This window comes from Amblyomma maculatum, chromosome 11 (genome assembly GCF_055883805.1).
Source record: "Amblyomma maculatum isolate TAMU_Amacu chromosome 11, ASM5588380v1, whole genome shotgun sequence".
Lineage (NCBI taxonomy): Eukaryota > Metazoa > Arthropoda > Arachnida > Ixodida > Ixodidae > Amblyomma > Amblyomma maculatum.
Genome location: NC_139354.1, coordinates 51,713,043 through 51,785,131, shown reverse-complemented (window position 1 = coordinate 51,785,131; position 72,089 = coordinate 51,713,043). Strand labels below are relative to the sequence as shown.

At 43.8% G+C, this 72,089-nt stretch overlaps 1 protein-coding gene and 1 long non-coding RNA gene across 2 annotated transcripts in view; one reads left to right on the top strand and one right to left on the bottom strand.

The window, feature by feature from the left end:
- LOC146173792 (uncharacterized) overlaps window positions 1–6,975 on the bottom strand; it is a 16,997-nt gene extending 10,022 nt beyond the window's left edge. Inside the window, exons 1-2 of the long non-coding RNA XR_014702365.1 lie at window positions 6,875–6,975; window positions 4,423–4,516 (exon numbers count right to left, since the gene is read on the bottom strand). This is a non-coding gene — a long non-coding RNA (uncharacterized LOC146173792). The remainder of the gene's footprint in view (window positions 1–4,422; window positions 4,517–6,874) is intronic.
- A 13,882-nt stretch (window positions 6,976–20,857) lies between these two features.
- On the top strand, window positions 20,858–55,922 carry LOC146173791 (uncharacterized). Its single transcript, XM_084583683.1, has 5 exons — window positions 20,858–21,113; window positions 38,928–39,085; window positions 39,501–39,583; window positions 44,336–44,425; window positions 55,688–55,922. The coding sequence occupies exons 1-5, from the start codon at window positions 21,009–21,011 to the stop codon at window positions 55,831–55,833; spliced, it is 582 nt and encodes a 193-aa protein (XP_084439809.1). The 5' UTR covers window positions 20,858–21,008; the 3' UTR covers window positions 55,834–55,922.
- Window positions 55,923–72,089: the final 16,167 nt, after the last annotated feature.

Here is a 72,089-nt window from a genome sequence, read left to right as displayed (position 1 = left end):
TTATTTTTATTTATTTATAGCTGTGCGAATGCTCGGTTTTTCATCACAAGCACTTCATTTTTCAGAACAGCTATTATATAATTCTATTCTAGTACATCCTATTTCAAGGATTGTTGAATGATGAGTCACACACTGTTTATTCTCAATTTTATGTACAAATGATTGACATCAAGCTTTCGAGCGAATAATTACCTTTTTTTTTCTACACTGTCTTGAAGTCAGCATCAGAAGATGTAATCATCATTTAGATAATGGGATGTGATATTGCACAAGTGCTTAAATTCTTAATGCGTCGTCGACTATGAAAGGTACTGTTACGGATGGCTTTGAATATTATCCATCACCTCGGGTTCCTTAAGATTGCATTGGCGCGTTACTTTCTTCCTTCAAGGTTAGGCGGTTATGACGGCTAGCGCCGAACCCGGTTCCACAGGCTGTTTCGAGAGCACTAATGACGGAGCTACTCCAGAAGCGCATAAACCTGAGCCATTCCCACAGTTCGATACTTCATCAACAGGAGTGTTAGAAATTCATGCCGTATCTGCAAGCCGGTTTCTGAGTTTTCTTAGTTTCATACTATTTTAAAAGAAAAGCCGAAATCATCAATATAGTTCCATTAAACTTCGTCTTTCTTAAGAGCGGCATTAAAAACAGCAATATATTTTGTACCCACCCATTTTGTTGCCATCATAACTCCCAACTAAGATCGTTTTCGAAGCTTGTAATTAACAACTTTGTAATTAACAATTACAGATTATGTCTGTCCTTATCCTGCCTGATGTCAGCCTGAAGAAACCAAACACCAATACCGTAGCATTTTAAGAGTAGAACATCTCACGGTACTTTTATCCTAGAATTATGATTAGTTCAATTTGAAAATCAAGTTTAAATGCTGAACTTTATGTTAACAAGGCCTGACAAGATCAAGAATAATTGATGGCTCAGGCATTGTTCAGTGCATGTGCATCTCTGGATAAACCGGAGTCTCTCGATGCTGAGTAATTCCTTTTAGTTACGCACTGGCTAAAAAAAAAGAACAAAAACAAATCGCTGCAGTTCAGTTTTTCGTGGCAGAACAAATTACTAAACATTCATGTCAGTACGAACGTCTGTGAAAGAATCTGCACAGCATGACAAGAGACACTACCAGCAAGCTTTTTAATAATATTTTAAAGAGAATCACAAGCAAACAATTTGCTCTAGGCCACACAAGCGCTAAACGTGTTGCTCAGAGAAAGGGCAGTCAAATAATCATTGGATTAACCTTTACTACGTACTAAAGGCAAGACCTGCGACCTCGCGAAAGTTTTCTTGTATGGAATTAATTTTTGAAGCATTGTATAAACCAGCGGAGAGCCCTGAACATATACTACGTTCCACGGACGCGTATCTAATCACTCATTTAAATAGTCAATGACAAATATTTCTTCACATATATAATAACAGGGTGTACGCACATGTGTGCCACCACTGAATTATTGATGAATATGGATAAAATTATTTCAAGTTACAATAGCGCCGCGCTGTTTTTTGCAGCAATGTTGGAATCCCTTTAGTTAGTTGGATATGCCTAGATTGGGGGGGGGGGGGGGGGCAGGCGCTGTAATAAACAGGTATTGTTTTACGAAGTAAGTGACCCAAATGCGAAATAAGGTGCACTTTATGATTCATCATTAAGTTTAAAATGCAAGGTTAAGAGGGCCTCCTTTAGACGCTTGTTCTTGCTTTATTAAGTCGCTGTTGCCGACGGCGTGTAAGTAAATAGTTGACAGCTTTATGTTAGCCTAAGGAATATCGAAACATAGATGACACTGTTCAACGTTGTGTGGGAAAAACGTTTTTCCTCCCCTTTACAGCCACAAAAGAAACTTGTCTGAAATTCTTGGGAATCACTTGCGTTTGGATTCGAAGGGGCCCGTGAACCATGTCCTAATGTTACAAATGGAGCTGAAGCATACTCGGGACAGGCCTACACAAACACTGGACAAAAGTTCCTGCTCGGGCTTGAACATATATTAAAACACATGGAACATTAACTTCTAGGAGAGTTCGCAGAACGGCAGCGTAGGGATCGCAGCAGGGCCGTTAAAACTATCACGTCCTGCTCTTAAAAGCGTTCCATCAGTGTGCCTCGAAACCGTGTTCCGCGTTCAGGAAAATGTGATATCGAATAACGCAAAAACAGATACAAATGCATGACCAGAACTAGTGGATTCAAGCAATAGCTATTCGCGTTCAGGCACAAGCCACTAATACACAGGTCTAGTGAGACATCAAAAAGAAGCGCGTTTATTCGCGATATCATTCGCCTTCATACAATTTATCTAATTTTATGCCAGGGGTTGTTCTAAAAAGGAAACTTTCGGGCTATGTTATAAGTCATCTTCAAGATATTTCCGCAATCGACCGTTATGGGACCCGGCTCAGGTGCAAGCACTTATGCGCAAGCGCATAAGAAAGTTAAGCATGGAGAAGCGCTGAGAAAGGGTTGAGGTATACAGGGAGGTGCTTAGAGCAGGTTTGGGCAGAGCTTTTCAGCGAGCTGGTACGCATTTTAAAAGAAGGGTGGAAGCAGAGATCGGCTGGCACCTGGAAGGCAGGGCTGTACCTTTTTAACGGGGTTCGCGAGGGCTCCATGGCCACGGGTAGTTGGAAGTGAAGCAGAAGAAAGCGTAATAATGGAGGGTGAACCCAACAAAATGGCTAAGATGAGGTCCGGAAAGAAAAGTACAAAAAAGAGATTTAACACTTCGATTAGCTACATACAAATGCAAGGGGGGTAGAAAAAGAGCAAAGTGGCCAGAGATAGAACAACAGTTGAAGGACGACGAGATAGGTGTGTGCGAGCTATGCGAGACTCATCTCAGGGATCTACAAGATACGCCGTTTGTAGAAGGCTACGTCTGAAAAGGGTGCAACAGAACGACAATGGAGAAACATGAGAGGGGGGTAGATATGTCGATACACCAGGAAACAAATTGGCAAAGAATAAAATCATCTTGCAAATAACATATCTGGGTATCAGGAACACTTGCCAACATAAGGGGGGTAGTTTATTTAGAAACAGGACACCAATGCAAGCAGGAAAACAAGGATCTTGTTGAATGTGACGATATAAGCTAGTTTGGAGACGGGGCTTATATTGTACTGGGAGACATGTACGGCCACATTGACGATCTGGATAGACATACGGATTCTAACGGAAAGCTAATGCTAGATTTCTGTGAGCGACACGATCTATTTATAGTAAATACAGAAACAAAATGCGAAGGCCAAATCACGTGATAATTCCGCAACAAGCAGACGACCATTGACTACTGTCTAAGGTCGCAGGGATTATAGCAAGGTCACAAAAATGGATATGGACAAAGAAGGGGAGTGGAGTCTGGGAAGTGATCATAAACGCATTATTCTGCAGATGGGTCTCTTGATGAAAAAAAAAAAATGAAACTTAGACAAAAAGTAAACGTAAAATTAAATGACGATCAAATAGCGCAGATATCAGCAGACATAGAGGAAGCAACAAAGAAAAGCTTCACTGAAGAAGGGGATTATGAACAGGTAGAACAACTCATAAGGAACCAAATTAGGGAGGTTAAAGTAGCAAACCGCTGTAATGAAAACAGTAAGCGACGAAGCTGGTGGAATAAGGAAACCAAGCAAGCCAGTGAACGACGACGGGTAGCTTCAAGGGAACAACAAGAGGCAAAAAAATCACAGGTATATCAGGAAGAAATAGAGACCAAAAATGGGAATCGCACCGACAAAAAAAAAACTTGATGTACAGGCCCTCGTCCAAAACAAAATAAAGCAGTCCATAGATCGCTACATGGCTGAAATACACGATGCCACTAGAACCTGAGAAAAAAATTCTAGAAGCACATAAGCTGGCTAAATAAAAAAAGCAGGACCGGATTCAAGGCAATGAGGGAAATTGTTTAACGGAAGACAATGCTGTGAACTACATTACACCAGTTATAGCCGAGTCATAAATCAGGAAGCAACACAAGATAGCCGAATACAAAGCAGCTAGAACTGACCAATGAAAACTGATAAAAGGCGTAAAAATATTCCTTAAGGCACATATACAGTAATAAATGAAATTCCGATGCAGCTGATTTATGAACTTGGTTCAATAAGCAAGGAAACGTTGTTAAAATCTTTTCAAACAGTTATAACTAATAAGCAAATTTCGGACAGTTGGCGGCAGAGTTAAATGAATTTTATTTATAAAAAGAAAGGAGATAGGATGCACATAAACTCCGACAGGCCGATTACCATAATATCTGTTATGTACAGGGTGGCCATGCAGGCGGTGAAATTAATGGTGCAAGCATGGGTAGAAAGTAACAGGATACTCGGAGAACATCAGAACGGCTTTAAAAATGGTAAGCGCTGATATAATAGCCTGTTCGTACTTACCCAATGCATCGAAATATCTAGAGTGGAAAATACCCCTTTTTATTTGGTCTTCCTGGACATGAATGGGGCGTATGACAACGTGAAGAGGGAACTCCTGTAGAACACATTAAAGGAAGAAGGTATCGATCATGAGATAACAGAATTTCTACAGGAAATATACGGGGATAACAAAGTAGAAATTACATTGCAAAGGATAGGAAGTATCGAAACTGTCAAAGTATGCAAAAGATTAAGGTAAGGGTGTCCGCTATCCCCGCTGCTGTTCATGCTTTATATGATAAATGTGGAAAGGAGGATACAAAAAGGTCATCATCATCAGCTTGACTATACCCACTGCAGGGTGAAGGCCTCTCCCATAATTCTTCAATTAACCAGCTTCTGTGCTAGCTGCATCCACTTGACCCCAGCGAACTTCTTAACCTCATCCGCCCCCCTAAATTTATGCCGCCCCCTGCTACGCTTTCCTTCCCTTTGAATCCAGTTTGTTACCCTAACAGACTATCGAACTGAGTAATATGCGATTTGCTGATGACACTGCCTTGCTAAGTAACTCAGGAGATGAACTGCAAGGAATGTTTGGTGACCCAGACAGGAAAAGTAGAAAGGTAGGCTTAAAAATCAATATGCAGAAGACTAAGGTAATGTTCAACAGCCTCGGGAAGGAACAGCAGTTTACATTAGGCAGCGAAATACTGGAAGTAGTAGGCGAATATGTCTACTTAGGACAGGTAGTAACCGCAGATCCGGACCACGAAAAGGAAATAACAAGAAGAATACGATTGGGATGGAGCGCATTTGGCAAGCACTTGCAGATTATGTCTAGCAGCTTACCGGTATCGCTAAAGAGGAAAGTATATAACAGTTGCATCTTACCTGTACTCACCTATGGCGCTGAAACGTGGAGGCTAACCAAGAGAGTTCTACTTAAGTTGAGGACACCCCAGAGGGCTATGGAACGAAAAATGGTAGGGGTAACATTAAGAGATAGGAAGCGTACAGAGTGGGTCAGAGAAATAACTCAAGTTACCGACATTCTAGTGGAAATTAGGAAGAAGAAATGGACATGGGCCGGACATGTAGTGCGAAGAGAGGATCACCGATGGTCGCTTAGGGTAACAAACTGGATTCCAAGAGAAGGAAAGCGTAGCAGTGGGCGGCAGAAAGTTAGGTGGGTGGATGAGATTAAGAAGTTCGCAGGGGTCAAGTGGACGCAGCTAGCACAGAACCGGGTTAAGTGGAGAAATATGGGAGAGGTCTTCGCCCTGCAGTGGGTATAGTCAGGCTGCTGCTGATGATGATGATGAAGGTAATGTTCAACAGCCTCGCGAAGGAACAGCAGTTTACGTTAGGTAGCAAAGCCCTGGAAGTAGTAGACGAATATGTCTACTTAGGACAAGTAGTAACCGCAGATCCGGACAAAAAGTACAGAAAGGTACCTAGGCTTTAACCTGTCATATAGATTACGCTGAAAGGCCGCAGAGCAGCGCCTCCCCGATTTAAGGTATGCAGACGATATTGTGCTATTAGGAGATCGCAAGGAAGACTTCCAAACTCTTGTAAAGTACTACGGCGACGAAGGGGACACTCTAAGCTTCAGTTTTATTAGAGGTAAGTCGGGTCTGATGATTTTCAACGGCTCAGCTAATCTGGGTCTTAAAGTACAAGGCCATGAAATACCCAGACTGGCAGAATATTAACATTTGGGGGTCTCGATAAACGAAGGATTAGCATACATTGAAAAGCATAAGCAATCATTTCGGGCAAAAGGGCAAAGAAATGCCGGAATAGTGAAACATAGGGCATTATGGGGATATAAGTATCAGGTGTCGAGGGGTATTTGTAAAGGAATTATGGTGCCCGGGCTTACATTCGAAAATGTAGTTTTGTGCGTTAATGGAGAGGTACAGTTGATATTATAAATAAATTACACAGCCGTCGGACGATCAGCATTAAGTTCTTACTGCAAAACTACAAATGAGGAGATACAGGGACATATGAACTGGACATCTTGTGAAGTACGAAAGCTAAGAGTAAAATATTATATGACAAACGCCTGAGAAAATTGGACAGCAACAGGTGGGCAGCTAAAGTATTTAAATACCTATGCCTAAAAAGCGTTGCCTCACTACGGAGGAAAAGCACCAGGAAACTAACCAGTATATATGCTGATCACAAGCTCAAAGAAATAAACAGCGTTATGCAGCAGGTTAAAAACACAGAAGGTAAAAATTGAATAAATTGTATGAAAAGAAACAGGGTGTGGCACTACACTTAAAGTGTGAAAGGCAGATCAAGAAGGAGGCTTTCTTTGATAACTCAAGAGGCAGTGGCCTACTTTTTGAAGCTAGATCAGGGTGCCTTAGAACAAGCAGCTACAAAAAGAAATTTAACCAAGAAGATGACACGTGTGCAATATGCTATATATCCATATAAACAATTGAAAATTTCATACTCGAATATGACGGTATCCATTCGGAAGTCAACGCAGGCGCAGTCACTCTTCCTAAGGCCCTGCGGTTTAGAGATACCAGTGGTCGGGGAATGAATCTGCCGTGAATGCATTCAAATGAACGATTGGAAGTATGGTGGCTTAAAAATAGAAAAGTAACATAATGTTAGTAATGTAGAAGCAAAAATTTAATGAACAGAATCATCGTATAGTTAACCGATCTAAAACAACAATTAAGATATAAGTAAAAACACGACCATGAAAGCAACTGTTACCTCCCCGATAAAAAGGGGATACTCCTATATTTCATCCATCCATCTATCCATCCATCCATCCATGCACTGTTAACAGAGAACATCACTATTGAATAAAGGGATGCATACTTGTCGGTAACGCGAGTTACGAAGAAGGCGTCACGTTTCCAGCGGCATAGCGAGCGGCACTCAATTCATTTATTTCACTCTTTTTGTAAATACCGCCATCCTGTGTTACAACACTTAGGAAGCAGTGGTGTAAGGACAAAAAGAACAAAACGAGTTGAAGATTGCAGCGATCAAAGTATCGAATATCGCAATCGTCGTTGTCATTATGAATAGGTAGCATTACTTGATGCCAAGCACGGAATGTTGGCATGATAAGTTTGTACAGAAAGTGGCCTCAGTGGCGGTGTAGCTTTATTTATCATACGTTTAGAAGATACCGTAGAACCTTAGCTGGACCCTAGAAGGAAGCGAACAACAGATACGTCATCACGTAATGAAGCAAAGTTTAACACAGAAAACATAAATTACAAGTCAAGGGAAGGATAAAATAACACATCGAACAATATTTAAATGAAATATTCCTTAAAGGGACACTAAAGAGAGAAAGCAAGTGGGTTTGCATCGATAGAATGCCAGTTCCTGATTACAAAAAGACCACTCTTACTGAAAACAGAGCTGTTATAAGGTAGTAAAGAAGAATAACAGAAATACAGGCATCGCCACCACAGCCAAACGGCCGAGGCTCGCAACTACAAATCACGTGACGCGCTAGGGATCCCGGAGGCTGACAAATGCGAATTACGTTGCATGTTTGAATGCGATAGTACGTTTTTTCTCAAACATGATAACACGCTTTTATCATACGTAAACGACGGCGAAAAGACAACGTAAACGTTGCAAGGCAAATACAAAAATATACTTGAAGGCGCCACAGGCGCCCACTTCAGTTTTGGTTATGTTTCGGCCTCAGGCATTTCGTGCGCACTCGGATAGTTTGTTTGAACCTGCAGCGCCTGAATTACGAGCTTGGAGCAGCAGATGCGCCTTGATGGTTCCCATTTGAGCATTCGGAGGCACGAGCGAGCGAAATCCACTACCGCCGACACACTCCTTCGTTCACACTTCTGCGCCAACATATCGCCGCCGTTGCAGCTTCGACTGCGACCTGACCGCTTGACTGCAGCTACTCGTACGCCACGAAAAGCATACATATGCTAAGTACCGAAGGAAAAACGCATTATCATTCAATTGTTCACTAAATCATGGCACATCTGACCAACATATACTGCGTCAAAACAAGACCTTCAACGTGCTATTTGCAGGCGTCGTAAACAAAAGGGGCATACTTACCTCTCATACCAAGGAGAGCGTCGATATATTGCGCTTGTCGCCCGGCGAAAAAAAGGGCCTCGGGTAAAAAGTAAAAACTAAAAATATCGAAGCACCAGAAATACATTACAAAAGGTTAAAAAAAATCGATTTGTAAAAAAAAAAGAATAAAAACCGCCAGAAGCGGTAAGACTCGAACTCGCTACTGCTTGCTCCGTAACGTTCGGCGCTAACCGCTCAACTACGCCGCGCCATAAGGGCCTTGGAAATATTTCTAGTTTTTATGTCATGGCCCCATTTACAATAAAGTGTTTCTGCTGCCGGTCTAAAAATTACAACTTCTTGATCATCGGCGCATGCTGCCTGCTCTCACGTCTTGCAACTAATGTTCTGGATGCCTATGCGCACTATATTGTGCACTGGATCCATTTTAACATGTGGAATTTCACAGCGCTGGCAAATGTAGTGGCGCCGGCACTTCGGTCATGTTCTGCTACCGTGGACGTAATTTTCGCTGAACACGGAGCTGTAGCACAAACCTTGAAGGAAAAAGGTGTGATGAAGCTTCAAAACTGACAAGCGCAGCAGCGAGGACACTATTTTGCTGGTAACTAAATCTTATTTGTATGTAAACATGTCAGGAAGCGTTGCGATGACCGAGGGCTCGGTTTGTTTATACACAGTGCAAGAAGGAGCGCAAAAGCTTGAGAAAGATGTAAAGTATTGTGCATTACAAGCGCTCTATGTTTTTTTTTTCTTCCTTTATGGGCCCATCGCTCGGTAAATTACTCTCCTCATCGTTTTATTTATTTCGGCTGAGGCCGTCATTGCGAGTGATATGGCGTTCGTTTCTTAATTAAGACTCTGCGAGGCAAACATCTTAGTGCCTGAGTATTTCAACATCAAACAACAACTAGTTGCGATTCCAAAATGGTGGGGCTGTAGATCTGAATTCCGCGACTGCTTAGTTTTTAGAATGCTGTAGCGGTAAAGGACTCATGTTACAGAAACTCACCAGGTTGGAGTTGCCGGCGTTGTGAACAAAAAAAAAGAGGCACGCCCTTCTAAGGTGTCAATGACAGGTAATATGGCCATACATTGATTGGTGGTCGGATTGCCACACTTCAAGATACAGCATGATATTGGCACTTACGTACTAGCTGCCAACTGGGTCTTCGTCTTTGACATGGGCGGATAATGTCGCAAACAAGCTATTGATGCCCCTAAATATCAAGGTAAACACGGCACGCTTTCGTGTGACTTTGTTAGATATACTCATGTCGGGTGATACCTCTAAGAACTGGCCAGCTAGCTTGCAATCCTGATCTAAGGATTATATGTGAAACAGTGCTGCTACAACACTAGACATGATTCACTAAGTAACAAAAATCGTGCACGCAAAGGCCTATCGGCCAACGATGTCTGAAAGCAGGAGCTAACAACTTTGCCACTTGAATACTTTGAATGCAGGGTTCAGGTATGCTACATAATTTTCATCTGATATTCTCTTGTGATGATGACAATCCTCAACACACGGTTCGATAAGACCATCGTACATAAAAGCTCTATTGGGCTGACTTAGTAACACATTTCAATTGCGCATTTCAGTGGCCGCTATAGCAGCTGGCGGGGTCGGCAGTCGTCAACCACAAATGATCACGGAAACCGGCAACGCTACTTTCATGTCGGCACATAAATATCTGCATCAACCAGCGCAATACTTTTAACAGTCTTGAACAATCCCAGGTAGCACAAAGTGGGCTATGAAGGGTGGGCCCCGGTGGGCCCGATGTAGGCAATGCAGGACAGCCCCGGTGGGCTGAATGTGGGTGCTGCAAGAGGGGCCGACGTAGGCCCGAAGCGGGCTGTCGACAAAGCCCCAATTGGCCCCACTAGGGGCCGATGCAGGCAGCCCTTGCGGGGCTGCCCACATTTTTCCGGCATTGTTAAAAGGGCACATCCCGCCAACTCCCCGCGATGGTCTTACTTTGAACCGATTTGGGCAGCCGCTTTGGGGGAACATTTTTTTTATTTCAGATAGCCCCTCAGAAAATGACATAGGACCAATGCGGGTTCTATAGCGCTAGCCACACTTGGGCTTGCCCACATTATTCTCATAGGGGTCCGACGTAGGAAATTGATGGAAAGCCCTAGTCCATGTTTTCCCAATCAATATATAGGCACATATTTAAGTAATTACTTTATACATGTCTGCACTTTCTAAACAGCCACAATATTAAATTTTACAATAATTCATAACATTCATCTAGCCGAAATGACTTCATGTACATCTTGTTCAGGCTATGGAGATGTGTGTTCTGAACAGTAATATTGTACTGCGAGTTGCAGGCTGTCCAAAGCAACCACATAAGAGGCAACAGTTAGCAATCAGTTTGTTTTAGTATATGTAGCGCAATTTGCACGAGCGCGAGAACTAAAGCCATGTAAATTTCTAATCGACTAAACATGGCCACAACTGTTATACAAATCATCTATAACAGTAATTTAGGGCAACATCTAATACAAATAAAAGTTGGAAACAATGATTACGCAATTGCACGCACGCCTTCTAGCCCCATTACGGCCGATGTGGGACCTACAGCGGTTTTATGTGGGCAGCCCCAATTGGGCTGGACGTTGTTTTTGAACCTAGAGCCCACCTGCTGTTGCACGGGCCTTCAAAGCCCCCACAAAGGACCGATTTTGGTACCATGCGGGCACGCCCGCCTTCCAACCCCATTACAGCCTATGTGGGACCTAAAGCGGTTTAGCTAAGGCTGCCTCATTTGGGCTTCACGAGGGCTTGCCCAAATTGAGCCCTTAATCATATTTCACCTGCCCTCAAGTAACCTACAAGGGGCCAATTTGGGCAGCATGTGGGTATGTCCGTTTTCTTGCCCCACTACGGCCGATGTTGGTCCCACAAAGATTTAATGGGGGCGGCCTCACTTCGGATCTATGAGGGCTTTCCCATAAAAAGCCCACATTTAGGTTGGATTGCCCTCAAATATCCGGCAAGGGACCCTTGTGGTCTGGATGCAGGAATGTGCTCTGCATTAGCCCAAGAAACGCCGTTATGGGACCCATGCAGGAGGAGCAGGGGCAAGCCCAAGTGGGGCTTGCCCACATTTGCCCCATCGGGGACCGATGCAGGTTTTATGATGGTTGCCCCAGCCCCACTTGCCTACATCGGACCTACTGGGGCCCCACATTCTGTGCTACCTGGGATATTAAAAAAAAGCGCTCGCAGCAACCATTTCGCATAAATCTCTGGACATCTGCTTCAAAATGCGAACGTCGTGCTTTGGCGATGTTCTGAGTCGACAAATATCTCAAACTTTTCTCTGCATTGCGTAGATGAAATGGCGTGTTAGAAGCAAAGACTGGCAGCATGCAGGAGGCTCTTTGGCAGCACAAAATGAACATCACCTACCTGTCGGCATTACAGCCTTATTAAAACTTATTGCTTTGATTCTCTGAGGACTAACTAAACTGAACATAAATATAAGAAATTTGAACTTAAAAAGGCCTTAGTGGTATTATTTGGGCTAAGGCGCTGAACACGAGTGTTTTTGTTGTGCGCGAATTGCCGGTAGGATGCTGTCGCGTCATCGTGAATGTCTTAGAGGTCCTGATTTATTACGCGGCGAAGTGCATCTAATGGGATGGAGAACCGGCGTCACAGCTTGTCTTTTATTCTGCGCCGTGCCGAAATATCACTGAGGCACACGGAATGTAGGTACCCAGGTAGCACAGAATGTGGGGCCCCAGTAGGTCCGATGTAGGCAAGTGGGGCTGGGGCAACCATCATAAAACCTGCATCGGTCCCCGATGGGGCAAATGTGGGCAAGCCCCATTTGGGCTTGCCCCTGCTCCTCCTGCATGGGTCCCATAGCGGCGTTTCTTGGGCTAATGCAGAGCACATTCCTGCATCCAGACCACAAGGGTCCCTTGCCGGATATTTGAGGGCAATCCAACCTAAATGTGGGCTTTTTATGGGAAAGCCCTCATAGATCCGAAGTGAGGCCGCCCCCATTAAATATTTGTGGGACCAACATCGGCCGTAGTGGGGCAAGAAAACGGACTTACCCACATGCTGCCCAAATCGGCCCCTTGTAGGTTACTTGAGGGCAGGTGAAATATGAATAAGGGCTCAATTTGGGCAAGCCCTCGTGAAGCCCAAATGAGGCAGCCTTAGCTAAACCGCTTTAGGTCCCACATAGGCTGTAATGGGGCTGGAACGCGGGCGTACCCGCATGATACCAAAATCGGTCCTTTGTGGGGGCTTTGAAGGCGCGTGCAACAGCAGGTGGGCTCTAGGTTCAAAAACAACGTCCAGCCCAATTGGGGCTGCCCACATAAAACTGCTTTATATCCCACATGGGCCGTAATGGGGCTGGAAGACGGGAGGGCCCGCATGATACCAAAATTGGTCCCTTGTGGGGAATTTGAAGGCACGTGCAATAGCAAGTGGGCTTTAGGTTCAAAACCAACACCCAGCCCAATTGGGGCTGCCCACACAAAACCGCTGTAGGTCCCACATCGGCCGTAATGGGGCTAGAAGGCGTGCGTGCAATTGCGTAATCATTGTTTCCAACTTTTATTTGCATTAGATGTTGCCCTAAATTACTGTTATAGATGATTTGTATAACAGTTGTGGCCATGTTTAGTCGATTAGAAATTTACATAGCTTTAGTTCTCGCGCTCGTGCAAATTGCGCTACATATACTAAAACAAACTGATTGCTAACTGTTGCCTCTTATGTGGTTGCTTTGGACAGCCTGCAACTCGCAGTACGATATTACTGTTCAGAACACACATCTCCATAGCGTGAACAAGATGTACATGAAGTCATTTCGGCTTGATGAATGCTATGAGTTATTGTAAAATTTAATATTGTAGCTGTTTAGAAAGTGCAGACATGTATAAAGTAATTACTTAATTATGTGCCTAAATATTGATTGGGAAAACTTGGACTAGGGCTTTCCATCAATTTCCTACGTCGGACCCCTATGAGAATAATGTGGGCAAGCCCAAGTGTGGCTAGCGCTATAGAACCCGCATTGGTCCTATGTCATTTTCTGAGGGGCTAACTGAAATAAAAAAAAATGTTCCTCCAAAGCGGCTGCCCAAATCGGTCCAAAGTAGGACCATCGCGGGGAGTTGGCGGGATGTGCCCTTTTAACAATGCCGGAATAATGTGGGCAGCCCCGCAAGGGCTGCCTGCATCGGCCCCTCGTGGGGCCAATTGGGGCTTTGTCGACAGCCCGCTTCGGGCCTACGTCGGCCCCTCTTGCAGCACCCACATTGAGCCCACCGGGGCTGTCCTGCATTGCCTACATCGGGCCCACCGGGGCCCACCCTTCATAGCCCACTTTGTGCTACCTGGGTACCATTACTAGTATACATATTTTGCATCTTCCTAATGGTGTAATTAGGATACCTCCTGTGGAAAAATTTATAAGGCTGTTCCAATATATGGTCCCTTTCTTCAGCTTGGAAGTATGGCGCACTGATGTCGAAATATTTAGTTCTTTACCTATCAGTGCAGCCAAACCTTCTGTCTTCATTATTTATCTGAAGGTTGAAGGATGCGTTTTCAAAGCAGATTCATTTGGGTATTGGATCAAACTTCGTGTATTCCTGTTATTGTGGATGTGGTTCGTAGCGGCCACTTAGCTAATAGGGTTAGACGTCACAATGGTGCATCGTGTGTTCGACATCGTCTGATGGGTTTAAGTGTGATCGTTAGTAGGCTTATTTGGGGGGGGGGGGGGGGGGCTTTATTTCGTTGCGAAGGAAACACACATGCCAACGTTGCTGCCATGAGTTTCCTGCGGGGCGCGATACCATCCCATATGAAGGGACGCGGATTGCCCAGACAGTTGGGAAGGTCACAAAGGGCTTCAGCACAGATTTTGATTTTTACGGGGGAAGTCGCAGATTTCTCGAGCCAGCTGACTGTATAGGGCGGGGAGCATCATAACAACACGAAGGGCCATTCTTCTTCATGACTAATAAAAACAGCGCAGACAAGAAGACATAGGACAAGATAAAAGGAAGCTACAGAACAAGCCCTTGTCCTGCAGCTTCCTTTTATCTCCTATGCCTTCCTCTTTGCGAGGTCGTTATTAAAAACGGATGTTTACCCCCTCTCCAAACAAAGTATCCTGTTAAGCCATATTTCTTTATGGATTAGACGACATAGTACTGCTGGCTTCAGCGCAACGGAACGTCTGAGCGGTTGTTCGGATTGGTCGAGCCATTGCAGTTCCTTGAAGCTGAGTGCAGGTCGTAAAGCAGCAATTGAATAAAGGGCGGCTTTCTGGAACTCCTGATTTCTTTCAAAGAGTGCTTGCGGCTTTCCGTCGTAGCGCAGAAAGGTGCACCACAGTGGTGTAAGCCTCCATAGACCTTCAGCAGCAGTTACCCTAAATTTGGAGCCAAGCATATGTCTCAAGGACGACATTCATACGTTTCGAAACCAGCAGACCATTGGACGCTAGTAGCAGATGGCGTAACTTATCATGACCGATTTCGGGGATGAGATTGGACATTTTCCCCCGTTTGTGTGCTTGCCGTCATAGTAAATTGTGGAGAATATCTAAAACGGAAGCACTTCACGAAGGTAGCTGTTTTTTTTTTTTTTTGCTGAGCACCCGAATACTTTCATTTTGAATAGCTGGCAAAGAAGAGAAACAAAGAGCCGCAGCTCTTTTACATTTCGCATCAGCAAGATCAATTTTTGTTCTCATCAGTCATATTGGTTTTAACGGCAGAGACGGTCCATCTAGTCAGCGGAACCACCGATGAGCTCCACCAGTAAATTGTTGAGCCGGAAGAAAGTTTAACTGAGGTCTTTCTTTTAATATTATACACCTAAATGCCTTCAAAAGCTGTTTCATGAATGTGTTCCCTTGCCTGCAAAGAAGCTTTATGTTTTCTAAACGTAAATTGGTAGACGCTTTAATTAAATGCGAAATAAACTAGCCTACATCGTTTTAGCAGTTCCAGCTTTTAAACTTGGAATGGTTCTGAAGGCGACAAGCCACTATTCCCCCCCTCCCCCTTGATTCTGAACTTCTTGAAAAAAAGGGTTCACGGGATTCACAGGAAAGCTAGGGTGATTTTAACATCGGGGATATGCCAACTATATAGGATTAAGCACTTTCATCATGCAGATGTCATGGGGTGTTGAGAATGCCAAGTCAACAGAGAACAGGCTCCAGATGCAGTTAAATGAACTAATATTTTTCGTGCTACGTTGCATCAGCCAAAACAATAAGCAGCTCTGTTGCCGTGACAGAAACAAGAGGGAGCTATGATCATCCAACCACAATTGCCAAAAACATTAGGAAACAGATAAAACTGCGCGAAAAAGACGGGACGTAAGAAACGCACGGGCACAAACAAAGCGCTGACTTCCAGCTAGTTTTATTCACGAAACAGCTGGCTTATACAACCTCTCAACACAATCGCGAAAAACACTCGAAAGTTACAACAGCACATTATGACGCAATCAAAGCGACTGTGGCGCCCGAACTTGCCCTGCCAGATACTACATCTCCTGTCTCGATAGCGATATTGACGGCGAATTGACGCAGTCATGATAAAGAAGAAACGAGTGAGAAGTTCTTGACCGCTGAGGAAACATCATTAATAAAAGCGGAGAAGAGCAGCGGGCCTAATACTGAACCTTGAGGAACTCCACTCGTTGCAGGCTACATGAAGGAGGTCTGTCCCTTGACACTGACAAAGCAGGAGTGATCAAGGAGATAGTTGCGTAGGTGGGCTACGAGTGAGACTTCAACCCAAGAGAATATAAAGCTTTTCAAGAAGTAGTGAGTGAGTAACAGCGTCGAAAACTTTGCTCATGTCACAGTACACAGTGTCAGCCTGACCTCGCTGAAGGACTGCTGCAGATGCATACGTCATAAACGTGACTAGGTTGGTAGAAGTAGAGCGACCCGATATGAAGCCATGTTGACTAGGTACTATGATATGTTTCAGATGGAAGGAAAGTACGTTGTGCAAAGCTAATTCGAAAAGCTTAGAGGCTGCACATAGAAGAGAAATCGGACGATAACTGGAGATTTGTTTCCGGACTTGAAGACAGGAAACACGCGTGTCATTTTCCACTCGCGAGGAAAGGCAGCATTTTTTAAATATTTATTAAATATGGCAGTCAATACTGGTACAAAAATACAACTGAAGGTTTTTATTATGGCGGCTGGAATGCCAACAGGGTTAGTAGACAGATGGTTTCTGACGCTTAAGAGTCACAATTATCAACTCCTCGTAAATAGAACGAAATTAGAGGGTGCACTGGATGGGAGGCAAACGAATCACAATGTGAATGTTTGTAAACAGTGGAAAAATGTTGGGGAAAACTGCCGGCAACATCCTGAATTGGAGACTCATGAGAATCAACTAAGCTGATACTCGAATCTGATTTAATGAACCGCTTGCGAACGTATCGCCAGAACTGACTAGGACTATTTGAGGCACTCCTCTCTAAAGACTCAAGATAAGAGTTGTGGTCCCGCTTGTATAAACCTTTGCAAAGAGAACGAAAGCAGTGAAGACCGACATAACCACGACATGCATATGCGAAACGGGGCGAATTTCTCACCCCGGCAGAGACAGCTGTAGTAACTAGAAGTCGAGGGTGAAATTTGTCACAGCGAGTCAGCGGTATGTCCGAACTCGAGACTCGAACACTTCCAAAATTCCGCGCAGACATATGTCAAGAATATTACAACAGCAGTTTTCAATGAAATCGCGTTGCTGCAAATATTTAAAGGCTATAAAATCAAATAGAGTGTTACACTTACTTAATATGTAATGATTGCTGTGAGAAGAAGCAAATGAGTTTCAGTTGATACCTGGAGTATTAAAATCGCCTAAAATAAGAAGTTAGTGCTTGCTATGACGAGTTATAACATGTTCCATTGAGAGCAGAACATCATCATAGGCTGGAGGAAAAAGATTCAGAGGAATGTAGAAAGCTCCAAGTGGAAGTTTTTCATGTCGATTTAAAGTGAGCTCAACCACACACATTCTTCAACAGCCTCCAAATCTGGACGTCGAACGCATTGCACAGAACTGTCAATTGCAATGAGCACTCCACCTCCTCTTTGTTTGGGTCTGGTTCTAGGGCGGCCGCTGCGAAAAACAGAGTAATTATTAGGAAAGACATCACTGAAAAGAATATCGCTTGAGAGCCAGGTTTCGGTAACTACAACACCGGTATAACAACAGGACAAAACGGTAGAAAAAATTCAGATCCCTTATAATAATAATAATAATAATAATAATAATAATAATAATAATAATAATAATAATAATAATAATAATAATAATAATAATAATAATAATAATAATAATAATAATAATAATAATAATAATAATAATAATAATAATAATCAATCAATCTTTATTTAATGTGCGCAGGAAAAACCATGTGGTCTTCGTGCTGCAGCACAAATAACAAAAAAGAAACAAAAATGAAAAAGCACAAACATGTTTACACACACAGAGAGAACACAAAAAAAAATAAATAAATAATACATGAAATGAAACTGAGACGAAAAGTATCACGGAAAGTAAGCAAACAATGAGTAGCATCACTTATATACACAGTGAGAGAATTTTTTAGCACACCAGGAAATAAAGAAAAAAAAAAAGAACGGTAGATAGAAGAGAAAAAAACAACAAATAACTGACATTGATTATAGTAGTATAGAAATATACATAAAATAAACAACCCTTCCAGGCGCAACAAGTGCATGGTACTTAAAACACAGGCTAGAAATACAGAATAATACAATAAAGAAGTAAAATTAAACAAGGGACAGTAAGATTCGAGTATAAAGTTTAAAGTTGAAATACAAGTAAGAAACTGATAAAAAGTAGTTCATGATACAGACAGCATTGAACAGGAGAAAAAGCAAAAAGTGAAGTAAATACAATTTAAGGCTAGAAAGTGGGAGTTATATGTGATGAAGTACTATTTAGAATACAACGCTACGAACATCCAATGTAAATGAACAGAGCGAGTTTTGGAAGATGTCAAGGTGAGGACAAAAAGAGTTAAATAACCACTGCATCCTGTCCAGAGGGGAGTGGGAATGAAGAGGAGAAACCTGAAATGGTCTGAATTCCCTCATGCTCTTTCGCGGAACGCGCAGTAGGATGTACTCTAAGAGCTGAGGGCACATAATGTGGCCATGAAGGAGTTTGTACAGAAATATGATATCAAGTCTGATACGACGGCAGTGAAGGGAAGGAAGATTCAGTTGGGCGCTCCTGGTGGAGCGAGAGGGGGAAGTTGCGCAAGGAAAGCGATAATGAAATATACGTAAAAATTTTTTTTGTACTCTGTCAACCTTGTCCAAGTTCGATTTGCAAGTGCCATTCCAAACAACCGACGCATACTCCAAGACCGGCAGGCATATGGACAGGTACAGTTTTAGGAACGGAAGTGGAGTATGGAACTCTCTCGAAAGTCTGCAAACGAATCCGAGTGTGCGCATAGCCCGCTGAGCAATGCGGTTAGTGTGAGAAGAGAAGCTGAGGGTGCGGTCAAAAAGTACACCAAGGTCATTAATTTCATCAACCCTATCCAACAGCACAGAATTCACAGAATAATGGTAGAGAAAGCTATGTGTTTTACGAGTAAAGGACACAACCCTAGTTTTGGGAGAATTGAGGGTAAGTCGATTCATCGCACACCAATCAGAAAAAGCAGATATGTCCGATTGCAACAACACGCAATCTTGAAAAGAATGTATTACCTTGAATATTTTTATATCATCAGCATAAAGAAGAAACGAGGAGTTCTTTATCGCCGAGGAAACATCATTAATAAAAACGGAGAAGAGAAGCGGGCCTAGTACTGAACCTTGAGGAACACCACTCGTTGCAGGGTAAACGAAAGAAGTCTGTCCATTGACACTGACAAAGCAGAAGCGATCAAGGAGATAGTTGCGTAGGAGGGTGACGAGTGAGACTTCAACGCCAGAGAGTAGAAGTTTTTCAAGAAGTAGTGAGTGAGTAACAACGTCGAAAGCTTTGCTCATATCACAGTACACAGTGTCAACCTGGCCCCTCTGAAGGACTGCTGTAGAGGCATACGTCATAAACGTGACTAGGTTGGTAGAAGTAGAGCGGCCCGACATGAAGCCATGTTGATTCGGTACTATGATATGTTTGAGATGGAAGGAAAGTACGCTGTGCAAAGCTAATTCGAAAAGCTTAGAGGTTGCACATAGAAGAGAAATCGGACGATAATTGGAAACATCAGATTTGTTTCCAGACTTGAAGACAGGAAACACGCGTGCCATTTTCCACACGCGAGGAAAGGCAGCATTTTTTAAACAGTTATTAAATATGGCAGTCAGTACTGGTACGAAGATATAACTGAAGGCCTTTATTATGGCAGCTGGAATGCCATCAGGTCCAGGAGACAAAGATGGTCTCAGACGCTTAAGACTCTCAGTTATCAACTCATAATAATAATAATAATAATAATAATAATAATAATAATAATAATAATAATAATAATAATAATAATAATAATAATAATAATAATAATAATAATAATAATAATAATAATAATAATAATAATAATAATAATAATAATTAGTAATAGTGCTACTACTAAAATAATAATAAGTATATTCAATCAATCTTTATTTAATGTGCGCAGGAACTATCATGTGGTCTTCGTGCTGCAGCACAGAAAATGACAATGCACACACAAGTTTTAATAATAATTATGATAATTATTATTATTAATAATAATTCCTAACTTATTCGGCATGAGCTTTACTTTAATCTTCTTGCCGCCAATCACAAACACGCCTCTACTTAAGGAGAAAATTAAGAGCTTTTTTACAACTTGCTCTTTCGGGAAAAGTGGAGAGAGATACAACGCGGACTAAATGCTAACATTGTGTTTAGTGCGGCGGACGTTTACTCACCGTTCCCACCGCTCCATATTGTGGCTTATAAAATGACTCGGTGCTTTTCGATAGCAAAATACGACGAGTTTTAATGTCATCAGCTCCACGGATAATTCATCACAACAATTTTAATTTTTGCAGCCTGGCGCCATGTGGCCTGTGGTCGCAGGCGCATACGCTAGAATCATTTTCACATTTGCTGGCGCTGCGTGGAGTCGCAGTTGTCAGGCCCCTGTAAAAAGAGTGCAAATCAATACAATGGGATATCAATTAGAGTGAATCAAAACAAAGAGCAAATGTCAGCACGTATCACTCACGCTGTAAATATGAAAAATCCAAAAACTGCGTGTAGAGACATCCTTGATGGATAAGAACACCCGCGGGAGATAGCAATGCATATTATTCGAGAGGTTCTATTACTAGCTAGCGGTAAACTAGTATTCTCGATTAGTTTCACCATGACATGGAGTGCTGCTTAGATGAAGCATGGGTATATTAGGTTCAAATAATTTGCCGCACTTAGAAGATCATCTGCTCCGTGCGGGTTTACTCTCATAACCGTCTTTCAAGACGGGAATTATGATATTTACTTTTGCGATCCTCTTCTGTATGCAGGCGGCCGCTGCTAATGTACTACGGCCGGGAAACTTTCTAAATGACACTCCCATCCTTGACATCCGTTCTGTAAGTAAAATTATCGTTATTGTCTAGTTTCTTCTTTACAAATACTGCACTGGATATTATAAGGTTAATGTAATGCTCAAGAAACTGATTTTACATCAAGCATGTTTGCACAAGCTAAATACACTGCAAAGGTCTTATGGAACTAACAGGAGCGCAAATAATGCTTCTTTGTTCGCCATAGGGGAGTTGATAAGGAAGCGTGCAAGATGTTCGCTAAAGGTTTGCGATGGAAATAAACCCTTCTACAACATCTTGTTATGTAATAATGCAGATAGGGTATGACAAACATAAACAGATGCTGGCTCCCCATTTAGCAGGCGCTAGTTCTCGCTACATCGAGAAACTTATAGTGTAAAATCGGCAAAATTATCAACAAATGCTTTGAAATAGGCGTGCAAATAAACCAACTTCACAAATTATTTGCAGGCTATTTTGAGGAAAACTATATCGTTCATATAATTTGTAACCTTCGAGAAAAGTGTATAGTGTAAAATAAAAATAGTGATCATATGTAGTTCCAAGTCCGGTACTATCTTTACCAAGAGGGCAGCCGGCTCTTCCTCTGCCGTTGTTTTGAACTGGCAGTCCTGAAATTATGCGTAAGGAATTCTTCCTGTAATGCTAATTTTTCATTTGTATTATAATCTTAGTATAACTTAGCAACCTATACATATGTTTTTAAAAACGATGCAACAGATGACCTTTTTAACATAAATATCTGGGATAAAAAAATGAATTGGTTTTGTTGCTTTCCCAAAGCTACAGAAGGCTATGAGAGACAACACAGTGGAAAGCTCCAGAAATTTCAACCACCTGAGCTGAAGCGTGTATCGATACCGCACAGCCCTCATTGACATCTTGCTTCACGCCTCCACAAATAAGGGCCGTGACGGCCTGGACTCGATCGCGAATCCTGGTGCACAGTAGTTGAAAGCCCTAACCACTGATGCTGTTCATGTTAAATATTCCCAGGGGCTCATAATGATTGATAGCCTTCCACTGCAGCACCTCATTCCACATCCGCTTCCGCCTTCCTGCGTTTTATGGTGGATCAAGTATCAACTAAGAAGTGTGATAGACAATCCACTTTTTACTTCCTCTAAATAGTATATGGTGGTCTGCACGAAAACAAAAGTGGCATATTTTTGTCACCGGTATCAGGTTTAATGGTTAAAGCAATTTAGGTAGTCGTCTACTGATTCTGTGTCCCTTCGCTACAAATTCCCTCGTTTGTTACACTTATAATGACGGTGGTCGACGCTCGCTTAGCTTTAAACCAGATCTGTGAAAAACTGCCAGAGACAAATGCTAGCAAATTCATATTGGAGCCGTATACTGCTAATGGACGTGAACGCCCAGTCCGAGGCCATCAGTTTCAGATGTGTTTAAAGAGAGAAGCTTGAAGTGATCGGTATCTCCTCCGCTTGTTTTCGTGCACAGCCGTCTAGGCGCGGTTAAATTCTGCGGGCAGTCAAGCGCGTCGACAGCGTTTTGAAAAGCGGCGCAGAGCCATCGCAATCGTTGGGAATGTGTGGTTTGTCGCATTGTGCTCAGTGCCGAAATAAAGACGCAGGGTTCGTGCTTTTCATAGCGTCCAGCCTTCCGCCTTCCGTCCAGCGCCGCGTCGACGGTAGCTTAACCACGTGTGGACTGTCTAGTATGACATTTTGATTTTCCTCTAACCTTGCATCTTACTGCTTGTAATGAAATGTGCTCTTTCGTTGCTCATTTCTCGAAGTAGCTAAGTTCATCTTTGCTTTCCGACTGTGTTGCGTAACTGGCTTTGTACGCCGTGGATAACCTATGTACCCTACTGCTCTTCCCGTTTTTTTTCCCAGTGCTCTCTACGTAATTAAAATGATTTTGTACTATTTACAGTCCTAAAGTTACTTATTGCTCGAATACGAACCAAAGGCGGGAACCTGATAAAGTCTATTCAGCCTAAACAAAATAAGTTCAGTTATGAGCGAGATCAGGTGCACAGACCGGTTCCTCCACAGCTTACGTTTGGCAGTTGGATGTGCAATTTGCGAGACTAATGTAGTGAATTCGTCGCCATTTAACATTTTTTCCGTGGCTACAATAATCGGTATTGGGGACAGAGTCTGGGAGCTAAAACAATAATAAAAGCTACCATAAAATCTTCACTTCTAATTAAATCGTCAAATCACTTAGTTGGTTCAAGCACCAAAAGCAATGAGAAATTGAAGATTGCAAACTCTAGAGAAGCGCAAATAGCATTCCTTCTGTACTTCATTAATTAAAACTCTAAGAAGGAAGTAGCGTTTGCGTGTAGTCATGATGAACAAGCAGTCGAAAGCTTCCACGAATATCTAGAATCGTGAACGGTGAAAATGAAACCATAGCATACAGTATTGATGGACAACTTCAATGCCTAGGTAGGCAAAAAGCGGGCTGCAGACCAGCCAGCAGGAAAAGCTGAGAGAAGCTATCAATTGAGTTAGCAGAGGACAATAATATAAGAATCATAAATACCATAGTCAGCAAACGGAAGAACTGGAAGGGGACTTAGAAAAGCTCTGAAGGGGAAACCAAAAATAAAACTCACTTCATACTTTTTTCCAATCTTGGAATCATGCAGGATGCAGATGCAACCAGAAACTTGCAATGCTGTGACCACATGATGATAATGTCCCGAAATGGGCATGACCTGAGGATGAGACACAATAGTTCAGTAGGAGAGATGTCCATCAACGGATTAGAGTCGAGTTGGAAGGTAGAACTCAGGATTTCGCTACAGAACAGGTATTCAGCTTTAACCATGGAAGACAGTCTCAGTATGAAAGCAATGAACGATACCTTCGGAGATATCCTTACGGAGTGCACGGCGGCAATAGGCGATATGATGGCTAGAGAGCGTACTAATAAATTATATAAGCGGACAAGAGGTTTTATTAAGAAACGTAATGCATGAAAGCCTCCAACCAAAGAGACCGAATCGAACTGGCATAGCTATCAAAGGTAATCAATAGGTCAAAGTGTCCGACATAAGTATACCCTCCAGAAAATCAAGCACGCTCTTAAGAACGATGGCAGCCTTAAAACGATGAAGAGGAAGTTAGGCATAGGAAAGTAAGATGTATACATTAATGGACAAGGCGGGTAATGTCATCACTAATATAAACAAGATAGTCAAAGTATGCGAGAAGTTCTCTACTAGCCTATACAGTAGCCACAATTGTCATGAGAATAACGAGATTGGCAATAGTGAAGAACAATACGACATTTCATTAGTAACAAAGGGCCAGTTCAGGAAAGCTTTCGGAGCTATGGAAAGCGGGGAAGAATCTGGGATGGATCAGACAACTACCGATTTCATGAAGGGCTGGCAATAATGTGCCGGATAAAATCGCCATCCTGTACGAGCAAGGCCTGGTGACATCGACGGCAATGATATCGTGCAAGAAAACACCGAACATCTTAATTCATTAAAATGAAGACACAAAGGGCTTTAAAAAAGTGACACCAATCAGCTCTCTATCCGTTACTTAAGAAGTATTCAGAAATGTAATCGTATTAGAATCAGGGCAAGCTTAGTCCTCAAATATCCAAAGGATCAAGACGGTGTCCGGAGATGATACTCTACTATTAATATAATTTACACTATTATTTCTGTTACAAAAAATTTTCGGAATAAATCCAACCCCCATAAATAGCATTCATTGATTGCGAAAAATATTTGACTCAGTCGAACCCTCTGCATTCACGGAGGTATTCTAAAAGAAGTTTAGATGAGCCATATGTGAAAGTACTGAGAAATATCTTTGGTGACAACACAGCAACCGTAGTTTTGGATAAAGTATATTATAAAATACTCACAAGAAAAGACACGGGGCATAATCTCCGTGAAGGAAAGTCAGTAGACAAAAAGACACGATCTGCCTAGTACTACTCACAGCTTGCTTAGAGAATGTATGCAGGGAAAACAATGAGAGCAGTTAGGGATTTGTGTTGATGGAGAATACCTCAGCAAACTGCGATTCCTTTGTGAGGTTCCTTTGCTATGTAACACATGGGATGAATGGTAAAGAATAACTGATGACTTAGCTAGGAAAATCAGAAAGGTGGGACTAAACTCACTATGCACCAGATTAAGTCAGTGTTCAACAGCCTAAGGACGAAACAGTTAGCGTGCATCGTGTAAGGAAACAGTGGAAGTGGCTGGCGCTTATTGATCATTAGGGCAGTAGTAACCACAGTTCCGGACCATGCAAGGGAAATAACCAGGATAATAAGATTAGGAATAAGCGCATTTTGCAAGCAGTCGCAGAGTATAACGACCAGAAAACCGCTATAGCTCAAGAGGAAAGTATATAGCCGTTGCATGTTTAATGTACACACATATGGGGCTTAAAAGTGGAGGTAACAAAAAAGGCCTTTACTTAAACTGAAGACAACGAGGAGAGCAATGTTGCGCAAAATAGTAGGTGCAACGTTAAGAGACAGAAGGCATGCAGAGTGACACAGAGAAACAACTCGAGTTGACGAATTGATGAGTCCAACATTATTGAAAAAATTAATAAACAAAAATCTTCCAGGGTGGTCCCCCACTAGTTCAGGAGTCCATGGGCTTGTGCTTCAAATAGCCCAGGCTGATGGGAGCATCCCAGTGTTCCAGTAGTTTTTAAAGAATTCCGTGAGTTGCTGGAGAGAGACTTTGCTCGGATTTAGTAGTGCCTTGTACGTTATGCCGTCCAGTTTTCGCGCCGTAGAGCGGCGAATACTCAAGAGTGCTCGGTGAACGTCAACTAAGGTTATGTTGGCATCAAGTTCAGAGTTAGGTGGAGGTGTACTTGGTGGAGCCCCTGACTCAAGGAATGCGGACATATAGGTCTCTCGTAGTTGACCAATTACGTCGGTGCCTTTTTCAAGTTCTAGTTGCTTCAGACGTTGTGTGTTTACTTGTTCTTGTTATTTAGTGGTTTTTGGATTTAAGAGAGCGCGTTGGAGGGCCCACGTGCGTTTAGTGCCTAATGTGCCCGTGAGGTTGTTGAAAAGGTCGCCCAGTTTGCGCGGGCTAAGGTGTTCGCGTATTCTTTTGCCTGACGAGTTAGAGCGGCTATGGGGAGTCTCAATTTACGATTGTGTCGCTGGTGACGTCAGTGCTTGAGAAGGCCCTGTCGGGCCTTCTATAGATGGACCAGATGCGGATCAGCCTGCGGTGCAGTAGAGATATTTTCATAGCGTTGGCTATTGTAGTGGAGATCAAGAAGAAGACATATGCATGGCCAGATCATGTAGTGCCAAAAAGAGATAACGTTGGTCGCGAAGGGCAACAAATGGGATTCCAAGGGAGGAAAGCCTAGCAGGAGAGGCAGAAAGTTAGGTGGGCGAATGAGGTTAAGTAGTGCAGAAAGAAGAGCACCGGGTTAGTCGGAGTAATATGGGAGAGGCTCTCGCCCTGCAGTGGGTATAATTCGGCTGGTGAAGACGACGATGACGATGTCATGGAAAGGAAACCCCAAGCTAGACGGCCTACCAAGGCTGCGAATACGCGGTATTTACCAGACATTTTCTCTCAGATTTTATAGAGTGGAAATATAATTCGACCTAGATGGATAACGATGTTGAGGTACTTTCTGGAACCGATGCATATACATGGAAGGGCCGATTTACGACTGATGTTTTAGGCAATATCGCGTATTAGGCTTGCATGCTGCACGTATATATGGGAATTCAGATTTTGAATGAAGTCTCATTAATGTCATCACCCGCGAATTCGAGGCCTGAAATAAACACTGACAAAGGAGAGGGGCGTGGTGTAACATGAGAGAACTATCGTGCCATTGCATGAAATATACACTTAATAAAATGCCCTATCATGTGCTGGAGGGAATCTCATTGACATAATATTTGTTTTAGAGAAAGTATGGTGCATCCTGCCTGTTGATATATGCCTGTATTACCTGAACTGGTGTATACTCTAAACAGGCTGTTGAAACAACTCACTAGACGTCATGCCCACAATGTCAAAGCGAGTTCTGGTTTCTTTAAAAAGTAACATCGTACGCAGCCGGCCGGTAAATCGCTAAATCCCGTTGATGGTGGAGTGACTTGAACGACCTTCCAAAGGAGACAGCACGACGGAATGTGTCAAGCTTTGAAACGTTTACCTTTCAGATGCAATACATCGATGAAAACTGCATTCGACGGTCTGCATTTCGGGAAATTTTTAAATACTTTGGATTAGTATTGGCATTCATTTCATGAAAGAAGTTCTACGGATGAGCGTTCACAACTGAACACATCGCACAGAAAGCATAATTTCAGACATCGCAGTATTGGCGACGTAGACTCTAGGGCAATCGGAATGACAGCCTAGTCGAGTTTTATGAACTTGAGACTTGCCTGCGGCACGGTAAAGAGATTTATAATTTAAGCTACTAATCTTTTTTTCAAAGCCGGTCCAGTACGTAGCAGACAACAGAAGTATATTACCAAGCTTTGCAGTCCTGTTGGAAGCTTAAAAAACATCAGAACGTCTCAGTAAATATTTTCCTACTTTGTGAATTCGGCGGCACCAATTTTTTTATGATGTTTTCGCTTGACTTCTGTGAGGCCTGAATGCGTGGCACGTACAAATATCAACCACTCTCAGAAAGCGGTTGATGATACAAAAATTCTATTCAGTGCAAATACAATTCTGTTCATTATTGACAGTTCGTCCGTCACCTCATAAGGGAGCCGCACTTCTTGGTTCAAAGTGCTTTGGCAAACCAACCCGAAAAGTTTAGCCAGGTTCCATTCAGTTGAACTTCAGCTGTAGCTAGCTGGAATGGTTTGTTTATAATGCATGACAGCACAATGAGAAACCCCATCCTTAATCCACTCCAGCCAAGCATAGTTGTGTCGCCTAGAGTATTGAAGTTCTTATTGATTTATGAGGATCCCCCTGTCGGGCTCACAATACAAAGCTTCAGTACAGAAGCCTAGCAAGCCAGCTTGCTATCCCTATATTCTAACAAAACCCAATTGCAATGACTGGCGCCCTCGTGCACCTTCCGCTGCGAAACGAGTATATTTTTCGCAATGATGTTTACTCGGGACGGTGACGGCCTTCGAAATTCTCTGGATCTCTCATGAGAAAACATTGCTTATACTGGTAGCAAGGCAGAAAACATTGAGATTTGCCTTTTACCCTGGGTACGCCGCTGGTCTCGCCCATTGCACTCGATGCATCCTTGTGTGTGATCTCAGGGCACAAGGGTCCCATTATTAATTTCGCAAGAGTCGGAATTTCAAAAAGGGGGAGCCGCAACATAGGGAGCAAATGCAAAATATGGTTCCAGTATACAATGTTTTCTTGGAACTAATGTGTGCCTGACTAGAAAAAAGAAATTGGATTTCTTTTTCGTTCCAGGGCAGTAGATGCTTGTCAATTTTAAGCAATCAAGCTCGATGCTGCTCTTATCATTACGTTACCCTCTCACTAACAACATAAAGCTAAAAAATGAATCTAAGCATGCATAAAAACCTTCACAATATAGCTTTAAGGTCATATGACACTAGATTCTGCAAAAATATTCACTCCTAGCTTCTGCACTGGCGAGATCATAGCGATAGATTACGTTGCGTTAGCGCTATAGCTTACATTCAGTACATATATTCACCTGCTACCCTTCCTTCAGCTGCCAGTCGGCTGCCACCATCACTGAGGTAACGCGATGTGCTCTGGTCGTGAGGTTAAAATCCCCTGTGTTTCTTTTCGTTTTTACTGGGTTATTTTTCATTTATGATTACCGGGACCCTAATATACGATATCTTCAAATATTCTGTATGCTAACATAATGACCGAAATACCCCCTTTTCTCTCGTGTTTAAGTAGAAATATATTTTATTTTGTACACATGTGTTCTTTCTATGACTAGTTTTTTTCGGAAAAGGTTAAGCTTCATTCAAAGTACACTGAAATCGTCAACAAAAATCTGGCCTTCAAACATTAAAGATAATTTCACCATTACTATACAATTTTTGGATTCCTCTACGGTAGCATTTCAGCTTATCAGAAATCAGTGCCCGCTTACCGAAATTGCATGAATATATTTATTTAATCTTTAGAACGCATATTCCCTCTATTTTCCACCTATCTTTACGTGCACTACAGTAGGGGACAAAAATATATACACTTTTGGTAATTTTCTTTTACAATCACTACTTTCTGGAAATAAACTGTTGTTCTGCTATTTATGACTTCTAATTGTTACGTGGGGACAAGGAAAGAGGACGGCACAACATGGCGGCAAGATGAACGATGATTTAATGTCTGGCCTAGTGCGAGGGCTCCTCTCGCGCCACTGCCGATCTTCTTCGCAAAACCTCCCGCGGCCACCGAGCGATCATCCCGATCATTTTCGATGGGGACGGTGACATGATGGTGTAGATGTTCAAGAAAAGATAGAAGAGAACGATGTGCTTGCCACCACGATGATGATGAACACGATGATGCTTGTGGGATCTGCCTCCCCTGGAGCTGTTCAAACATCCGTCGCCAGAACCATGGGGCCGATGGCTCGAGGTCGCGACGAGCGGCTGTGCGGGAGTAGCGTGTACATGTCCAGTTCCGTTGGGTCCGTCGGGTATTTCACGTCCTTCGTCTCGGGTCTGGTTGATCTGTCTGTTCTCCTTGTCTTCAGAGGGGAGGAAGAAGAAGAAGTGGAGGTTTCCGAACGTCTGAAGCTAGCGCTCTTCCACTTTTCTGGATTTTATATCGCTGTGAGCTATTTGTGATCTCGACATCCTTCGGGATGGCGGGCGCACGACCCCTGCGCCCACCCGCCACCATCGAACAGGCTACAACGTACTCGACGGATCACCTTGACGTCGCGGACGTGGAGCTTCCAGACTCGGCAGATGACTCCACAGTGACTGAGATGGATTCCGACAACAGCTACACGCCTGTACAGTCCCGCCTCCTGAAAAGGAAGCTGCGCCAAACGTCAGTAATGAGTGAGACACCAAAGAAGAATGCTGAGAAGCAAGGGGTCTTTTCCGTGGCCTTCGTACCAACAACGGCAACGGCGAATTTGAATGTGATAAACAGACAGCACCTGACCCAGTTTTTCGACCAGCTGGTTCCCGGTGAAGTTGACGAAGTCAGAATTAATCCCTGGAAAAATGTCCTGACCGCGGATGTCAAATCCCAGGCTGCAGTGGACAAGCTGAAAGGAATTGGTGCGCTAGGCAACATGCCGGTCCGTTCCTTTCTTGCACATGGGAAAAAGACTACCGCAGGTGTAATCACAGACGTTGACCCCGAGATAAGTGAAAGCGATCTCTGCACGCTGATCAAATCTACGGCGCGCATTGTGGATGTTCATCGATTCGGCCGCTCAAAGTGCGTTAAATTAGTCTTTGAAACTGAACCCCTCCCATCCCACGTTAAAGTGGGCTACGTGAGACACCCAGTTCGGATGTATGTTCCAAGACCTGTTCAGTGCCACAAATGCCACAAGATCGGACATGTGAGCGCCGTTTGTCGAAACGAGGTATCCTGCCGTCGATGCGGCGGTACACATCCTCATGACGCATGCCAGACGGAGACTGTCAAGTGTGCGAACTGCTCGGGTGCCCATGAAGCGACGGATAAGGACTGTCCTAAAATTCGGGATGAAAAACGTATACTAAAAAAGATGGTGATAGATAACTCGACTCATCAAGAAGCGGCCGCGTCTATTCGTCGTCGCAAGCACCGTTCCCGACGCCGACACAAGGAATCGGAAGGCAAGCCTAGCCTGGATAAGTCAACTTCAGAGTTAATGTCAGCTCAGGTGCCACAACAGATTGAGTCTAATCCTGTTAAAAGTACTCTTGCTGTAATGTCGCAGACAGTGTCTCAGGCCAAGGATCAGACAGAGGCTGTTGTATTACCTACCGCCTCTGATGCTGAGTGGCCAGCTCTACCACCAAAGGCCAACGCCAGGCCTAATCCCAGTTTGGTTGCCACACGTACTGAAAATTCCGACAATCCCGACAGCCAGCAGGTAAAAGAAATGCTGAAACAGCTGGTTCGTTCAATGCGGGTGCTGCTCTCCAGCATCAACACGCAAACAGCAAAGTTTGCTGTTCAGTTTTTGGACGCATTTGAGCCGCTCTTGGCGGCATTGCAATAATTCACAATGGCGCAACAAACTAATCCCACCTCTGTGACGATGCACTTGCGCCGCAGTGTAGTGATGCAATGGAATGCCCGAGGCCTGCGTGGTCGGCTGAGTGACTTCCGACAGCGGGTACAGAAGTACCGCTTTCCTGTGATTGTGATCTGTGAGCCCAACATGCCGGCTGCTTTCCGCCTTTCTGGATATGTTCTGCTATGGTCTAGAGAAGCAAACGAAACAAGCAAAGTGCTGGTATGTGTACGCCAAGACATTGCGCACGTCCGCCATGCTCTGCAGCCCCACAACACGAACCACTACATTTGTTTGACGTTAACCCTGAAAGGACGAGTATGTTCTGTAATAGGCGCTTATATTCCACCGAGGGATGGCTTGGACAAATCATATCTATTTTCAACAATCCAGTGTTGTGCAGCTCCTCGTATTATTGTGGGGGACTTTAATGCTCACCACCCTCAGTGGGGTAGTGCAATAATGAGCAATAGAGGAAGAGACCTGGCAGACTTTATGCATACACAAGACCTCGTCAATATAAACGACGGCTCACCGACGTTTCTACGCGGAACAACTACAGCAGCTGCTTGGATGTGGCGTTTGTTTCCAGAAGCCTCCATCCCTCCGTTTCTTGGTGTAGTGATGTGGAAACACATGGGAGTGATCACATACCAGCGTACATATGCATCAAGTGGTTTGCACCTGCCACTTCACCTCGTGTGCAATACACAGACTGGCCCGCCTTTAGGGCAGCGGTGGAGACTTCCAGCGTGGACCTCCAGTCACCATCTCAAATAGAGGGACTCATTACTTCCTCTCTCAATGAGAACACTCGCTATGTTAGTGTGCCGGTGTCAGTGTCCAGCATCGACGTGGAATTCGAGCGGCTTCGCGCGATCCGTCGGCGGGCTGAAAGGAAGTACAGGAGAACGAAATCCGCGCAAGATCTCGCACTTTCTCGCCGAGCTAAACGAAAAGTTTTGCGTCACCTGGAGAGGTTAGGACGACAACGTTGGAGACAGTTCTGCTCATCACTGGATCCCCGTAAGCCCCTGTCGCGTATCTGGCATGTTGCGAGAATCTTGCGCACACCTCCGCGAGAAAGGCACCCTTTTCGTGCCCTGGCCCTTTACCAACGCCGCAATGAAGTTGACGTAGCTGAAGATTTTTGTAAAATGGTTGTGGGCACAAACCAGGCACAGTTACCAATTTCAGAGGTTTTTGCACCACCTTCGCCGAATGATCAATACGACGTGCCCTTTACAATAGCTGAATTAGACGCCGCTCTTGCTTCTTGTCGGCATTCATCTGCACCTGGTCCTGACGGGATTACATATTCAACCTTATCGAACCTAGGCAAGGATGGTAGAACTGCACTACTTAATTATTTCAATGATATATGGGCTTCTAGTACTGTTCCTCAACACTGGAAAATTAGCCGCCTGGTTGCTCTTTTGAAGCCTGGAAAGCCTCCTCTCGAACTTACCTCATACCGGCCAGTTGCCCTAGCAAGCTGTGTTGGAAAGGTTATGGAGCGCATGGTGCTGGCAAGACTTGAGTGGTATCTAGAGAGTAATGATCTTTATCCGAATATGATGACTGGATTTCGCCGCGGACGCTCTTCCATTGATAGCGTCATCGACCTTGTGGCGACAGTAGAACACGAAAAGCGTCACCGTCGACTAGTAGCTGCTGTCTTTTTAGATATAAAGGGAGCTTACGACAACGTCCTCCATGGAGCTATTCTTGATGGACTTGACGACGTGGGAGTTGGTGGCCGGCTGTACTTGTGGATTGTAAGCTATCTCAGCGGCCGCTCTGTTTACATGACTACGCCTGAAGGAGATACTACCCACTTTCAGGTCAGTCGTGGAGTTCCACAGGGAGGATTTCTCAGCCCAACTTTATTTAACGTTGCGCTAATTGGCCTGGTGAGTGAACATCCAACTAACATCCACATAAGTGCATATGCTGACGACATCTGCATCTGGGCCTCTGGTTCGACGCGCCCACAACTACGTGCGAGACTGCAACGAGCTGTGTCATCAACATCGATGTACTTACGGCGTCAAGGTTTATTTTTAGCGGCAGAAAAGTGTGCAGTGATCGCGTTTACGGGAAAATGTGTCAGCCGCTACCCGATTACCCTTCATGGAGTCGTAATACCATACGTCTCCAGGCACAGATTCTTGGGAGTAATTATCGACCACCGACTATCTTGGTCGAAACATATTGCTATGGTGAAGAAGAGGCTAATTAATTTTTGCCATGTACTTCGGTACATAGCTGGCATCAAATGGGGTCCAACTGAGCGCTCCTTAATACGGCTTTACGAGGCTCTGTTTGTTGGCTACATCCGGTACAGTCTCCCAGTACTCTCTAGTATGAGCATTTCCTGCTTGCGGACTTTAGAGAGCGTGCAAGCGCAGGCACTGAAAATATGCCTTGGACTGCCCAGATGCACCTCTAACAAAGGCACAATTGAAGAGGCACACGCTCGCCCAATGTCCATATACTTGTCCCACGAACCACTTCGTGTATATTTACGAGCACTTACAAGACACCGTTTTCACCCACTCAGCAAGATTCTGGATGAGAGGCCGGACTGCAGTTTTACAAGTGCACTCCGCTGCCATCAGTCGCAAGTACCGACAGGATATGCCCTCCCATACCGTCCCACCCAACCACCATGGACGATGGATAAACCTTTGGTGCACCTTCGTGTTCCCGGAATATTAAAGAAATCAATGGTACCAATTAGTGGACTCAAACAACTTACTCTGGCACACATCTGGTCAGAATATCCCAGTTATATTCACGTATACACCGATGGATCTGTGTCAGCACAGGCATCCGCTGCAGCTGTGGTCATACCAGCTCAGAAAACGACTCTGCATTTCCTTTTGGGACATACCTCTACATCAACCGCTGCCGAACTTGTAGCCATTCGAGAATCTATTCGCTATATATGTGGGGAACCACCTCAAAAATGGTGTATATTCACGGACTCGAAGACTGCATTACAAATTTTGGAAAACTTCTTACGCCACACTGCCTATCAGTCCCTGGCACTAAACATTATGGAGCTCATCACATCTGCTCAGCTGCAAGGCCACATGATAATGTTTCAATGGATTCCTGCCCACTGCGGCCTCCATGGGAATGAGCAGGCCGATGTTGAAGCGAAAAGCGCACACATCAATGGCCTCCAAACAGCTGTGCCTTTTTCAAGGGCGGATACGACGTGTCTTCTAAAGAGTTATATGAATATTGCTACAGCAACTTACTGGGCTCAACCAGACGCCCGACACATCCGTCTGAGAAGGCTCGATCGAACATTTAAATTTATTGTTCCGCGTGATATTCCGCGTCATCAGACATGCTTGATACATCGACTTCGTTTAAACGTGGCTTTCACGCGCAAGTACCTACATTTAATTGGACAGATGGACTCACCGGAATGTTCAACTTGTGGCATCCCAGAGACTGTGGACCATGTATTATTGGTGTGCCCAGAGTATGCGAACGAAAGAAATGTGCTAGCTGCTTGCTTGAAGCGTTTAGACAAGAGGCCTCTGTCGGAGGAACTGCTGCTGGGCGCTTGGCAGGACAAGGGGAAGGGCGTCCAGGCAGTGCGCGCTCTTTGCCGTTATTTGAGTGCCAGCGGACTTGATTCACGTTTGTAAAACAAGCTGCTGTGTCTGTATATATATTTCATATACCTTCTCCCACATCGTCACCCATCATGACCTTCTTTCTTCTCTCCTTCACCTTCCCCAGTGCAGAGTAGCAGGCCAGATTTGAATTATTCGGGCCAACCTCTCTGCCTTTTCCTTTCAATAAATCCATCTATCTATCTTGTCTTCAGAGCCGGGCTGGGGCTGGGCGGTGGTAGTTGGTCGGGTCTGGGCAGGAAAGGCTGGGGCGAAGCTGCTCGTAGATCTCCCAGGGCTCTCGGTAGGTGGTCTCGGTTTACAGATGGCGTAGATGCTCCAAGGCGAGGATAGCGAATACATACGCCGCACTTCCAACCAAAATGTTACGTGGTGACAAGCAAAGAAGATGACACAACATGGCGACAGGATGAATGATGATTTAATGTCAGGCCTAGGGCGAGGGCTCCTCTCGCACCTCTGCCGATCTTCTTCTTCGCAACAATATATTTTGATTCACGGCGGCGTTTCATCTTCGATTTGTTCGGGGCGTATTTGTCTCCTCATAGTTTCTTCGTGTTTGTCCTCTTTGCGCTCTTTCAACTCCATGAATTTTCTGCTCGCTGTATTCACTAACCTGCTGACCAACACTCTAAAATACTTTTTACACGTGCTTCAACATATGCATATGTTTATAACCAGCATGTAGGACATAGTCACCACGACTGTTCACAACACAGGTATTCTGTGCTACAAATACACGATGAAACTTTTTTTTTCATTGCTTCTCACAGTAACGGAGGCTGAGGATTTGTGAGCTCTGAAGATACAAATTCTCAGAGGAGGTTTTTTTTCTATTTTACCAAGGCGTTCCAGGTCGTAACTTAAGGTACCAAAGAAGAAATGCTTCGCTCAAGCCGAGCCGAGAAAATACATGACTATATATTTTCTTCAATAATTACAAATGCCTTTCCGTGTTATAAAGTATAAAATATGACGCCATGATTAGTTTAGCGTCAAATGTCCTGTACTGAGGGAAATAAATGAAGCCCAGCTCAACACCTCTAAACGTCGTACAATTACCCGGATTTATTATTACTTTATATATCTTCAAGGCCCCGAAGCCATCACAAACAGGAGTGGTACGAATACAATGCATAACAGCAGCACATCAAGAAAAAAACTGATATTACTCTTTAGCTTCAGGAACGCCCAGACACACACTTCTTAGTGAAGAGTATGAATAGTGAAAAAGAGAGGGAAAGGAAATTTGCAAATATTTAGAATAACAGTATTTGAATGCTGGCAAGGGTCAAACATTTCTTTATTTAATAGCACTGGCAGCGTGTAAGAAATAGATTGTTCTGAGTAATATGCTCTAGGTGTAGGAACTAACCACATTTCTTTATTTCTGGTTTGTGGTATCTGGGTGTTTCTTGGAAGTTCTGCCAAATTACCAACAAAATATTTATTGCTCCGCGAAGCCCTTTTGAAGCTTAATAAAAGTCTGTATTCCCGTAAAGCGAAGACTCGCAGGATTTCGTATTTTTTAAAGAGGTCACTTGTAGGGAAACAATAAGGAACACCAGCAATGCATCTCACAACTCGAATTTGGAGAAGATGCAAATTGGTCATGTTCATGATTTCTGTGGTACCCCGAACGATAATACAGTATTGTAAGAGAGATAGAACTAAAAAGTTATACACCAACAGCCTAATTTTGACAGGAAGAATGTCGCGCAAGCGCGATATAACTCCGACAGCTGTGGATACTTTAGATCTAATATAATCAACATGATCATTCCAAGTCAAGTGCTTTGAAAACATTACACCAAGGAATTTGACAGAATCCACTATCTCCACAGGATTACAGTTTAAACTTACATTGAGTGGCCTAAACAATACCTTCCCTTTCGGAAAGTACAACACTATTTTAGTCTCTTTAGGATTAATCTTCAGAAAATTTCCTTTGCCCATGTATTGAATGCATTAATTGTTCTGCTTGCTTTTTCTGCAATATCATCTTCTGATTTCCCCGAGATGAACACTGAAGTATCATCGGCGTAGGATAAGATGTACTATTAGGCTCACAATGCACAATATCCAATAGATATTGTGCATTGTGTTCTATGGGAGAGGTATGATTCCATTAAGTTTAGTACTTTTCCGCGGATACCGTAGGTTTACATTTTATGTAAGAGAATTTTGTGACCTAATAAATCGAACGCTTTTTTTAAATCTATGTAAATGCCAGCAACTAGCTCCTCATTTTGAAATTTATTTATTATTATTTTTTTTGTGCAAGTAGCGCTGCTTCTGCAGATCGATTCTTTCAAAAACGGGGCTAAAAGTCAAGGAGAAGATTATGCTTGTTAAAAAAAATAACAGGCCTCTACCATTCAGTAACTTCTCTATACATTCAGAGAATACCGGTAATTTTGGATGTGCAAGACCGACTGCAACTTTACGGCACAGGTTTGAATCTCATTTCTTGCAGTTGCTTCTGTTGGCAAGGCTCGTAGCGTAACTATTAGAGACGGATATGAGAAACATGCTACGAAACAGTGCTCTTATATGACTGCCAAAATATGGCATTTGGGCTTCAGATTTAAGAGAATGGTGATCTGCAGCACTCCTCTATGCTTATGAGAAATTACCTGAAAAACAAATATATATTTTACCCTAATATGTGGTCTAGCCAGTTGCGAGAAATCATGAGATTAATTACATTTTAAAAGGCCTCGTCTAACATTAAATGAAACGAGCAATTCCAAGGTGAATTTAGGTCAGCTGCTTTAAAGGTGCGGGAACAGAATAGATGTTTACTTGTAGCTTCTCGGACTCTATGACGCGGCTTTGTATTGCCGTCGTCGGTAAACAAAGATTATACGCGAAGGATTAAGCAAGTAAGTGATTAGTAAAGTTAGATTTTGAAAACTCGTACCTCATTTAGTAATATAAACTCATATTATGGCATTTGCTTTCCAGCAAAGAAATATTACCATAGTAACAAATTAGAATTCAGAAGGAATTTGTCTGAAGACAAAATATGACTAACTATCTTGGTACATTTTGCTTTAAATTTGTAAATATTGCGGCATTTTTTTTAAACGGGATTATGCTGAAGTTTTAATGAGGCAGATATAGTGAAGTCAAAAATAAAGCTTCTCATTTCAGTTCAATAATGTAAATCGAGTAACCGTAGACGCATAAAATAAATCCGCGTAAAACGAAATCGTCACCGTTTTTTAAACATTGTCGTTGAATGGGCAGAGACCTCTTCGCTTTCGCTTTAGTAAATGATGCACCTTTAGACGCTTTTGCATCTGTTTCATTCCATGGATGTATCTGAGGCGCAACTCTTGCGAGTGTGCCCAGTCGGAAAAATTAGAAACATTTTTGTTGTTACGACCGAATTTTTGTGCGGTTTTTGACAGAAAACCTCTTGTGACATTTCTTGTGTGATTTCTGTAGGAACAGCAGTTACAGTTCTAGTTACAACCGAAAAGTACGGCAGAATGACAGCCAACCGAAAATTACGACAGAAAAACTACGAAACTACAGAAAAGTACTACAGAACTAAGGACAAACATGAAACTTACGACAGAACTTTGACATGGTTCTGTAATATTTTTTCGAGAGGGAGACAATAGATAATAAATATCCCACAGTTTATCATACAAAGATGATATTAACACGTATCAACACTACTGAAAGTTACTCCCTACTTCTGTTTTTAAAGCAATGAGTTATACAAAATACATTTGTTAAGGTCATCCCAAATATTATTTTCAGACCCTATTCCCTTAAGTAAGGATATTTTTTGCGTGGCACTTCGCTTTAAGCCACTATATCGTACGCTTTCAAAAGATGCCGCTTTCCACACCAAAATAAACTTGTGCTCGCTCTACCAGCAAAAAAACCGTCTAAGACAGTAGAGCCGATGAATGCCTAATAAAATGCATGACTAGATTTAAAAGGAGCAAATGAAATATTGAGATGTGTACAACCAATCCTGTTTTGCTTCCCTTCAGTTGACACAGGTAACAGGCCCCCTCGTCGTCGTCAACAGAACACATCACATAGAATCGGAATATCGGTGCCTTACGGCGGAGATGGTTCAAAACCTAAGTGTAACGCAATATGCTTACGAATTACGTGCGGGGAAATACAGCGGAACTTCATTCGTCTAGTGAGTAAATCATTTTGCGCATTTTTGCTCCCAAGTGTTCGAAATACATGAGACAAAGTGAGCTGTTGCTTGAAGTGTTGTTCTAGAAATGAAAAAAGGTTCTTGTAAATAAGCAGACGATGTGCAACAACGAGGCTGGTTGAAGATTACCAGATTTATCTATTTTACTCCTGTATACTGTCTTTTTTCCTTCACATATCTAACATACTAAATAAAAGCATGCAACTCATATGTTTCTGTCCTCAGCATTATCTGTGTTAATACGCGTAATGTGACAGCACACAGAAAAAGAATCCCACCGTACTACCAAACTTTCTTTTTCATATGCTTTGTGCTCATGAACACAAAAAATTTCCCGTTTATGCCTTTTTTATATTTTTCCGTTGCAACAAAATAGTCATTGTGTCTTTTTCAGTGGTACCGAGAAGGTAACAGTTAACCTCACTGAAGTTAAAAACCGCACCGGTGTGTATGAAGCCAGCTATTACTCGAGTAAAAGTGAGTGGTCAAGAATTTATCTCTTTTTCACAATATTGAAACTCCGTCAGAAAACATGTAATGAATACAGACCCCCAAAATGTAAGCACCTGCCCCAATCCAAAGTCTCACTCCTGAGACTGTTTGAAAGTAAATTTAAAAATAAAGCGGAGTGAGAATGAGCCTGCACCAGCTAAGCTATAACAGGCTTAAACCAATCAAAAATAAATGAAAAGGGCCCAGTGGGCCAAAGTGCTTAATTTGGTAGAAAAAGCCAATTGGAAAAATAAATAGTGGGCACGGTAACACATCTGTATCGTAAGGGCTCAACGAGCACAGAGGGTGGGCTATCCTCCCACAGCTAGTTTATTTATGTTATAGGGATAATATTCAATAAATGTGCCCAGGCACACATACCATAGACATTGCAAAATAACACTTACAAGAAAACACACACACACACACAACAACAAACAAAAAAAAGGAGGGGGAAAACCAATGAGACTTTAATTAGAAAAGGTGTGAGGGGGAATATTGATCTTGGTGGTGAGCCGGCGGAGGAGGGAACCATAAAACTGTAAAGCATAGAAAAGAAAATAGCATAGCAAAGCAAGGAAAAAGCAAAAAGAAATGTAAAATAGAAAATGGAGTAGAGGAAGGTGCAGGTGAATACAAAAATTTTCAAGAATCAATATGTACACTATCTACAGTATGTACACTATTTACACTTTGTACAGTTAAAGAATGATAAATATAAATTGAAAGTAAAGATTAAAACAGAAGAAAAATAAAAATAAAGAAATTACATTATCTGAAAGCGGCATAAGGGCGAGCACTGGCAGTGCCCACCTCATTTGGCTTGATTAGCCCCCAGCCGATGACAGAATAATGTAAAATGATAGTATAAGTTGTGTATGAAATTTTATCATGTGTAATTTTGCCTTCTATAATCTGGGAGCAAAGAACTAACAAAATTTACTAGTCGAATTAACCACGCACAGTTAAATTTATTGTCTAGCCAATGTCTCCAAATTGTTGGACCATGTAGTGGAGGTGGGGGAGGATTTAAATGTTGAAGATGGGTAATGGTTAATGAACATGAGGTGATGTAATGAGTGACGTCACCTTGTGATGCTCCGCAGGGGCATTGCGGTGATGGTGAAAGGCCGAAACGGTGCAAGTAGTGGGGGAATCGGCCGTGACCAGTTATGAGATGAATAATTGGGTTCACGGGTGGAATGAGATGGGTATGTTATTGACATCGGGAACAAAATCAAATATTCCCGTAGCCTCGTTGTTTTCACGCCACCAAACAGCCCATCTCATTGCAACTACCCGACGGAATTCGGCGCGGACCACAGATTTCGAAGCTAAAGCCAATCTGGTCCGGCTCGACGTATAAGCTCGCGACGCAACTGTATCATCGAGCTCATTACCTAACACTCCTGCACGTGCTGGGACCTGAAATAGTCTAGTCGGCTTTCGTATGACTATCTGTTTTAATAATTGCTTAATTGTATGAATTTTGGAGTTTGTAGTTTTTGGTGCGGCTAGGTTGCGCCGAAGCTGCAAAGGCAATTGTCGAGCCGGAAACTTCGGTCGTGTCTTCATCGCCTGATGAGGAAGAAGGGCAGAATTGTAGCTCCATATTAAATTGCACAAGGTTTGAGTGCATGAGTGACCTAGAGGAAGAGCTGTCAAATAACAGCAAACACGAAAGCTCAGATGGAGCTGAGGCGCAAGACAGTACTCGCCCAAAGATTCAAGAGCCAGTTTCTAGTGACGGCTCGACTACCGAGGAGGTTCTTCCTACGGAGGAAGATTAGGAACCCCTTCTCACTGAGGAAGATGAGGAACCTTTTTTTTCCGAGGAGGGTGACAGTGCAGATCCTAGACTGGGATATTCAGAAAAGGAGGAAATCGAGGACTGCACTGCATTTAAAGGGTTAAAGGAAAATTATAATGAACAAGAAGCAATTCAAATTGAAGAGAATCAGTCTCCAGTTGAAAATGAGCTCTGCTCCAAGAAAGCATAGCGGAAGGCCGTAAAGAAAAGAAATAAAATTGAAAGAATCAAGTGAGAACAAAGTGGTTCTCAAAAAGATGCTCCCTCAAGAGACCAATGTTCTAACTGCGCCTGCATGAATGAAACCGGAGCAAATATGCCTCGGCCAGCAGTGCGGAAAAAAGTAAGAAAGAAAATTAATATTCAGCATTGCTGATGAAGGCAAGGTCGAGCGGGAAGGGTCGCCAAGAATATCAAGGAAGAATAAGCTGAAGTATTGGAAACGCATGCGCAAATCGACCTCCGCTGACCTAGATCAACAACCCCAAAGCGTTATGAGAGTCAATGTCAAACCTCCAGTCGGAAATCAAACCTAAGTCTGAGCAGCACGAGAATAGGGAACCGCACCCGTAGAGGAACTCAGAAGGAAGTAGCAAAGGGAGCAGGACACGTGAAAAAAGAAAAATCAGTGCTTTGTAAGAAAGAAAACTGGCGCGTCTAACAATACTAGAGCAACTAATCTCTCACAGAGAGGAGGTGGCGGCTGCTTCTGGAAATATAGGCGAAAGTGTGTATTGAGTTTGTGGGCTTCTCATTAAAAGGCTGTGTGTCTCTGTGTTCCTCAATTTTCATGTGTATCTTGACAACAGTGAGTTGTGTTTGTGAACATCATGGAAGTGATATGCGAAAAATTTGTCATCAGAGTCTGAGGAACTTGTGAGACTTTAGATGTGTAAATTTTAAATGTTATTGCACTCTGTGAAATTTGTGCAAATTGATGAGCGTTATGTGTGCATTTGCCAATGTAGTTTGTGAGCACATGCGTGTGCGCCGCGATTGTCGTGTGTATTACGAATATTGTAGGACAATATTCTTTAAGGGAGGGGTAGTGTCACGAAATGGGCGCACATTTTATTCAGCCGGCGCGGCTGGAGGCCCGCGCAGCGCCGCATCGAAGGTTCCACAAGGTTCAGGATAAGCCTCCTTCCCGTCCTTCCCCACTCTAAGGGTGTCTGGGAGTGTGCGCACTGTTAAGGGCGCATTGTTAATAATCGTTCTAATTATTAACGGGTGACAGCGGGAAAGAAGGCGTTTCTATAAAGTCGTCGAACCTTTGGCGCATTTGCGAACGTAGACGCCGCGCTGGCTTCTTCTCGCCGTGCTGGTGTAGTAAACATGTGCGCCGATATCGTGACAGCCATGCCTCTATGCACGCTCCAATAATCCATTGACTAAGTGGAGACTACATTATATAGTAGGCTTATTTCGGTATACTATTGCGGCCAATATGACGAAAACAGGTGGCGTGGGACCGCAGTGTATTCCGAAAGCATATTGCGACAACCTAGAGGCGTATCAGAACGCCAAGGAGAAAGGATTCTGCTGTTGCAGCACCCAGGTGCATTCTCTGCGTCGTCTGATCAGCGAAACTATTTACTTATCACCTGAAGGCGAGGCGTCAGCCTGTCAGAGGCGGTATTTATAATATGGCCGACACATTAAACAAAGAAATGCGATGCTAACAAAATAAACAAAAGTAAAGGGAAATGCCACGATAGCTTAGCATTCGACACGCAAGCGGCGGCAAGGCGATAACGATAACGCTACAACAGTATCAAGACCAGATAGCACAGGCGAATGGCATTGAGCACGCAGTCGCCCACGATGCGATAACCCTATGCCACTGCCAAAACAATACGGCCTAGTTGAGAAGACTGAGTGCTGAAACAGCAATGATCCGCTGCTTTTAGTTTTGAAGCTTGTCGCTGGTCGGCACCACCATACTTTCCGGGAAGGGGGTACAAGTCATATTGAACGGGATACCACGTGCCATTTTATAATATTGGTACCCTTCTGTAGGATATTTAAAGCGCTTATGCATTGAATGTTTATCGTGGTCAGTTTTTTCGGATACAAAGAGTATCTCTCTGACGTTCTTTATTGCGGTTCGTCTCGAAATACTAGCCTTTTGCTCAAGAAAGCACCAAGATTCTCTAAGGTTCAGTTTTATTATCTGCGACTATTTCGCTATCGATAATGGGAATGCTGGGAATTTTTTTCTTCATTTTTAATTGTACACCAGGCATATGGAGGCTCATCAGGGACACTTTTTTTAACTTTAAGTAAATAGAAATGTATTGCTACAGAATAATACCTTAAAACTCAACTCTTAATGAGGAGTTCGTATAAACGCATGTTACTACTGGATGACGGATAGCACGTTAAAGTAATGCTCACCCAGTGAAAGTAAATTTGAAGCGTAATGCACCTGTCGACCATAGCATGTGCAACGCAGTCCACAGTTAGGAAAGTAAATAATGCACTACGTTTGCCCCTTTACCTAACAGAAACGTGTTAAGAAAGCTGGTAGCGGCAATAAATGATAGCCAACTATTGCTAGCGCTCCCATTTGATAACGAAGAAAGCGTTTGTGAACTTGACACAACACATTTGATATGGGGTTTTACTCTTTCCGCGTGGAAACAAATACCTTCTTTCTTTGCTGAATGTGGCATATTATCTTTGATTTGCATTCAACTCTCCTCACTTTCACTAAGATAATATCTATGTAGAAGCGCATAAGTTAAAGTAATATCACGGTACTGAAAGGGTGCATGTCTATATTCACTTAATATGTGATTGCACTCAAACGCCTGTACTCTGGTCGTTAGCGTTGTTTTCAAAGCATGTTTGCACATAATGCAGGAGCTAGTTATTAGGTATGAGCAAAGAAATTTGTATCTAATTAAATATTTTTTACGCGCTAGCAAACCTGACTGCTAATCTCACGCTTGAGATGAAGGATACGACCAACTCTTGTTTCGTCATTTGGGTGCGAAACAGTGACTACGAAAGTGGTAAGTGTGCTGTCTATTATGTTTTTTGTTCTATTACAATAAAAAGTATTAATGCGTACACTGAGCTAAGTATAACTCCGGAAATACCTGCAGGCTTGCTTCAAAATCCTTTTTTATTCAAAAACTTGATTTTGGATTGCCATTTACTTGACACTGTGCAAGTGACACCGCAAAAAGAACCCTACGGCTTCGACAAGGCACTAATTTTACACAAATGATTTGCATTCAAGCCTCATTGTTTTCTATCCGAGACATCAACCCTTGCTACTAACACAGTGTACTGTTTCCTTTCGTCGTTCAACATTAGAGGATATTCTCCCGGATAGCATGGTTAACGGAGTTGAGAGATATCGTACATAAAACGGCGAATAAAACAACTAAGTCTTTAGTGACGTTGATCAACTACGTTTATTAACCATGTTTTTTATATCTACGATATTGAAAGAGTCAATGGCGAATTTGGTTCATAGTGTGTAGATCCTGCAATTCAGCAGTCGATCCGACCCCAAATGCAATCTAATATCTTTTATGATCATACCACATTCATGTGTTAGCAGTAATTTCATTCACCCTTGTTTTTCTACGCGTGCCAGAGGTAGTGGCCATGTTCTGGTAGAGAATTCTTATGCTTAATTATTTTTGCAGTGACAGGATCATTCCTCTTAATTGGCTACTTTATACAAAAATCTAGCTTTTAACTCTTCCAGAAATAATATATTTGCTTAGTGTCTGAGATAAACCAGCTCAAAACAGGGTAGTGATAACTTTCAGGCATGCCTTTAGATACATGCCGGCCCTGTTTGCTAGGCTACGAAATGAATGGCCGGAAATCGTCTATTCAGGTGTGAAACATCAACATTTAACAGGTTGACGGCATTCTTAGCGCTAAAAATACACACGCACACGACAGAACAGGACACGGGACAGGCGCTACAGGTAGGTAAGCAATAAAGTGAACAAAACACCACCCCATGGCATTTCAACCTGGAGTACTGTGACCATAACTCTATGCCTAGCAGTGAAGTAAAAACATTGTGACGCTTGTATTGACTAAATTCACTTTTTACAGATTTTTTTATAAGTGTGGAAATTCCCACTGCCATTAAATTGCTGTCTACTAAGCATGCTGAATCTTTTATCTTGTTCTTAGGAGCTATGGCCTCCCTTGCACTTCTTTTTTAAAAAATAGAATAAGCAGGCGTGTCTAAAAATATTTCACTTTTGCAACTACAGTTATCCTCTCGTGGTCTTTACACACGTTATCTTTCACATAAGCCGAAATTTACGGCGTGTCAATTTCAGGTATAACCCCTACTTAAGCCTCATCGGCGCCTTACGAAGCACCGACGTAGAAAGCTATACGTTAGTCCAGTCAAGGACTGAATAAGAAAGCAATAGTATATTGGGAGACAGCTTGGTTGTTTTATTATATTAGATCCGCAAAGGAAATGAGAGAAACTTCAGAAAATAGGCCCTGTGTTCTCCTTTTTGTCATCCCCAATATATGGTTCCTCATGGTAATGAATAAACGAAACGTCCACACGGAATGTTTATTCATTAGTAATGACGGAGGCTTTGCGAATCAAGCGAGCTTGTCTTCATATTTAGAGCTCATGTTTTATGGCTACTTTATATTTATTGCCTACTGGAGAGTTTGATCGATGCTATGCCTTACCCAATATGCAGCTTGATACTGAAATGATTTTACTTGGAAATGATGTCTTCACGAGATGAGAACTGCTCACAGGTTGGGTGCGTTACCAAACTGCCCTATGTTGGCTCCTAGAACTCGCATTTATAAGGAAGAGTAACATGGCGAGATGGGAGTTCAGGCTTCTAGACCTTTGGATACAAAGTCTGAAACGCGCCACTAAGCCTCGCTGGCACATTCATCCTCAGCGTTACAGCCAGCCAGCCTTTGTCTTTATGTTCTTCCTGGTCACTTCGGCAAAATACATCATGGTTCTGCTATTCAGCAAACCTCTGGCGTTTGTTGGCAAGAAGACGGCGACAAGGCCAAACACATACATCATCCACCAATAAAAAGTAATGCAAACAATACATTTGCGGTTTTACCAGGAACGAGCAATGTTTTGTTACAAAAAGAGAAAAGAGAAAACTTCGTGTTTTTCATTGGTTTTTTTCAATATCTAGCGGCTTATAAATTATTTCGGCTAATTTAAAGCATTTAGGCGGTCGTTTCGATGCTGAAATGGTGATTAACAGGAATTGAGCTCTTATTATAGCTTCCTAATTCAGTGAGAGTAAATGCATATTTTATATGATTTTGCAAAAAGACGTCATCATTCATAAACTGTAGTAACATGAAACACATTGCTAGATGTGTCTACTTATTATATTTAGCATGCTGACATTTTAATTGCATCAAATCATACAAATATTGCGGCATGTGCAAATTTCAATTCCCGCCATAAGGAGCTTTGAAATTTTGTTTTCATTATTTTCTTTAGGACAACATTTTTTGTCATATGACGGGTAAATCAATTTCTAATGAACTCTCGGGGCTCAATAAATTTCACTACTGAGGTTGTGTGCCACACATCGCCTCGTCAGGTTGCGTGAAACCAAGCTCTCATATGTGGATAGAATCCAGCCTGAACGGTTCCTTCACTGAGTATTGCTATTGTGTTCTCTAGGACGGAGTTTTGTTGTGTGTCAAACGCAGTAAGCCTGCCATCAGCAACTTGTTTGTTGTCTTCCTGGGGTTACTCTTTCGCCTTGAAACAAAATGTCGCCTGGAGTCGCTTCGCAAACTCCGCACCCCTATGGCTCTAACAAATTAGCTTCACTGTTCTCTGCATTTCAGCACTACGCTCTTTTCACAAACAATAATCTACCTTACTTAACTGCCAATCGTTTCCGTTGCGCTTGTCGCTGAATTGTATAATACCGACGAAGACTTAGACCCTTATAATTTAAATGGAGCATGGCACCTAACAAGCTAAAAGGGCCGACCTATGGGTCAATCATTTCTACTCTGTGCATGGTTCCGCGGAACCTCCGCCAGACCGCCTTCCGAGCCAAGACGACTAAGAACGGTTCGTAGAGAATGTACCACTGCACACCTTCGCCTGAAGAGAGAAAAGAGAAGAACGGCAGTCAACAGCGTCACACCTTGAAGACATGCCTGTCTACGGTATGGATGAAGACAGTCGTAGAACTATTTAACATTCAGTAGACGCGCACCGAAATAGCAACATACCGGATGTAGGCAGCTTTAACTCGCACCGCAGCAACAACCGCTTCTCGCCTATCAAAGGAGAAAGTGAGAGCTTTCTTATTCTACTGAAGGATGGCATAGTATCCATAGTAAGGAATGGTCAGTAACGGCTTGAATTTTGTTTGAACACACAGTGACCTGTGAATGTGGGAAGGTCTCTGCTCACCAAGACTTCGCGAGTCGACTGACGTGTGGGGAAGGTTTGAAGGTGCCTGAAGCGCAGGCGTAGTTTCTCGCCGTAAGTCGGAGCAGAGATGTCTTTGGTTCCTGCCGAAACAAACAGCAGCCATAGTTTCTTGCCGTAAGCTGGTGGAGACATGTCTTTAGTTCCTGCAGAAGCAAAAACCAGCCATAGTGGCTCGCTGTAAGTAGGTGGAGATAGATAGATGGATTTATTGAAAGAAAAAGGCAGAGAGGTTGACCCGAATAATTCAAATCTGGCCTGCTACTCTGCACTGGGGAAGGGGAAGGAGAGAAGAAAAAAAGGTCATGATGGGTAACGATGTGGGAGAAGGCATATGAAATGTATATACAGACACAGCAGCTTGCTTTACAAGCGCGAATCAAGTCCGCTGGCGCTCAAATAAAGGCAAAGAGCACGCACTGCCTGGACGCCCTTCTCCTTGTCCTGCCAAGCTCCCAGCAGCAGTTCCTCCGACAGAGGCCTCTTGTCTAAACGCTTCAAGGAAGCAGCTAGCACATTTCTTTCGTTAGCATACTCTGGGCACACCAATAATATATGGTCCACAGTCTCTGCGATGCCACAGGTTGAACATTCCGGTGAGTCCATCTGTCCAATTAAATGTAAGTCCTTGCGCGTGAAAGCCACGTTTAAACGAAGTCTATGTATCAAGCAGGCCTGATGACGCAGAATATCACGCGGAACATTAAATTTAAATCTTCGATCGAGCCTTCTAAGACGGATGTGTCGGGCGTCTGGTTCAGCCCAGCAAGCTGCTGTAGCAATATTCATACAACTCTTTAGAAGACACGTCGTATCCGCTCTTGAAAAAGGCACAGCTGTTTGGAAGCCATTGATGAGTGCGCTTTTCGCTTAAACATCGGCCTGTTCATTCCCATGGAGGCCGCAGTGGGCAGGGATCCATTGAAACATTATCATGTGGCCTTGCAGCTGGGCAGATGTGATGAGCTCCATAATGTTTAGTGCCAGGGACTGATAGGCAGTGTGGCGTAAAAAGTTTTCCAAAATTTGTAATGCAGTCTTCGAGGCCGTGAATATACACCGTTTTTGAGGCGGTTCCCCACATATGTAGCGAATAGCTTCCCGAATGGATACAAGTTCGGCAGCGGTTGATGTAGAGGTATGTCCCAAAAGGAAATGCAGAGTCGTTTTCTGAGCTGGTATGGCCACAGCTGCAGCGGATGCCTGTGCTGACACAGATCCATCGGTGTATACGTGAATATAATTGGGATATTCTGACCAGATGTGTGCCAGAGTAAGTTGTTTGAGTCCACTAATTGGTACCATTGATTTCTTTAGTATTCCGGGAACACGAAGGTGCACCAAAGGTTTATCCATCGTCTATGGTGGTTGGGTGGGACGATATGGGAGGACGTATCCTGTCGGTACTTGCAACTGATGGCAGCGGAGTGCACTTGTAAAACTGCAGCCCGGCCTCTCATCCAGATCTTACTGAGTGGGTGAAAACGGTGTCTTGTAAGTACTCGTAAATATACACGAAGGGGTTCGTGTGACAAGTATATGGACATTGGGCGAGTGTGTGCCTCTTCAATTGTGCCTTTGTTAGAGGTCCATCTGGGCAGTCCAAGGCATATTTTCAGTGCCTGCGCTTGCACGCTCTCTAAAGTCCGCAAGCAGGAAATGCTCATACTAGAGAGTACTGGGAGACTGTACCGGATGTAGCCAACAAACAGAGCCTCGTAAAGCCGTATTAAGGAGCGCTCAGTTGGACCCCATTTGATGCCAGCTATGTAACGATTATAGGGCAAAAATTAATTAGCCTTTTCTTCACCATTCCAATATGTTTAGACCAAGATAGCGGTGGTCAATAATTACTCCCAAGAATCTGTGCCTGGAGACGTATGGTATTACGACTCCATGAAGGATAATCGGGTAGCGGCTGACACATTTTCCCGTAAACGCGATCACTGCACACTTTTCTGCCGCTAAAAATAAACCTTGCCGCCGTAAGTACATCGATGTTGATGACACAGCTCGTTGCAGTCTCGCGCGTAGTTGTGGGCGCGTCGTACCAGAGGCCCAGATGCAGATGTCGTCAGCATATGCACTTATGTGGATGCTAGTTGGCAGTTCACTCCCCAGGCCAATTAGCGCAACGTTAAATAAAGTTGGGCTGAGAACTCCTCCCTGTGGAACTCCACGACCGACCTGAAAGCGGGTAGTATCTCCTTCAGGCGTAGTCATGTAAACAGAGCGGTCGCTGAGATAGCTTACAATCCACAAGTAGAGCCGGTCACCAACTCCCAAGTCGTCAAGTCCATCAAGAATAGCTTCATGGAGGACGTTGTCGTTAGCTCCCTTTATATCTAAAAATGCAGCAGCTACTAGTTGACGGTGACGCTTTTCGTGTTCTACTGTCGCCAGAAGGTCGATGACGCTGTCAATGGAAGAGCGTCCGCGACGAAATCCAGTCATCATACTCGGATAAAGATCATTACTCTCTAGATACCACTCAAGTCTTGCCAGCACCATGCGCTCCATAATTTTTCCAACACAGCTTGCTAGGGCAACTGGCCGGTATGAGGTAAGTTCGAGAGGAGGCTTTCCAGGCTTCAAAAGAGCAACCAGGCGGCTAATTTTCCAGTGTTCAGGAACAGTACTAGAAGCCCATATATCATTTAAATAATTAAGTAGTGCAGTTCTACCATACTTGCCTAGGTTTGATAAGGTTGAATAAGTAATCCCGTCAGGACCAAGTGCAGATGAATGCCGACAAGAAGAAAGAGCGGCGTCTAATTCAGTTATTGTAAAGGGCACGTCGTATTGATCATTCGGCGAAGGTGGTGCAAAAACCTCTGAAATTGGTAACTGTGCCTGGTTTGTGCCCACAACCATTTTACAAAAATCTTCAGCTACGTCTACTTCATTGCGGCGTTGGTAAAGGGCCAGGGCACGAAAAGGGTGACTTTCTCGCGGAGGTGTGCACAAGCTTCTCGCAACATGCCAAATAGGCGACAGGGGCTTACGGGGATCCAGTGATGAGCAGAACTGTCTCCAACGTTGTCGTCCTAACCTCTCCAGGTGGCGCAAAACTTGTCGTTTAGCTCGGCGAGAAAGTGCGAGATCTTGCGCGGATTTCGTTCTCCTGTACTTCCTTTCAGCTCGCCGACGCATCGCGCGAAGCCGCTCGAATTCCACGTCGATTCTGGACACTGACACCGGCACACTAACTTACCGAGTGTTCTGACTGGGAGAGGAAGCAATGAGTCCCTCTATTTGAGATGGTGACTGGAGGTCCACGCTGGAAGTCTCCACCGCTGCCCTAAAGGCGGGCCAGTCTGTGTATTGCACATGAGGTGAAGTGGCAGGTGCAAACCACTTGATGCACATGTACGTTGGTATGTGATCACTCCCATGTGTTTCCACATCACTACACCAAGAAACGGAGGGATGGAGGATTCTGGAAACAAACGCCACATCCAAGCAGCTGCTGTAGGTTGTTCCGCGTAGAAACGTCGATGAGCCGTCGTTTATATTGACGAGATCTTGCGTATGCATAAAGTCCGCCAGGTCTCTTCCTCGATTGCTCATTATGGCACTACCCCACTGAGGGTGGTGAGCATTAAAGTCCCCCACAATAATACGAGGACCTGCACAACACTGGAGGGTTGAAAATAGATATGATTTGTCCAAGCCATCCCTCGGTGGAATATAAGCGCCAATTACAGAACATACTCATCTTTGCAGGGTTAACGTCAAACAAATGTAGTGGTTCGTGTTGTGGGGCTGCAGATCATGGCGGACGTTCGCAATGTCTTGGCGTACACATACCAGCACTTTGCTTGTTTCGTCTGCTTCTCTAAACCATAGCAGAACATATCCAGAAAGGCGGAAAGTAGCCGGCATGTTGGGCTCACAGATCACAAACACAGGAAAGCGGTACTTCTGTACCCGCTGTCGGAAGTCACTCAGCCGACCACGCAAGCCTCGGGCATTCCATTGCATCACTACACTACGGCGCAAGTGCATCGTCACAGCGGTGGGGTTAGTTTATTGCGCCGTTGTGAATTATTGCAATGCCGCCAAGAGCGGCTCAAATGCGTCCAAAAACTGAACAGCAAACTTTGCTGTTTGCGTGTCGATGCTGGAGAGCAGCACCCGCATTGAATGAACCAGCTGTTTCAGCATTTCTTTTACCTGCTGGCTGTCGGGGTTGTCGGAATTTTCAGTACGTGTGGAAACCAAACTGGGATGAGGCCTGTCGTTGGCCTTTGATGGTAGAGCAGGCCACTCAACATCAGAGGCGGTAGGTAATACAACAGCTTCTGTCTGATCCTTGGCCTGTGACACTGTCTGCGACATTACAGCAAGAGTACTCTTAACGGGATTAGAGTCAATCTGTTGTGGCACCTGAGCTGACGTTAACTCTGAAGTTGACTTATCCAGGTTAGGCTTGCCTTCCGATTCCTTGTGTCGGCGTCGGGAACGGTGCTTGCGACGACGAATAGACGCGGCCGCTTCTTGATGAGTCGAGTTATCTCTCACCATCTTTTTTAGTATACGTTTTTCGTTCCGAATTTTAGGACAGTCCTTAGCCGTCGCTTCATGGGTATCCGAGCAGTTCGCACACTTGACAGTCTCCGTCTGGCATGTGTCATGAGGATGCGTACCGCCACATCGACGGCAGGATACCTCGTTTCGACAAACGGCGCTCACGTGTCCGATCTAGTGGCATTTGTGGCACTGAACAGGTCTTGGAACATACATCCGAACTGGGTGTCTCACATAGCCACTTTAAGGTGGGATGGGAGGGATTCAGTTTCAAAGACTAATTTAACGCACTTTGAGTGGCCGAAACGATGAACACCCACAATGCGCGCCGTAGATTTGATCAGCGTGCAGAGATCGCTTTCACTTATCTCGGGGTCAACGTCGGTGATTACACCTGCAGTAGTCTTTTTCCCTTGTGCAAGAAAGGAACGGACCGGCATGTTGCCTAGCGCACCAATTCCTTTCAGCTTGTCCACTGTAGCCTGGGATTTGACATCCACGGTCAGGACATTCTGGTCCTCCACCCAGGACATCCACGGTCAGGGAATAATTCTGACTTCGTCAACTTCACCGGGAACCAGCTGGTCGAAAAACTGGGTCAGGTGCTGTCTGTTTATCACATTCAGATTCGCCGTTGCCGTTGTTGGTACCAAGGCCACGGAAAAGATCCCTTGCTTTTCAGCATTCTTCTTCGGTGTCTCACTCATTACTGATGTTCGGCGCAGCTTCCTTTTCAGGCGGCGCGACTGTACAGGCGTGTAGCTGTTGTCAGAATTCATCTCAGTCACTGTGGAGTCATCAGCCGTGTCTGGAAGCTCCACGTCCGCGACGTCGAGGTGACCCGTCGAGTACGCCGTAGCCGGTTCGATGGTGGCGGGTGGGCGCAGGGGTCGTGCGCCCGCCATCCCGAAGGATGACGAGATCACAAATAGCTCACAGCGATATAAAATCCAGAAAAGTGGAAGAGCGCCAGCTTCAGACGTTCGGAAACCTCCACTTCTTCCTCCTACCTAGGAGGAACCTTCGGTTCGTGCCGAAACAACGAAAATCCGCAGTTGCTGCCCTAATCCGGTGGAAAGATATTTTCGGTTAGGGCCGAAACATAGAGAAACCTTAGTTGCATGCCGTAAGTAGACGGAGAGATGTCTTTTGTTCGTACTGAAGCAGAGAGAAGTCATAGTTACTGGCTGTTAGCTGGCGGAGAGATGTCTTTGGTTTGTGCACAAACAAGGAGCAGCCATAGTTGCTCGCTGTGAGTTTAGGCTCAGAGATGTCTTCGGGTTGTGCCGAAAAAAAGAACACGTCTAAATAATGGCCGGAAGTCCCATAGACCATATCAGCCGCAATTCGCTGCAGATCATTAAACGCAGATCAAAGTTTGATTAGGATATAGGAAGGTCATTGAGCTAAGTACAAGCTTCGATAAAACAAAGGCAGCCTTCAGGTGGCAGTGTAAGCCTTCAAATATGTGTTGTTTAAAGGCTGATACGTAGTGGAGAGGTTATGGCGCACTCCAAGCTGGGTAGTCCGACTACGAAACATAGCGCAATCAAATTGGTGGCCACAATCCGCTGTGACTAGAATGGGACAGTCGAAGCGGCCAATCCATAAACTTAAAAACGTGAACGCCAAAGTAAACACTGTGATATCGGACAACGAAAAGGTTCTGGGCCACCGCGTGTAGCGGTGGACACTGTTAAGGATGTAGCGGAAACCTCTTGATTGAGCAAGATGGTCAGCTATGTCGACCTAAAATGGTCGAAACGACAATGGGGAGGCTTGAAAGGGTTATGAGGCTACTTCACTTTTCCCGCCGTTTTCGACCGCTGATATTAGGATCATGCGCGAGCCCAGCAATGCTTATCTCGGAAGAAGTGTAGCCGAAAGAACCTAGGCGTCACCATGTGATGCGTAGTATGAATTTTATGATGGCAGCGTTGTGCAGGTGGCCGAATACTTAGTGGCGGAAGGCGGTTGGAACAGCCTGTGGAAGACTACTGGAGACGTCGCGCAAGATGTTTTCCGAACATGACAACAAAGCCACTGGCGACGTGGGCAAAGAGCTAGGGTTGGCCTGGAACTGTTTAATGTCATTGTATATTCATTATCTCGCAGCCAGCGTTGTGAAGTAGAGCGCGCCTGATGGAGAGATAATTGACACGGGAAAGCGCATTGGCTGCACTGTGCATGGATGCTTCAATGTGCCTGGTTTTCACTTTATACTCAGATATAAAACTAGGGTGCCATGTCTCTCATGTGGTGTGTGAGAATTGATTAACACAAAACGCACATGTTCACAGCTTGTAAGCCGTGAGCACATGAAAAACGGCTCCTCCTTATGCGTGAGCATACTGTAGCACGTTTCGGCGCGCTTGAGCTTCTGGGTGAAGAAACACAATGGGCACCAGCAGTTCTCTTGAAGCTGTTTCTGAACGGCGCCTGCAGCGTCATTGAATGCGTCAGTGGTGAAACGTAACAGGGCGTCGGCCAGTGTTGCGTGAGCAGAATAGTGTTGGCAAGAGTGTTTGGATGCTTGGAAAGTGGTGTCGGCAGCTGATGTCTAGTCAAGAGGATTGTGGTGCATGTGTTGATTTTAGTAGATCGATGAGGGGCAGGAAAGTGAGGGCATATCGGCCAAGAAACATCGATGGAAGTTTAAAAGCAGAGGAAATCTCCGAGCTTGCAAGCAACTTTTAGGAAGAAATATTGGGGACAGCGTGCTCCGAACTGTCCAAAGGACATATTCCGTGTGCTGTTATCTGATCACCAAGGAAATCGAGGTCATTGACACAAAAACGCCCTTGGCCGTATTGATGAAGAGGCCGTGTTCTTCGAAGCAGGAAAATGACTGGCGTAGTGTTCAGAATGTTCCTTACGAATAACTGAGGACGAGGTATGCGAGCTTAAAAAGAAGACAGCGAGTAGCCTCGCTGTCACTCCAGCGAGTGACCTTGCTTCGTGGCATCATTTTTCGGTCAATCCTGGCTTGCTTTAAAAATTTAGGATCCGTACAGCAAAGAAAGATGAGCCGCTAAATTTGGCCGACAATGCGCATGCCTGTTTGATGATTATTAATTGAGTTCTCATGATTCAAATAATCAGAGGTAGGGGCGAGTCATTATAAAATGTTTTAAATATATTTGTAGCTTCAAGACGCTGTTAAAGATTCATGAGTTTATAGTGCGAAGTGATTTTACCTATCTTTAGCCAAATAAATATTAACTATTATCAGCCTATTTTTCTTAAATGCTTATAATTATTTAACTATGTGTGAACTGCTGTTTGCATTTATTTCCCATCTTCACAGGTTGCGAGCTCCTGGTCAAAGATTCACAGTTAGAACATATACCACAAGAATGTAAGGACTACTACGAAGAGTACTGCAAGGCTCCAAGTCTTCAGCTACACAACTCAAACTGCATTTATGAACCTTTTACTCCACTGCAATGCTGAGAAATTAAATGCAATTAATCAAAAGCATATCTACAATTCCTATGGCAATATGTCTACGATAAGTTAATCTTTTCATCCGAAGATTATGCCGATTGAATTTTTACACTCATTTTCTGCATTGTGGCATGACAGACTTAAACACATCGGAGCAAATGTACCGGTTTAAGACTACCGGCTTTCATGATTAAAGACACGCCCAGAATACCTTTGACAGCTAACTTATATTAATCGCTCCAGAGCAAGACCCTATAGTCGAGCTACCTAGTATTGTCACCTCTTAGCAGGCAGGTAGATGGAAGCAATATAGGCTTTTGGTCTGCATGACAACAGGAAGAACAAGCGCAACAACTGATGAACCAAAAACTCTTAAAAGGCTCAGCGGCACCGTCATCTTCACTGATGCGATTGCTGTCCTTCTCCGTGCGCTGCACTGGCACTGTTCCAAAACATGCTTCCTCCCGATGCTAGGCTGAAACGAGAAAAACACACCAGCACAAGGGGGTATATTATCTGCATGTGTTAGTTGGCGATGAATGTGGTAGTGAACAAACATTAGACGCACGCAAAAGATATTGCTTAAGAGGTAAGAGGCGAATGCCTAGTAGTTGTATGAGTAGGCATTACCAGTCATTTATGTCATTACTACTCACTACTTAGCATATTTAGCATTGCATAGTTTATTGTGGTTACCAGAAGTTATCGTTAGACATATTCGTCTTTAAATACAACTAGCAGGCCATTTTAGTCCTTGCTACTCATTACTGAACATTTTTAGCGATTTCTCATCAATTACAGTTGTTACAAATCGTCTTTATACATATTGGTCAATACAAGTCGCTATTAGTCATTTGAAGTCATCAGTAATCATTAGTAGTTCATTTAGGATCTCCCTACTGATTACAAAGCATTTGAGTCATCTATATTTATTCGCAGTTAATGCAAGTTATTTTTGATATATGGGTAATTACTAGTCATTAGTAGTGATTATTGGTCATTACAGCATCAACCGATCTCTATTGTAACCTTTATTATTTGCAGCAATTAACAATTCCTTTTCCTTTATTGTGTATTGTTATGGCGGCCACTTCCTAACGACCCAGCCGGCGTTCACGTCCGGCGATCACTTTCTGCCAACGCAGCATGAACGTAGAAACGCTTTCGATAAAAACAATGATCACACGTAATAATACTTAAGCCAGAGTAGATGCACATGTTCGGGACGTGGAAATCTCGTTGGAATGGTTGGCTTTCTCTTTGTAGTAACCTCGTAGTAAGCTCACTTATGTGACGAATAACTTTGTACAGTCTAAAGTAGAGCGTCATTGGTTTTTTTGGCAGATATCGACTGCAAATCGGTGTCCGAATTCAGACCTTAATGCGAGGTCTCAAATATCTCCGGAGACTAGGGATAAGCGTCGGTGCGCAGTGGTAGCTATATGCTTACTCCTGCCAGCTATCGAGCCTACACGTGGGCTCGCATACCAATCGATCATCCCCGGATAGGCGGTCGTCCGCTCTATGCGGCTGCAAGTATCTAGCATTGGGTTTACTTCCCTATTGAAAAAAATCTGTATATAGGACCTATTCATATGGGGTTATTGGACATGGGAGTTGTGGGAGTTGAGGGAGTGGTAGGAGTAAAAGGAGTAGTAGGAGTCGCAGGCTATGTGCGTTGTCGAATGTGGTCAGCGCCCCTCGTTGTGGGGAAAATGAGGATGCAGGCTAAAAAGACGTTCAGGTAAATAAAAAAATGCACGTAAATAAAAAAAAATGAAAAAAAAAATGTTGCCGCACCAGGAATCGAACCATGATCTTACGGATTACACCGCATACCAGCCCAGCACGCTAACCACTACACCATGGAGACAGATGGTTTGTATGCTTATATTCGTCGTTTTCTATTGCGATTTTCTGTTTCGCACTTTGCATCTTTTTCTTACGTGCGGTCGTCCTTCGACAATTGCCCTGTAAACACGCTGAACCTTTTTCTTTTCTATCAATACACATAGGCAATATCATCTATCATTCAAACGTATCAGTGTTTTGCACGTACACCTAAGAATATGCGAATATGTTACGTACTGGCTATTTTTTCGCCGTGTTAGAGCGCATTTTTCTTTCTACTACAGAGATATCTCGTACGGATCCGCTTGTCATATATATGACCTTTTAACTTCCCATGCTGCCAGCGGAGCAGCGGCGGCGGTATTTTGCTTCCCATCGCTCCCTTTAAAATGCAAACCCTTAAATAAGCATCGCTGTTGATATGCAGCTATCAATGAATGGTTCGGTAGGCGGCGACGTGTGTTTTGAGTTATGCTCGAACATACTTATGTTCATGTGGAAAGGCGAATTTATTCCCTGCACTTCCGTATTGCAGACTCGTCATCAGTTACAGATATGAACGTGCGTCATAAGGTCGGAAGACGTGCAGCGATTGTTGATTGTAATTACCGCATGCGCTCACAGCAGCGCATGCAGAAATCGAAATGTAAAACAAACTTTCATGTTCATTTCATTCAAATTTGAAAAAGGCTTTCTTGTTTTTAATTCTTGATTGAATTTAGCGGGGACACCGCATGCGCATATATCAAACTTTGCCTTTTCAAACTTCCATAAACAAATCCTGATTAAGAAGCCCATCCAACTCCTGTATCATGGTACACAGGACCTATTCACACTCCGATAACTCCTAATATATATCCCACATGTGATATACAGGAGATAAAGGAGTCTGAAAAGGAGTAACAGAACCTATATGCATATCCTGCGCGTCCTCCTACTAGTCCTGAATGCGTCTTTATGGGTCCTTTATGCCCCATTTCGGCTCCTGCATACTCCCATATTATTTCATACAGGACCTATTAAAACCGCAAATAGGTTTTTTCAATAGGGTTGTCTTCCATGCACAAGCAGGAAGAGTGGCATACGTGTATTCTCCTTGATCGCAGTAACACAAGCGAACGTAACAGGCAATAACACTTCTCCCCGTTTCTATATCGATGCAACGTATATGGCGATATATTGGAAATCCTTTTGTTCAGCCTTTCCCTCAGCCTGTTAGTTTACCGATGGTGTGCAGTAGTTCGGTGGTTTGTAGTACAGCTTCGATGCAGGTTCTCTTTTTGGAGGTGTAATAGAAATACGGTTTTTCGACCCGATTCGTGATAAAAACTGCCAGCGCCCTGTGCCGTAGTACAAGGAACTAGACAAATTTGTTCTCTGCCTCAGCAGCCATCGCACGTAGAACTGCGCGGAATTCCGCAAGCGCATGAGATAGTCAGTCGCTGAGACTTGGTGCTGGTCTGCAACGTGGGACATGGTCCCAGACTAAGATCAGTCCTCACTGTATGGAAAGGAGCTCTTAGCGGTTCGATTCGCCATTGGTACAGGCGAACAGTTCTTGTAAATTGACGCACACACATATCTTGAATCGAAGAAAAGAAAAGCACAATAGACAAAGAAAAGAAAAAGCCATATCAACATTGATCATGCTATTGGGCCTGCACAGTATCTGGCAATCCAGAATGGCTTTCAGGCATGCAGACGTTGATGCGAGGAAAATACGGCAGTATTTTCGCGAAGCCGATGCGAGTGTTATTGAAGTTCTCAAGACACAAGACGAAGTGCGTGAGTGGCTTCCGAGAATGGAAGTGTTGCAGCAAATGACTTATTTGTAATGGATCATGCAGCCCATATCGCGTGGTTTTAACCCATGTTGTGTATTTGTCGCGTAATGTTCTCTCTCTGTGTGTGTGTGTGCAAGCGTGTGTGTGTGGAGTAATGTTCCTTGTGTGTAAAATCTAACAATAAATTAGGCAATAAAGAAAAAAAAAATCCCACATGAAACATCCAAAAGGCAATAGTCAACATGCGCTTTACCAATGCTATGCAAAACTCTAGTAGCCTCTTAATGACCACCACTTATTAAGGTCAGTCGCCTTGATTGGGCCGGTTATCCCTAAGATGTGATATTTCGGTTGCAGAAGGTTTGGTGAATTGTCGAAGAATCAGTTTGGAGCAGCCTATAGATAGTAAAAAACAGTGGGAATTCCGTATAAGCACGGAATTCGCACAGGGTCAAGAGGGTGGCCAAGGAGGCAAATGTAAACCTGATTTTCTCTGCCCTTGACAAGTTAACAAAAAGGTGCAGAATCACATACCCTGTTAAAGCGAGCCAAACATATGCAATAAGAGTCATAAAAGTAAATTTGTGTATGCACACAAGGCCTGTTTACTGTATTCTCGTGGCTTGTGGTCGAGTATATATAGGGCAAACTGGCTGATATCTAAATGAGAGACTAGAATAAAAAGTGAAATGTGGCACAATCAAAGCAGGGGATCTGTCTTAACACTGATATAACTGCCCCAGTAAACCTTGCAAGGCATTGTTCGGGGAACGAACTATTGAGGTAAAGCACAGGAAAAGATGCACACAGGAACTAATCAAGAAACGTTTAATTGACAGGAATGCAGCTGTATCCGCCGGGACTTCGACGGAAAATATATCAAAGAAATAAAATTCCGCGATGGCCATTGCATGAGCGTGCGCTGAGATTTATCCGCTTTCTCCTTTTGTGAGCGCTTTCTTCTGTAAGTATGATTTTGTGCCCCAAATAATATCAGGAAATAGTGCTGCATCCTGTTTCTGTCACGTATTTGTCTTTTTGTGATTCAGGTTTCGTCCAAATTAGCAACCTCAACCAACTAGGAGAGCAAAAACCCTTACATGCCTAGCGAGCTCCTACCAGTAATACCTTTCTGGAATTCTTTAAAGCCTATGGCTATAATTTTAGATGACCAGCTGCAAGTTTGTTCTGCCATCATCCGTGATATCGATGAGCAGGTCGTCCGGCACGATAAAAAAAGCAAACATTTCTGTGAGCTACCGAAGTATACAGCACGGATTTTCTCATCGTAGACATTGCAGGAAAACAAGAAGTACACTATACAGTAACCGATATTGCAACATTTAGACATCAGAGATAGTAGAAAGATGACTGCGATCACCTATATACGCGTAATGTCACACATGTTCAACAGAGTCGCAAAGCAGGCAAATGAAAGGTTTCACGTCGCTAGTTCTTACGTTTTAGGTATGTATAACATCGATCTTTGGACATTAACTTATGCACTGTATGGCAAGCTATGGGCACATGAAGGGGCATAAGGGCTTCGCGTTCTGGAATATACTTTTTTCAGAGGTAGCGTGCTGGTGCTTTCGGCAGCAAGACACGCAGTATGATACCTAAAAAAAAACCTAACCTATCGCATGCGACTAATACACCTGCTATAAAATGAAGTCGAAAGTTGAGTCCCTGATGTCAAATGTTTGAGTTCTTCTTTTCGAAAATTCGGGGGACATAGTGCATGATAACAAGTACTAAAGACAAGGACAAAAGAAAAAGGCGGCTGTGGCACGCAGTATTACAACTGAAATGGTTTGGCTTGTTTGGTTTGTGGGGTTGAACGTCCCAAAGCGACCCATGCTATGAGAGACGCCGTAGTGGAGCACACCGGAAATTTCGACCAACTGAGGTTCTTTAACGCGCACTGACATCGCACAGCAGACGGGCACCTTGCTTTTCGCCTTCAACGAAAACCGGCCGCTGAGGGCGGGATTTGATCCCGTGTCCTTGGGAACATCAGTCGAGCGCTGTAACCACTGCACCACCGCGGCGGGCACATCTGAAATGGTAGTTTTATGTAACGGAGATCTGCAAACCAATCCCACGTGCTTCACTATGCATGCTTTCACTACGGTGCTGGTTCTACGCGAGTAAACTTTAAATGAAACCTTTTAAAACTAAATGGAAATTACTTCACCTGCTTCGTTACAGCCGTTTTGCATCAGCCATCTTTGAATACCCGGCATCAGGAAGAAGGTCGAGCTATTGCCGACAAACTAAAACAAGTCACTCTTAAATACTTCCATGAGCACCATCAAATCGTTTGCACGTCTACACGGATGGTTCAGTGAACGCCATGAGTTGTTCAGGGTCCATGGTCATACCCTCAATTAACACAGAAATAAAAGTTAGGACAAATCACCAGACGTTTTCAATAGCTGCAGAGCTAACCACTCTTCGTGTCGCAGTGAGGCATGTCCGTAAGCAGAGCCCTTAGCGGTGGTCTATTTCCACAGATCCAAAAGCAGCCCTACAAGCCTTAAAAGCGGCTCTTCGCCGAGGAGCCCATGAGCAACTCGTTGGGGAAATACGACAAATTCATCACTATGCAGTTAATGGAGGGCATGACATCATCTACCAATGGCTTCCAGGACACAGCGGCATAGCGGGCAATCTCCGAGCGGAAGAGGCCCCACGAAAAGCCCACGAAGACGGCGATTGTGTGTTGATTCCATTTTCCAGGGCAGACGCAATGGGCAGACTTCGCGCACTTCAGCAGGGAACATACGTTCTCCTTGTGAAATTCTGGCCAGTTTGCGAACTGCCGCTTAAACTCTCGGGACCCTGAAATGATGCTGCGGCTTCCAACTGGCCTACCCCGACGCGAAGAAACTTTGCTGTGCCCCCTGTTGGTTGTTGTAGCATTCACAAACTCGTATTCTTTTGTGATAGGTATGCAAACAGCCCTGCATGCGCAAACTGCGGGTGCGACAAGTCTATAGGCCACATTTTTTGTGAGTGCTCCATATACAGTGAGAAAAGACAGCGTGTATGCCGTGCGCTGGAGCATCTAGATGGACGCCCATTGACTGAAATTAAGAATATAGGTCCGGGGCCACGGCGATCGTCTGCGGTGAACGTCTCCCAGGCACTGATCCCCTTTATGAACAGCACAGGCCTAATTGAAAGACTATGATTTTGCTGTTATGTTACGCGATATGACGGTGCCATGATGTGATGTGACTGTACTAACTTCACCCATCCCTCTCTCACAACTTTCATATCCACTAACCCCTTTTCCCCAGTGCAGGGTAGCAAACCGTTTTTTTACGGGTTAACCTCCATGCCTTTCCTCCTCATCTTCCTCCTCCTCCTCCATTTATGAATAACCGCTACGCGATATGAATGGCCCTAGTTAATGTGCACATAACTGCTGACACGTGTAGAAGACCAGCTCCTAAGCTGCTTAAAGTGAATATGACAGCATCTGCGAGCCGCCGACTGCATAATTTGAATTTCCTTCGTTTGACTATCTGACCACGCTTCCATTGGGTCAGTTAAGGTTGAAAGCAGAAAGCAAACGAAAGCGTTATACAAAAGGCTCCGCTCAAAAAAACAAATTACTACCAGAGAACTGCTCAAAATATCATGCACAGCGGCTCCATGAGGTGTGAGACGCGCGGTCGCGTAGTACTTGACCCATTTTTTTTTTAAATTCCAAACGGCCGGCAACGTTGCACATGTGACGTCTGCCCGAAGGAAAGACCCAAACAACAAAGCGCAGCAGAGGCTGCCCCGTTAGCGCAAGAGGTTCGAGTGCTTCAATTGTCGCATTAACCACGCCATTTATATTGACTATAGTTGCTTGAATTGTTTGGGATAGTCTGAATGTCTTTAAAACAGTGTGCGCACCACAAAATTTATTGCGCTGCTGAGCAAGAGGGACATGTGGGGTGCGCATCGCGGCAGCAGCAATAAGCCCTTGTGGCTAGGTGGTACATACATTGCCGATCAGCCTTGTCTATGCACGCCGACGGTGCTCTCCGGAGCCAGTCAACAACATCTACCATTAAGCTTTGGGTTTGAGCTGTGTGTCCCGTGCGCATGCGCGGCAAATCAGATGGATGACTGCTAATCGCTTTCTTGTAAAGCCCCTGCCTTTTAAGTATATTTCGTATAGCTACGGCCGCACTGCCTGTAGGTGGGAGACTTGGACAGTCCCGAAAGCGTCACGATGCCGCCGTTTTTCTCTAGTGTAACGAGACAACTAGGTAAGCACGCGCGCGTGATAGCAAATTAACAAGCGTTCCCACAGAGAAAAAACGTAGTAAAGAGCGGACATTTTCATGGGGCCCAGCGACTCAATCGACTGTAGCGAACCAAGCTGCCGGTGCTTGACGCACATCCGCATCCGATTCAAGGCTCTCAGTTCGAATGCCGAAATGCGCTGCGCCATGGCGCGCAGTATGAATGCCCGGAAGCGCTGCCGTACTGACGCGGCCAGTTAGCGCATTATTTTTCTTCTGTACTGTGTGGTATTTTTTGTGTTTATTTTCATCAATAAATATATAAACCTAGGTCACAATTACTGCAGAATGGCCCCCAACGCAGCAGCGTCACACCCTTTGCCACAGAGCAGTATCGCAGACAGGAGCTCTGTGAACGGAACATTTATTTTGGTTGAATTCTGTCATAATTATGTGCGTAAGTGCAGCCAAGAAGAAATAGAAAACGTAGGATACATTAGCCGACGTGTACCTTAAAGAAAGTACAAAAATATTCCAAAAGGCAAGAAACATTACATAGGTAAACAAATCTAGTATGACATGCATATATACAAAGTATGGAAAATGATATATAAGAAAATGGACTTACACTATCCTAAAAACACGCTCGCAGCTCTCTCCAAGTGCCGTGTATTTTATTTTAAACACAGAATTTATGCAAATACACTTCAAGTCGTCTTCGGTATTATGCCACAGGGACAACATTGCTTTGAGCTTATAAACGCATCGTTTCCCCACCCCATGCGCCTTTGGATACGACCTTCGCAGAACATGTGTACAGACAGTCACGTTTTTTACTCTCAGCCTTAACTTCTTCCGAAAGTTTGAAGGGTTTCTAATCACGGATACGCTGCAAAAACGAAATAAGCTCGAAAACCTTCATACTCATGTTACAAAGTGCCTTGCACTCATTTTACGGTAAAACTCAATCTAGCACTCATTAAACTCGTAGCCAGAATGTGTCAGAGTCTCAATACATAAATAGTTCGCCTATTATGGGCGTCATTATAGCCTGGGTCCCTTTGGGACGGCAAACATTGTAAAACAACCAAACATAGTTTGCAATGCCTCACATGGTTAATTTCTCGGAATGCGAAAATATGTACAGATAATAATGTTTTACGAAAAAATAGGGACATTTATTCATGCCAAATAAACAAATTTGTTAACGTTGATTAACAATTATTTTTTTGTAGATATACCTGACGTACAATGTCAAGTTGAAAATAAAAGCTCGAACCTATTGACACGTTGGATGAGGAAGATTGGTCCAGACCTTTTGCACGTTTGCTGCAACCGTTTCCTCAGGGCATACAGCAGAAACTGCCACATCCTGGCATCAGGTGCAAAATTTATACTACAAATACTATAACCGAAATACACCTTTTACGGAAACTAGTAAACAGAATAAACGTGAAGAAGTTCTAAAGGAATAAAATTACGATCATGGTCAGTATGATTTATCAAAACTCGCGTGCGTACCTACATAAAATACACATATCAAGTTAAACGGAGAAGATACATGATTGCAAATTACGAGCGCTGCGACGGAGAACAACAACGAGAGCGCCTGTCCTTATCATTACTCTCTCGTTGTTGTTCTCCGTCGCAGCACTCGTAATTTGCAATCATGTACCAACTAGCTCAACTTTCCGCATTACGGAGAAGATACCTACCAGTAATTTGAAAGCATTGATTCATTTCCTAATGTTTTCTTTGATTTTAAAGGCTGCATTGACAGCCGAATTGGCTTTTTGCTCGGTAATTATGTCTAATACACCAGCGGCAACAACACAGGGACTACCTGCCAGGAGTTCATAGCGTGTGTTTTGAGTAATGAAAATAAATGCGGGGTGAACTGCATGTTTTCGGAAACAGGGAGGATGTAATTATCTGAAAGCCATGTTTTTAGCATCAAACTGTTTAGAATTACCTCGGCGTAACCGTTTTTATGGCCTTACTTTAAAGCGCATTTATTTGCTATGCGTGTACAATGCGGCTTTTTCGTGGCAGAAGGTTTTCGTTTTACAGATTCCTGCACGTTACCTTTTTTTCTGCTGTCTCAAAAGTAACGACCCCTCACGCACTACGCGAGAAAGCTCGTCTTTAACACATTAGCCTACCCTTTCAATCTTCAGATTTTTCACCGGCCAACAATTTTCACCTTAAAGAAATTGCGTGCTTTTGAGGTCATAAAAACACCCGACGCGTAAAACGCAACGCAAAACCACGCATAACTAAGCTGGAATAGACCGATTAAGATGTCTCCGCTTCTTCATTGGTATCTGAGGTCCACTGTCCTGAGGGTGCTGTCTACCTGCGCAACATCGACTGCCAGCCGACTGCTGGTGCTCCGTTCTGCGCGGTGCTCCCACCGCGAAACTGCCTCCGGAATTTGATGCTTCATCAACAGCCAAATACGCATCCTGGCCGATACTTGCAGACATGCTGCCACCGTCATATCATCTTCCTCTTCCGTGGCGGCGGGTATTGTTATCTCCAACAGCCAACACCCCTCGTATGGATCCGGCTATGTAATCTCTGGCCAAAGCATCGCAACGCTTAGTGGGCCGTGGCACAGCTGAAATGGACCGACTAAGATGTCTCCGCTTCTTAATTCCGCAGGCACTTAATCACCACAGAATTTATGCTAAGCGGTCCAGCTACCACGCTATGATTGTGCTCCCGGGCCCACGGCAATGTTCAGCTATTTTTACGATTTTTCGACGATGATATCAGATAATTATTGCTTCCTGGAGACATGGAAACGAATCCGAAGCCTCCCTCGCACAGTCCTAAGATTCCTCTAATATTATTTTGCTGCTCCTAACTCTTTACAATTCGGGCAGTCAACGATACTTCAGCCATTAAGCCCCAGCATATCTATTCTTGCTGATTATGAGATAAAATTTTCAGACCTAAACACCAGGCTTAAGAATGCGTAGTCTGACTTCCAAATTCTATTTGATTAACCTCGCCGTTTCAATAACGTGGAAAATATTGCTGCTAATTGTTACGAAAAAATGTTCACACTGACGGCTCGCATTGATGACCTTGAAAATAGGCCTCGACAAAAACAACATGCTGTATTACGGTCTCAAAGATGCGCATTGAAAGCTGGAGTGAGTCCGAGAAACTGATAATTGACCTCTGTCAAGATAAGCTAAGTGTGACCGCCGAAAGTCGGGGAACCGAATGAGCACGTTTGCTAAGGGCTTTTAAATATGGACGAAGCCATCCCATAATTTTCAAACTCTTCCAACTTAAGGACAAAGAGCAAATTTTATCAATATGTATTAAGTTCAAATCAACTGTTTACGCCGTCAGCGAATATTTTTCCCCCAGCTATCGACTCGCCCAGAAACGGCTTGGTGAATTCGCCAAATCCTAATCGTTTGATCTTCAAGTTTCGGTACGATAGGCTCGTTTCTGATGATATTACTTATATATTTATTGTGAAAGCCATACTGCGCCTGGTTTCGAGCTTTTAGCGTAGCGCGGTCCGGTAGTTACGCTTTACACCGCGTTATTACTGACGTCATACCAGCGCGAGAGCTGGGCTGCCAAGCCGGCTCTTCAGCGTAACGTGGCTCGTAGCCACGGCGGGCGTTTCGCGCTTCTCCCACTAGGCGCTCTGTAGTCTAACATGTGGTGTCGTCTTCCATTGCAGACACTTCGCTCCTCTTCTCTCTTCGGTAAGTAGACGGGGAGAGGCTGCGCTGTATAAAGCACGCAATTTCAGCGCTTGTAAGACAGTTCGTCATGCTGTCTGAGAGGCAGAGGGAGAAGGCGGCTCACCAGTGTCAAGCCAGGAAGTGACAGCGAGCTAGGGAGACTGAGGAACAACGTGAAGAGCGTCAAGCCAGACGTCGTGCTCAAGATGCCGCTCGGTGAATGCGTGCTTCTTCTCAAGCCACCAAAGCAGAACAAGACTTTCCTGGATGGGACCTAATGTCTGCTCTGAATGGTGACGAATCTGTATCTACATGCTGATCAAGGTCCTCTCTAACCAGAGCGAAGCACAAGACTGCAACTAGACGGGTATAACATGCTCCATAAAGTGAAAACGAATGGCAAAAGCGACTTGAAAAGGCGCATGCGTCTACCGTGAAAAGTAACGAGGCCAGGAAGAAACGGCGTGCGGAAAAATTGCCTCAAGAGCAAGCTGAACTTCGTAAGAAGAGGCGGGAAGGGCCACTTGCAAAGGTCGGCTTCACTGCTTTCAACGGGGATGTGCAGGATCAAAGGGGTACTGACTATGCCAAGAGAGTGAGTCAATTTGATTCTGCCACACACCAGTTCCATTCATTGCTTTCGCACTCTCTTACGCTTAACAACAGCTAAGTCACTGCGAGTTCTCTTGATAATGCATCTCAGAAAGTGATTGAGCGTAACTCGTAACAACTATTACTGGCACGAGCTAGGAATTGTCAGCGTAAGAATAACAATTTGTCCTTCTTTTAAACTAACATTCGCAGTATAATAGCGGAACGCGACGAATTATATTCCTTAATCAGCTCTTCATTCAGCAAAGTGGTGTTGCTTACTGAATCTTTGGTAAATTCTTCCATATGAGATACTGAAATCCTGCCCAACATATCTGGTCTCAAAATATTTGGAAAGACAGGCCCGACGGCAGCCGCGGCGGCGTCGTCCTTATCGCAGCCAAGCGCGTCCTAAATTGCTTAGTCATGAACATTGCCAATTTGTTATAAATGATTTGGATATGCTGTCATGCCTCTATACCTCAAGTGCTCATAGGTGTCTGTAATCGTCCACCGAGTATTGGCAGTTCATCCAAAGCACATTTCGATGACGCGTTTAACGCAATAGCATTAACCTACCCCAATCCCCTTTTTCTTCGCTTCTGGGAGTTTAACATTCCGCCAATAGATTGCAAAAATACAGCTTGTACTCTAACCAAAAAGTAATGACGCTAGTAACTTTTTGCACACATGTCTTACCTCGTCCTGTGACAAAATGTTACGGAACACACGCGCACGACTCATCATTCATCTAACATTCTTGATTTAATATGAGATCCCACCCTGATAGTTTCTCGCCCCTTTCATACATTTCTCGCCTTACCGATCACGTTTTGGTTCGCACCACCTTTTTTTCAAAGTTTTCAAAGTGCACCAAGTCTAAAAAGGAGCTAACTGTATACTACAAAGGTGACTGCGGAAGATTTAGTCATGATCTTGGTACCTTTTATAACACTTTTGCCTGAACTTATAATAAGCATTCCACTGAACCAAACTTGTTGCTCTTTAAACCAAATTACTTCGTTTGATAGGGCAATATATTCCAATTATCACCATGACAGAACGAACACGTTAACCATGGTTTATTGCGACAGTAAAACACAAGGAAAAAAAACAACACAACATTTTCGGTCTCGCAAAGAGATTAACACAGAGCTAGCTTGGAACAAATACCACACCATCGAGAATCAGTATTAAAATATAGCTGCCCAGTCTAAACGCCAGTTCTATTCTAGTACTCTTCCTATCACGCTGCAGACCAATCTAAAGCGCTTCTAGAAACCAGTTAACCCTAATGCAACTAATACTGTTTCGCTCTGCGATTATTCCGGCTCGTTTGTACCTTTTTCTGGTGTACCCGATGTCGTAAATCCCTAATTGTATTCTGATTTTACTAACGAATCCACCCATGACATTTCCGACTTCCCGCCTCTTTTACACCAGCCAATGGAAGGAATTATTTTCAACCCAAACGCTATTGTTAAACTAATCGAGTCACTTTAGTGTTCGTCATCCTCTGGCACCGACGGAATCAATTCCAAAGTTTTAAAAAACACTAAACATGCTTGCAGCCTTATATTATCTCTAATTTTTCAGCAGTCATTTGATTATGGCTATATTCCTCTTGACTGGCGTATTGGGAAGGACATTCCAGTCATCTATAAAAACAACCGATCATCCCCAGGTAATCACCGACCAATTTCATTTATTAGCGTGTGCTCTAACGCCATGAAACACATTTAATCCCATGTCGCTTTTTTTCTCTCATCTGTTGACTTATTTCACTCAAACCAGCACGACCTTCATAAAGGACATTGATGTGAAACACAACTCGTTTGCTGCCTTCATGACACTCGTTCTAATCTTGATCGCAACATCCCTACTGATTCGATAATTTTAGATTTAGAGAAACCATTTGACAAAGCACCTCACTCCCGCCTTCGTCTTACTTTATCTCAATTATTCCTTCATCCAATATTTTTTATAACTGAATTCAAGGCTTTCTAAACGACCGCATGCAATTTGTCTTTGTCGATACCCACTCTTTCCTTTCACGTGTTTTTTCAGATGTGCCCAATGCACTGTCCTTGGCCCCTTATTGTTTCTAATATACATTAGCGATCTTCCTTCATCACTTCACTTCACTTCACTTTAATACCTTAAAGACCCTCATTAGAGGTTATTACATAAGGGGTGGGGCGCACAGAAATGAAAAACAGAATAGGTAACATATATGTGTAAGTAAGTTATACAAATAAAAGATTTTTACTGCGCAAGTACACGTGTGATTCGTTCAAGAAATAAAGATGGACCGCTTCGGTGGCCTTGTGGTAGAGCATCCGCCTCGAATTCGGGAGGTACCGGGTTCGATCCCTGGTGCCGCCGGTTACCCACCGGTTTTTCAATAGGTACAAGCTTTCCCCCGGCCTGGTGCTCAGCTCTTCTGGGGTGAAATGCTTGGGAAAAGGTGTCACGGCCTAAATGGTTGCGCCGATGTGGCAGTGATTCGTTCCGCCATCGGACAACAATAAGCCCGCCTCGCGCGGCAAAAGCCCATTATGTGGCCCTTTTTTTGTTTTTTTTTTGTTGTTCGAAACTAAGCCCCCGAGGGAGCAGAACAGCAGGGTTAGCAGAGCTTCTTCCAAACGCACACCCCTGAAAAAGCCGGGCGCCAGGCCGGGGGATGCTTGTACGCAATTTTACCGGTGGGTGTCCGGCGGCGGGTTTCGAACTGACCACCTCTCGCAGCCGAGACGGGCGCCCAACCATCTTCTACCATCACCTTTTCGCTGAGAACGGTGTATTTTACTGCTTTGTAACTAACTAGTCCGACGCTTTTGCACTCCAGAATCATCTAATTCTCATACAACTTTGGTTCGCTGCGTGGCTGATGTCACTGCGTACTTCTATAACTTTCCTGATTAAATATTTTGGTGTTCACCTACATAATGACTTAACATGGTTTTTCTACATCATCAGCCTGACTACACCCACTGCAGGGTGAAGACCTCTCCCATATTTCTCCAATTTACTCGGTTCTGTGATAGCTGCATCCACTTGACCCCTGCAAACCTATTAACCTCATCCGCCCACCTAACTTTCTGCCGCCCACTGCTACGCTTTCCTTCCCTTGGAATACAGTTTGTTACACTAAGCGACCATCGGTTATCCTCTCTTCGCACTACATGTCCTGCCCATGCCCATTTCGTCTTCTTAATTTCCACTAGAATGTCAGTAACTTGAGTTATTTCTCTGACCCACTCTGCACGCTTCCTATCTCTTAATGTTACCTCTACCAATTTTCGTTCCATAGCCCTCTGAGTTGCCCTCATTTTAAGTAGAATCCTCTTGGTTAGCCTCCACTTTTCAGCCCCATAGGTGAGTACAGGTAAGATGCAATTATTGTATACTTTTCTCTTGAGCGATACCGGTAAGCTGCTAGTCATAATCTGCGAGTGTTTACCAAATACGCTCCATCCCAATTTTATTCTTGTTATTGCATTTTCAAGGTCCAGATCTGCGGTTGCTACCTGTCCTAAGCAGACATATTCGCCTACTATTTCAAGTGCTTCGCTACCTAACGTAAACTGCTGTTCCTTCCCGAGGCTCTTGAACATTACCTTAGTCGTCCCCATATTGATTTTTAGGCCGACCTTTCTACTTTTCCTGTCTAGGTCATCAATCATTATTTGCAGTTCATCCCCCGAGTTACTTATCAATGCAATGTCATCAGAAAATCGCAAATTACTGAGGTATTCTCCCTCTACCCTTATCCCTAACGGCTCCCATTTCAAGTCTCTGAATACTTGATCTAAGCAAGCTGTGAATACTACTGGGGAGATCGTGTCTCCTTGCCTAACACCTTTCTTTATAGGAATTTTGTTAATTTCTTTATGCAGAACTGTGGTTGCTGTGCAGCCACTATATATATCTTCCAGCACTTTCACGTACGGCTCGCCTACCCTCTGATTTCGCAATGCCTGCATCATCACCGAGGTTTCAACTGAGTCGTATGCTTTTTTGTAATTAATGCATACTATGTATAAGGGCTGGTTATATTTAGAGCATTTTTCTAT

What these genes read in the sequence shown, in the direction of transcription:
- LOC146173791 (XM_084583683.1), top strand. Translation starts at nt 21,009, where the DNA reads ATGATATTTACTTTTGCGATCCTCTTCTGTATGCAGGCGGCCGCTGCT. An exon ending in AGCGGAACTTCATTCGTCTA is followed by an intron (nt 39,086 to 39,500) that starts GTGAGTAAATCA and finishes TGTCTTTTTCAG; the next exon opens with TGGTACCGAGAAGGTAACAG. An exon ending in CAGCTATTACTCGAGTAAAA is followed by an intron (nt 39,584 to 44,335) that starts GTGAGTGGTCAA and finishes TTTACGCGCTAG; the next exon opens with CAAACCTGACTGCTAATCTC.